The sequence below is a fragment of the Strongylocentrotus purpuratus genome, unplaced genomic scaffold, assembly GCF_000002235.5.
Source record: "Strongylocentrotus purpuratus isolate Spur 01 unplaced genomic scaffold, Spur_5.0 spur5_scaffold_15, whole genome shotgun sequence".
In the NCBI taxonomy this organism is placed as follows: domain Eukaryota; kingdom Metazoa; phylum Echinodermata; class Echinoidea; order Camarodonta; family Strongylocentrotidae; genus Strongylocentrotus; species Strongylocentrotus purpuratus.
In genome coordinates this window covers 16,643,724-16,704,671 of record NW_022145600.1, presented here as the reverse complement: position 1 = coordinate 16,704,671, position 60,948 = coordinate 16,643,724, and the positions used below count along the sequence as shown (strand labels likewise).

The 60,948-nt window shown below is 38.1% G+C and overlaps 2 protein-coding genes and 1 long non-coding RNA gene across 5 annotated transcripts; 1 reads left to right on the top strand and 2 right to left on the bottom strand.

The window, feature by feature from the left end:
- Positions 1-213: 213 nt before the first annotated feature.
- Positions 214-20,392, top strand: LOC577555 (testicular haploid expressed gene protein-like). 3 transcript variants are annotated; one of them, XM_030985683.1, is made up of 9 exons: positions 214-453; positions 5,236-5,420; positions 12,388-12,430; positions 12,888-12,950; positions 13,871-14,005; positions 14,548-14,685; positions 16,093-16,234; positions 17,086-17,199; positions 17,605-20,392. In XM_030985683.1, the coding sequence occupies exons 2-9, from the start codon at positions 5,366-5,368 to the stop codon at positions 17,893-17,895; spliced, it is 981 nt and encodes a 326-aa protein (XP_030841543.1). In that variant the 5' UTR covers positions 214-453; positions 5,236-5,365; the 3' UTR covers positions 17,896-20,392. The 3 variants fall into 3 exon arrangements, with proteins under 3 accessions (XP_030841543.1, XP_030841544.1, XP_030841545.1); XM_030985684.1 differs by lacking the exon at positions 5,236-5,420 and having other exon boundaries at positions 216-453; XM_030985685.1 differs by lacking the exons at positions 214-453; positions 5,236-5,420 and adding an exon at positions 9,032-9,126.
- LOC100894047 (nucleolar protein 16) lies at positions 20,046-36,778 on the bottom strand. The gene is made up of 5 exons (XM_030985686.1): positions 36,593-36,778; positions 25,910-26,018; positions 22,674-22,761; positions 21,924-22,030; positions 20,046-21,049 (listed from the first exon to the last, which is right to left on the bottom strand). The coding sequence occupies exons 1-5, from the start codon at positions 36,691-36,693 to the stop codon at positions 20,888-20,890; spliced, it is 567 nt and encodes a 188-aa protein (XP_030841546.1). The 5' UTR covers positions 36,694-36,778; the 3' UTR covers positions 20,046-20,887.
- On the bottom strand, positions 28,669-35,558 carry LOC115924060. The gene is made up of 2 exons (XR_004064150.1): positions 35,507-35,558; positions 28,669-28,725 (listed from the first exon to the last, which is right to left on the bottom strand). It is a non-coding gene; the product is annotated as an uncharacterized LOC115924060 (long non-coding RNA).
- Positions 36,779-60,948: the final 24,170 nt, after the last annotated feature.

The window sequence follows — 60,948 nt, the reverse complement described above, 5'->3', positions numbered from 1 at the left end:
TAGTAAAAACAATGATAATTATAATAAATGCAATGATGACAATACTAATAATGAAAAGAAGATGAAGAAGAAGAGGAGGGGAAGGAGAAGAAAATAAGACTGGGACTATTGTCTCCCTTTCCCACTTCGCCGTAATTGATAGTGTAAACACTGTCAGCGGAGGTCGAAGTAGAAGCGTTACCGCCCCTTCCCAGACTAGTGTGTGATTTGCATACTGTATCCAAGGCCCGTTACTACGTGACGCGAAGCTAGGGCTTTGATACCACGCGTGAGTTTGTGTACATTTTCAACATCATCGGCTCTTGACTTTCCAAGATTATTTAAATAATAGAATATCGGTGAATTCATCAATTTGGTTACACATTGCAAGGAGATGACCCAACAGAGTTGACATGTCAATTTTCTAGCACATTCGTCGACCAGAAAGTGTGAAAATGGTGGATATTCAATACGGTAAGTTGAGATGAAGCGCTGTAAATAATATACGCCGGATGTCGTGCAACAGGTGTATTTCACACATCGATCCCCCTGCACTTCCCGGACCCTTCACCGGCTGGCTGGCTAGCCATGTAGCTGTGCGGTCCGCATCCTTGCGCTGTGGTTTGTCTGTTGCAATCATGCCATGCATGTGAATGCGTGTTTCTTTGTGTTGTGGTTTCCATGCATCGACTTGATATCATTAATGTTTACTCTTAATAGATCTAGTAATACATTTTTTTTTTGGTCATGACTCAACAAACTGTAGATCTAGTCATAGACTAGGGTCTAATTATATATAGTCTACACCATGAAGCGGCACTTAACAGTGGCGTACCTGGGGTACTCCGTCAGGGGGGGCAAGCGACCGAAACAAACAAAAAAGGCGATGCTAATTTTCACTTCTGGCGAGCGAGCGAGCAAAAAAAAATCTTTAAGTAACGTTTGGTATATAAACTGGTATTGTTGCAAGTTGGGGTGGGAACATTCACTTGTTAGCGACGATAATTTCATTTTTTTGCAAACGAGCGTAGCGAGCAAGAAAAAAATCACTCCTTTTTTAATAATTGCCACTTAAACTTGGTTCAATTGTCCCATGCAGGGCGCGGGAACAATATTGTGTTTAGGGTGATTTCATACCCATTTTAGCTAGCGAGCCTAAATACATCTTTCTCTCAATGAATTGCTATATAAAATTTGTTTCATTGTTGCAGGTCGGGGGCGGGCACAATCTTGTTTTAAGGCAATGTCAATCCCATTTTGGCGGGCAGGCAACCGCCTACATTTCTCTTTTTAATGATATTGTAGCAGGTTAGTGGTGGGCACATAATTCCACGAGCTCGCGAGCGAAAAAAAAATCACTTCTCGTTTATAGGGAAAATATGGTACATAAAACTTAGGTTCATTGTTCCATGTCAGGAACGTGATTATTAAAAGCGGTGTTATTTCTATTTTGGCGAGCGAGCGTAGCGAGCGAGCGAAAAAAATCACTTCTCGTTCATTGTTCCATGTCAGGGACGTGATTATTAAAAGCGGTGTTATTTCTATTTTGGCGAGCGAGCAAAAAAATCACTTCTCTTTTGTAGGGAAAATATGGTACATAAACTTTGGTTCATATTTCCATGTCAGGGACGTGATTATTAAAAGCGGTGTTATTTCTATTTTGGCGAGCGAGCGTAGCGAGCGAGCAAAAAAAATCACTTCTCTAATTTTATAGGGAAAATATGGTACATAAACTTGGGTTCATTGTTCCATGTCAGGGACGTGATTATTAAAAGCGGTGTTATTTCTATTTTGGCGAGCGAGCGTAGCGAGCGAGCAAAAAAATCACTTCTCTTTTATAGGGAAAATATGGTACATAAACTTTGGTTCATTGTTCCATGTCATTTCTATTTTGGCGAGCGAGCGTAGCGAGCGAGCAAAATTTTTGTCATGATAATTGGTTCATAAATTTCAGATTTTTGTTGTTGCAGGGCAGGGCTTACACAATCATGTCTAAGGTGATGTTAATTCCGTTTTGGCGAGCACGAGCACACCAAAACTTCTTTGAATAACGTTTGGTACGTAATCATTAACTGGTTGTTGCAGGTTGGGGCGGGCACGTTAGCGGTGTCAATTCCATTTTGGCGAGCGAGCATAGCGAGCAAGCAAAAAAAAAATTCTCTTTTAATAGAAATTAATAAATAAACTAGTTTTTATTGGTGCAGGTCAGAATGGACGCAATCGTGTTTAACGCGATTCAATTCCTTTTTGGCGAGAGGGCGTAAAAACTCTTCCATTTTTAATGATATTGTTGCAGGTCAAGGGTGGGCACAATTGTTTCCAAAGCAATATCTATTCATTTTATTCGCGAGCGAGTGTAGCGAGCGAGAAAAATGAATTACTCTCTTTCAGTAACATTTGGTTCATACACTGTGTGTTATTGTTGCCATGGTTGCAGGTCGGGGCCCGTCGGGGCAGGCACAATTGTACTCTAGGCAATGCTAATCCTTTTCTTTTTTCAGGGGGACGAGCAAGTGAAAACATTTAATACAAAATAGGCTAGCAAGCAGTTCGCGCCAGCGAAGAGTTTCGAATTTGTTATATAACTTATATTTTCCTATTTTCATTTGTCTAAATTTTTCAGGGCCGTATAAGGAATATTTTTCTGGTGGGGGAGGGGGAAAGATGCGTTAAAAGTTTTCGGAGAATCTCAAAAGCAAAAGGAGTGAAGGGAGTTCGAGCGACCGAACTGGTCATGAGGGTACTTTTGCATTTTCAAAAGTAGAATTGAAGGATTTGGTATAGGCCTACACTACATTTTCAGGAAAAAACTGTACGTTTTCAAAATATCTGGGGTCAACTGCCCCCCCCCCCTGGTGCGTACGGCCATGGTCTTTTTTTTTTAATTTCCCCATTTTTTTCCTTTCCTTTTCTTTTCCCTTTTTCTTCCTTTTCTCTTCTTCTTCCTTTTTTCTTTCCTTTTCCTTTTTTTCCTTTTTTCTCTTTCTTTCCTTTTTTTCTTCCCTTTTCTTTTTTCTTTTTCTTTCCTTTCCTTTTTTTCTTTTCTTTCCCCTTTTTCTTTTTTTCCCCTGGAGCCCGTCAGGGGGGGCACTCTGCCCCCCCTGCCCCCCCCGTAGGTACGCCAGTGGCACTTAACTGGAAGAACTGTTGTATTGGAGCAATGATAGTTGATACAATAAAATGTAATGCTCTAGTCCAAACCATGTAAACAGGTCTAGGCCTATACAGATTATCATTTTCATGATTTTATCACTATACTATATAGTCGGACAGTCCAAGTCAACCACTCCTAGGCCTACTCAGATCTACAATGTGTGATGTCTAACCATAATAAGTAACCTCTTAACATTGTGAGTCTTATCAGTCTAGCATTAGACTTTAAGTTAAAGTTTAAGAGGCATTGCTAGACCACATTTTTATAGGAGGTATCAGGATGTACTTATTGTAGTCAACAAGTTGGTCAACAAAATCTCCAATGAAAGTCCCTATATAATGGGGATAATGTCATACCTCCTCCATACCCCTATCAATCCATCTGGAAGCATATGACATTGTATCAACATAAAAAATACATACATATATATACCAAAGGAATTTAATACAAAAACTTCAGAATGCAGGCTTAAAGGACAAGTCCACTCCAAAAATAACTTACACTGTACTTTCAATAGAAGCAGAAAAATAAGGCAAACCAATAATAAAAAGTAAGAGCAAAATCGGATAACTAATAAGAAAGTTATGAACTTTTGAAAAAGTATGTAAAACTATGGAACAATGAAAAGCACAAGACAAATTGGGAACTCACCCATCAGTCTGTGACTCATGTCCTCACTATCAACTAATTATTTTCTTTATGTTGATAATATGAATTTTCTATTTCCCCCCTCAAAAATCTTATTTCTTCACACCAGCATCCAAGTTAGATTAATAGTAGGCCCTAATATGTTTTTGTGTGGATGCACTAATATAGAGTAGTTTTTCCAGTTAGATTATGAAAAATTTGAATTTTTATGAAATATTAATAGAAAAGTCAATAGCTTCAGTTTATTGGCTAAATATCAATAATTACAAGTAATTTACAATCCATTTACAACTGTACTAAGAATTTGCGATCAATAAAACATTTCTTGTTAAATGTTGCCTGGTTGCTATCTTCAGCTAAGTTTTTGTAACGCTATACTTGACAAAAAAGTAAAACAAAGAAAGAAGAAAATAATGACTCCTACCCAGATCCATCCAAAAGATATTTGATATAGCGCCTTTTCCTTGCAGCTACAAAGCGCTGCACACACGCTCCACATTGTTTGGGCCTCTTAAAAACAAAAGTTAGACACTTCTCAGCATCAGTCAAGTATGAAGTATATGTAGGCTGGTGATAAAGTAATTTCTAGCAGAATAGATGTGACTTGAGTAAAACTGTATACACTGGCCGGGCTTCTTCATATATCATATATGCATATCTTAAAGAATAGTAATAGGTGCCTATATTTGACATTTTCAAGTTCAGTTACAACTGACTAACAGGATTGTGTCTCAACTTACCTTTAAAAAGAGAGAAAAAGTTTGGAAAGATATTAATATCGTGCAGCAATGTATGATGAATAACTTTTGACACTTCTTTGCTATATTTGTCTGTGCACAGATCAATATTCTATTTTTTTGCTCCAAACTTAACTGATGCGGAAGTGATTTTTTGTTTGTTCAATGTACAATAAAATGCTGCTTTTAAATGCAAGCTTTAAATAGATCAGACTGAAGAAAAAAAAGAAAAAAAGAATATGCTCACTCTGATGAGCAGGGGTGGAGCCAGGATTGTCGAAAAGTAGGATGGGGCCAAATTTGTTCGAAGGAGGATGAATATCAGGTACATGCCCATGCAATAGGGGGGGGGGGTTCACTTCTTATGCACTGTTATTAGAGAGAGAATTGTATCACAGCCTGCATAACAAGAAGATAGTTAGATTCAAAGTGATAAATTTGGCCTTAGTTTGGCCAGTTTGGCCATAAAATCTCAGTCTTTGTACTAAAGTCCACAATCTGCAAACAGAACCCATTCAGTACGTTGCCACCCAAGGGTTTCTGTTTTGTGCCAACCCGTTGCCATCCTAATTTAATCCCCTCATTGGCATTGCGGCTCACACCTGCATATTTTTTTTCTCCAGAATTGTTGAAGTACTGATACTCAAAGGAATATTCTCTGCTTAAATCATAATTCCTCATGGTAATCTGTGACTACATGTGCATGTTTTTCACTAGGAGTGTCATGGCATTTGGACACTGAAAAATTGGGTTCCATTGTCATGTGCGGCCATCATACTGTACTTGTATGTATGTGATGCCAGGGATTTGATGCTTTTCATAACTTTGTGGGAATTTTGCTTGGAAAATGGAGAGGAAATTAGTCAGGAAACAGAAATCAAAGCGCAAGGCCAAACGAAAAGGTATGAGTTTCATTTACCACATTATTTTTTTTCTTCTTAAAAGTAACTTAATATTCTATTAGGAAAATGTTGCAATTCAAGATAGCGGTACCTTTGGAAATCAAGTCTTTACACATATACATTGTATACATCGTCGCTGTTTTCACGAAGTGACGGTAGTGAAAAAAAATTGCATTCACTTTGCGTGACGATTTTCCTCACTACCATCACTTCGTGAAAACAAGGACGACATGTACATACACAGCCATGGGCAAGGTGCTTTCACAAATGAAACATGTTTTTAAGGAAGAATCATCAAAAAAATTTAGAGGACAGATATACATGCACATTGTCTTGAAGAGAGAAACATGTTCAAATTTAAAATACTAACAAGATACATAAGTTATAATTTTATTGATGCTTAGAATTTACTAACAAATTATCCTCTCTAAAAGGAATAGTCCAAACAATAATTCTCGGAATATACACAGTGAGTTACTACAGTGTGTATTTTCTGCCATAGACCAAATACATGGATCACTATATCTAGGTTTAATTACTGATTTTTTCAACTCAATGTATCTGGAACTTGTTGTCAAAACATGTGTGTTCCTGTTTGTGGATTAATATATCAACATATTCTAAAAATACACAGTTGAGTTATCATTTCCTGCCGCAAACCAACTAAATACATGTATCACGTCTCTACGTGGAATATGTAGCAAAGGTTAATTACTGAATTTCAACTGAATTTCAACTGAATACATTTGGAACTTCTTGTCATAACTTGTGTTCCTGTTTATCAATTGGATACTTGCATATCATACATTTTATTCTCTGGCACTTTTTGTTTCCAGATTTTTTACGAGTTCTAAATTCAACAATTAAATGTGCATGCATCACCCAATTTAATATATGTGTAAAGTAGTATTTATTTCCATAGAAAAGCATATACAATGTAACAATATAACAATACAAAATAAGATAACAAGGAATCTTTCCTTCACATAGTGAATAGACATATTATAAAGACGTGAAAATCGTGGCCCAGGACGTTGACATTACTCAGGCAGGGCCTAACATGTAAACATATACATACAAACATATATACATGTACTTGTTCTAAGATCATTAGCAGTCAGAAGTATCAGTTATAATATGAAAAATTAATTATGGGGTTCGTTCAATCTAAAAATATAATAATATTTATGTAATGTAGAACGTAATGGTAAAGTTTAGCGGAGAAGGAGGATGAAGTGGGAAAAGGGAGGAAGAGAGACATAGCAAAGGAGAGAGACGGAGAGAATGAATTTACAACAGATTTCTTGATTGCATCTCACGGAGAATAAGCTGTATCGTATTATACACACATTTGTTATAAAAGTTGACTTATCATTATTTAAAGAGTTCTCATGAATTTTGTATTTTGTTAAATTTTCACATACAGGTAGGATCATACATGTAACTTACAATATATTTGTCTCGAGTTCAACACTACATTTGTTAAAATATTCTGATTCATCAAATTAAAATAACAAAAAAAAGAAGAAGAGTAATGAATTTGAAAATCTATTGCCATTCCATGAATGTGTAACATTTGCTTCATAAGCACTGTTTTTATTATCATTATTATGTCGCTAAGCAAACTGCTTTCCAAGCACACCCTTCTGATGGTTGCTAGGATCTATTGCATAAGTGCTATAGACTCGTTATAGTTTGCTTATCACTGTAATAATAGATCTTTTCTGTTCCCTTCCTGGACAATAAAAGGCATTAAAAAGGGGGGCCTAAGTATAAGAAATTCTTATTCACCCCCTACCTCTGTCAATAAAAGAAATGTTGACCAAACAGACACACTTCAAAGGCAGAGGACCCTTCAAAGCGATCTTATCCAGAATTTCAACAAAAGATGAGTAGGGCTTCAAAGGGAAGAGCGTGCTGGGGGTAGCTTGTGGGTACCGGAGCAGAGAGTTTCTTTTAAGTGATAACCATGCTCTAGTGCTTTCTAGTCGATGGTATACAAGTGTTCAGAATGTGGGCACAATAAAATACCAGAGCCTTTAGTATATATTATCAGCATCTGATCTATGTTTCATTGATCTAACTAATACATTATTCATATACAACAGGTTTACATTATTCATGTTGTGAATAATGAATGTAAACAACAATTACTTACCACTGATCTGATGTAGACTGTGACGACAGTTCAATAGTTTTTTCTCCATTCCATGTGCTAATTAAGGCATGTTTTCTTTCATCATTATTCGGGTACACAATACTGTACTTTTAAGTACATCTATGTAAGATAGCAAAACACTTTTAGTAAAGTTAAGGAGTGAAAGAGCCCGGCCCCCCCACTCAGGTTTCAAAATGACCGCATGCGTGTTGCCAAAATGTCCTTTTCGTAACAAAAGAAAAAGGTCGAGCCGTATTGACTTTACACACCGGACTTTTGCTGAAAAGGGGGGGTGCGGAAAAAGGCTCGTATACAAAAGAAAAAGGTCGAGCCGTATTGACTTTACACACCGGACTTTTGCTGAAAAGGGGGGGTCGGTTGGAACACGCATATGCGTACCCTAAATAACACTGAGTGGGGGGGCCGGGTGAAAGAGCAATTAAAGTGAAGGTAAGATGTCATAAGATGAATTCAGATTGACCTGTAACTATATAACTTCTAAAAATGAGTCCCTTTCATATGTACAGTATTCATTAGTCTGAATAAAACTATCAGTTTTGTCATGTAGACATTTCTCTTTGGTGATTGGATGTGTCTTCCTGATAGTTAATCATTTTAATGGGAAGACATGTGAAAATATATTACCTATAGTCTTTTGAATTATGATTAAAAAATGACCAGAGATATATTGAGTAATTTTAACATAGAATGAAGAGAAAATTTATTTCCCAACCAATGGGAAATTCTCCATCTACATGTATATGATTGACGATCTCAACTTTCAAAAACTATCAACTTTCTTATCCTCTGTTTGATTTATCTGAAACCTTATTTTGTTTAAAGTTTTCTGCTGCTATATACTCAGATCAGCTTGATATGGAGGGTTAAGCATTTTTATATAAAGCAATTCATAACTAAACATATGTGTGAAGGAAAAAAAAATGATTATGACTACATGTATATAGTGAATAAAAAAAGTTTAAACTCAACTATAATAGCCCCTGACTAACTTTCATTTATCCTTGGCTGAGAAATAGCTCTACCAAGTGGGTGGGTTTTGTGATGATCAATTTCTAGCTTCGATATCAAGCCGTTTATAAAGCCTTGAAATCGTCAGCACAATGCAGACCAACATGTCCAGTTGATCTAAGTTTATGTTTTCAAAGATATGTACATCCAAATTGACCTTAAACGATCAGGGGGCAAAAACAACAAACGTTTCAGTAAGGATTCATTGCCATTGAAAGGAGTGTCTGAGCAGCTGTCAATCGAACATGTTTAATTGATCAAAAGGATCAATACTTGTTCCGTGCAGATCTATAGTGAGCCCTCGTTGGCCGGTAGTCATCATCAGTCGGATAGTTGCTAGCTCTTCTGTGGTTGGCGATCATTTGTAGTAGTGACTGCTGTCAGGAAAGGATCGTTTAGAAGAACTTTACTCTTGTTTGTTTTTCTCCCGTTCCAAGTCCAACAAATAGTTTGTTCTCAAGAAAATAAGAGGAATTTGAGGATTTATTTTCTTTAGTAAAGAACAGCAGATGATAATGAGTAAGTACAGTGTAACTGTTGATTTTAATTTCGGGATAGAAGATGGCCAGAGAAGGGGAAATTATGGAAACATTGACTTAATATCTACATGTATATTGTATACCGTTTGTTCTTTAAGTGTGTTCCATATTATGATGATATAAACTACATGAATATTGTGTTATTTCATACAGTTTGAGACTCAAACATGATAACTGTTAAAATTCTTGTTTCCATAACAACAATTAGTTTAAATTCACATACTGTAGGCTAACTTTTTCAAAGTTATCTTCTTTCCTTTTTGTGTTTTATAATTTTGTATTGTTTTTTCCTTTAAAAAAGGATTGATAATTTCTATGAATTTGTAATGGGGTTAAACAAGAAAATTTTTCTTTCTTTACTACTTTCTTTACATCTACATGTACATGTAATCTTACACAACAGTTAGCATTTTATCATATATTTCATATCTACATGTACTTGAGTACTTCAGTACCTGCTTGAACATACAAGCATGGTTTTATCTAGCCCTGCATGGATATCTAAATGAATGATTTCTATTTTTGTGGTTGCTATGCAATTCAAATGCAACCCTAGAACACAATGATCTACATTTTCCAACTGTGATTCATATGATTATATTGCAAGTTTCTGAATATTGTAATCATATAGAGCCAGAATGATATTTTATGGCTTTTACTAATTTATTATGAAAGATACTAATTCCCTAATAGAAATGACAGTACATTCAAATGTAATCAGGAAAAAAGCACCTTGAAATTGGGTACCGGCCAAGCACACTGAGCTGAATTACCAGCCCAATTTGTACATTAAATTGACATTACTGTATCAATGATTACAAGAAGAGATGATTAGGAAAGGTGAGTTGACTCACAAGTATGCCCCTGAGTTGACATTGTACTATGATAATACTATTTACTTGACCTGTAAATAGATTGAAGTGTTATATCTTCAGTAATGACATTATAATGAATTTTAGGTAACTTTTGCATTTCAAACCATTGAATTATTTTCAGTCATGACAAAATCATTAGAGCTACCCAGCGGGCAAATAGGCCAGATTTTGTAATAATTCAAATCTAATGCACAAATCTTTGACCTGTAAATAGATTGAAGTGTTATATCTTCAGTAATGACATTATAATGAATTTTAGGTAATTTTTGCATTTCAAACCATTGAATTATTTTCAGTCATGACAAAATCACTACAGCGTGCAAATAGGCCAGATTTCGTAATAATTCAAATCTAATGCACAAATCTTTGACCTGTAAATAGATTGAAGTGTTATATCTTTAATGACATTATAATGAATTTTAGGTAACTTTTGCATTTCAAACCATTGAATTATTTTCAGTCATGACAAAATCACTACAGCTACCCAGCGTGCAAATAGGCCAGATTTCGTAATAATTCAAATCTAATGCACAAATCTTTGACCTGTAAATAGATTGAAGTGTTATATCTTCAGTAATGACATTATAATGAATTTTAGGTAACTTTTGCATTTCAAACCATTGAATTATTTTCAGTCATGACAAAATCACTACAGCTACCCAGCTTGCAAATAGGCCAGATTTCATAATAATTCAAATCTAATGCACAAATCTTTGTTTACTACTTAGCTCCTCGTTTACAAACTAGCTCCTCGTTTACAAACTATTTCAGTCACCTAGTTACGAATAATTGTATTTCAAAAGTTAGAATGAGAATCGCAGACATTACATGTTGTTAGGTAAGACAAGCTATAATGTCTGTCCAACCTAGCAACAGTTAATGTATGCATTTCGCATTCTAACTTTTGAAATACAATTATTTGTAACAGGTGAATGAAATAATTTGTAACATGGCACTAATTAACAAAAATCTCTGACAGTTTTAAGGGGAAAAGGTATAAGACTTTGTGCAGTAATAGCAATAAATGACATGGTAAGAGGAGTGCTTTAAAAACTAGATCTCCTTTACATTATTTACTGTACATGTATGTTGGCAGATTAGGCTGTTATTTCTTTAAAAAAATTCTTCTTCAAACTGCATTTTTGAAGTTATAACAACTTTAACATTTGAGCTATTCCGTGTGTAGGTAATGAATTGCAACACATTTCTTCCATATAAGCATCTAGAAGTGAAATGTATTAAACGGTCAACAATAAACAGCCACCACGTGTCCAGTCACCTCCGCTGACCATTGATACATCAATTAGACAATAGAAACGTGTAGCTGACCCATTGTAAGGGGCTTGTTAAATCAATGTTAAAGTCAATACTCCCTGACCGCTCCCCATTGTCTGGTGTATCGACTGATACGGCACGCTGCACCTGCATCTCTAGGCTGTTGCCAGGGTAACGATCAAGCAGTGCCCGCAGGCTTATTGCGTAAATGCCTTGTATGATTTTCCGGACATGTGTTTTTCTTTTATCTTGTGGTGTGCAAGTATCGATTGATCATCTCGATTCAGTAGATTCGATTTAGATTTGATTTTATCATCTTGCGCAAGATGTTTGGTTTGATCATCAAGAGATGTATCAAATCTTTTCTCGCATCGCCTCGAGTTTCCGTTTGCGTCAGAGATATAGTTTGTTCAGAACCAGAAGAGCATTAGATCTCTGTCATGATTTCAAGCCCTTCTGGCTACAAACGGACAAATTACAAGCTCCTCCATTTCTGAGTTGTTGCATGATTCATGCTCTTTTTTTTTCTTTTCCAAAAGAGTGTGGTGGATAGTCTGTCTACTTGATGGTTTGGAAAACAAAACTACCTACAATATTTATAAAGAGAAAAAAAGAGGCTGAAGATATTATTGTAAAACCTTTCTTCAGAGAAGATGATACACATCTGTCTGAAGCTGAAGAATTTGATTTAAAAGGTACCCCTGATCTAGAAAAATAGCCAGTATGAAAAAATGACCCAGAAGTTTCTTTTATATTAACAGATACATGTATGATGTTCAAGTTTGACACTTGAATTAAGACCAAATACTTGAGAGTATGATGTATCCTCTCATATCACACTTAATGATAATCATTCTTCTTCAAACTTCAATGAAGAATACAATACATGTATCTTAAACTCCTTTTCATTACTCAATTTGATTAATGGTCTCCTCCAAAACTGAGGAGATTGTGCCAATTTTGGCAAAATAGTTTGAACAAATTGCATGCACACAGTAAATTTGCAGCACATTCTATCAGTATATTAACAATTTAGCTTCATGACTTTTGAATAAATGGATTTATATTTCTTATCTTTCTCTTTTCTCTAGCTCCTGTCCAGGAGAATTCAGACGGTCTCTCTGAGACACAAAGGTTAGTACAATTTTGTTCTGGTTCTTTCCCTATTTCGCTATTTTGAACAAACTATATTCTGAATGTTTTTGCAATATATTTTCATTGCAAAAAAAAAAAAGCAGGTGCGAAAACCCTCTATGTAAAGTCTTATATGTATATCATTTAAAAGAAATTCTCCTCAAAGATTATCTTATTTCTAGTGATAAAATAGCTCTTGAAATGTCTCAGGGGAAAAAAATTAAACTACATTAGCATTAATAAAGAGTGAATTTTGTCTATCAAGATTATAATAAAAAAATATTATGGCATTCAACATTTCCTTATTACTGTGACATTTGAATTAGTAATAAAACTGAAATAATAGAAAATTTTTAAAGATAAATCTACTAAAACTCATACTCATGCAGTATAGGTAAAAAATAACCTTCAATCTCTCACCATAATACATATTGCTTTTTGATGTGTTGAATTACAGGGACAGATTTACCTACCTATCAGGGCACAAGAACTCAAAGGCAATATGGCTAACAAGCTTCGGGTATGATCCATTCTCACAGTTTTTTTTAAATCTTTACTTCAAATAATAGTTATGAATGATGATGATGATTATCTTGATTTATCAAAGTCAGTATTTTCCCTCTTACAAGGAGTTACTGACTTTTGTGACATGATGAAACTCCCTCCCTCCACTTTATCTGATACAAAGAAATATAGTCTATACCCTCACGATTACTAGTGACAACATTGTTCATTTATTTACATACATGTGTGTGTAAAGTTAAAAACTGAATTATTCATACCCCTTGTAAATTATATGTTTTTTCTCATATATTTTTGTAACTCAAGAATGAGAGATGGACCGTTTGAATTAGGTCCTTTCTTGAATACTTTTAGATGTAAGCTTTGATATGTCACATTCTCAAGAAACATTAATTGGGAAAAATCAATTTTTCATATACTCAATTAAATAATTACAGAACTTGTTATTAAAGGGTATGAATCATTTAGTTGTTAACTGCATGATGCAATAAGTGACATAATTTGTTTAGTGGAACAAAAGTTTTCTGGTACTTCATCACAGTGACACTGCAGATTCAGCCAATTTGAAGTTCCCATACTTATAGTGATTATGGTACAACTTTCAATTTGTTTTTATATTTATAACTTGCTCATTTTTGGTCTGATTTCATTTAAACTTTCACAAGTCTGATTCCCTGATTATTCTTCTTTCTTCTAGAGTAGTTTACAATTAAGGATGGATTTCCCTTTGTAGAAATTAACAACCTGTCAGTGTCCAAATTATTCATCAACATGATACCTTTTAGAAATGGGTTTGTTCAACTTTACTTAGATATAGGCAGCTTGAGAGGAGAGACTTTTGGAAGTGCACATTTTGAGTAAAAAACAAAATAGTTATGTTCGAAAACTTTAAATTGTTCTTGATTTGATTTGTGGCAGGCCCAAGCTAGAATGGGGCAATCAGGACACGATGTGGCCAGTCAGCAAGGGGGCCATGACTACCAACGCAACCCCCAGGACAGAAGAACTCTCTTCACCCAAGAAGAACTTCAGAAGTAAAAAAGATGGCAAAATGTAAGTTGTTTGTTCACTAAAAAATAAAATATTTTTAGTTTCTTTAAAAAAAATATTGAACCAGTATAATGAGATTTTTCCCAAATAGCTTTTATGAATGACACATCACATTGTTTATTTCAAATCATTGGATGAAATAAATAACTCTTATTTGTCCATATAGTTTGTCATTTGTTTTGTCATATTTTATGACAATGTACATCTATCTTACAAATGATCGTAAATGTAAAATGTGCAATGAACTCCTTTTGATGTACCGACACTGGTGGAATTTTGAATAATTTCTTTAAAAGCATTTAAATATCCTAACTTGATAGTTTTCTCTTGAATTACTAGTCTTATGATCTAGCTTTGAAATTTGCTTTCATTTCATGTATTTGAAAGATGTCCACCTGAAAATTGATGATGAAAAATCTATTGAGTTATGAAGATGCAGACCAAGTTGATCAATTTTGAAACATTGACCTGGTGGAAGATGATAAATAGATTCATACATGACGATGCCTTCATCATTTTCTCGTTATTATTTTGTCCTTCTGCAGGAGTAATCATGTATACAGCTGCGGCAGAAACTCTGTCATCTGGGATGTCAGTCCTCTAGCTATGAAAACATCTCCATCAGAAAGGCTAGAGACTTTATCAGTTTATAAGAAACCCCCTGCAGCCTTCAGAGAAGACAGGTAATCATGGAGTAAAATCAAAATAATGTGAGAAATGCGAGAGAGATTCAGAGAGAGATATATACATGTGTATATATATATATACCGGCCGAATGATATATGCAGATGACACCCATGTTTATGTAGTTTTGAAACGTGATTCCGTGATTCTGTTATTACTAAACTTGAAAGATGTATAAATGATATCAAAGCTTGGTCCACTGCTAATGATTTGAAGTTAAATGAGGATAAAATTGAGGTTATACATGTAACATCTCGATTCAGAAAGTCTTCCCATTTACTATCTGTCGAAATTGCTAATGTTCCAATACAACCTGTCAAAAGTGCACATAACCTTGGTGTCATCTTTGAAAATGATCTTAGGATGGATGATTATATAAAAAATATTTGTCGCTCAGCTTCATATGCCTTGTACAAGATAGGTCGTATTAGAAATTTTCTTGATCAAAAATCTACCGAAACGCTTATACATGCATTTATTACATCCCGTCTTGATCAATGCAATAGCCTTCTTTATGGCCTTCCGGACTCGCACATTGCAAAACTCCAGAGAATCCAAAACTCTGCTGCCAGGCTTGTAACACGCACGCGTTCTTGTGAACACATCACCCCAGTACTTCGCGAATTGCATTGGTTGCCGGTGACGTACCGCATTATGTACAAAATCTTAGTTTTAACTTATAAATGCATTCATGTATTGGCACCAATTTATCTGCAAGAATTAATCGAGGAATACAAACCCTCACGCAGTTTACGGTCATCTTCACAATTAAACCTTGTATCTACTTCTGTGTCAACTCTTTCTTATGGTAATCGCTCCTTTCGCAAAACTTCTGCTGAACTTTGGAACAGATTACCTTTAAATGTAAAAAACTGTCAAACTGTTAACCTATTCAAAACTAATAGCGTTCAATGATTAATTAACTCTGTCCACTTTGACGTGTATTTCATATGTATTGTAATTTGTATGTTTATTTGCATTTTTAGTTTTGTATAAGATGTAATTGTATATCAGTCTATTTTGTGTGTATAGCGCTTAGAGACTTCGGTGGTAAGCGCTTTATAAGTAACGTTTTTATTATTATTATTATTATTATTATTATATATATATATATAGAAAGAGAGAGAGAGAGACATAGACATAATGCAAGCAAACAAAAAAGGGTGGGAGAGATAAAGAGAGGGGGAAGGTAGAGAGATGGGAGTAGGTGAAGAAAAGGAGAGACCCAGAGATCAGACAGGGTAAGAGAGAAAGAGAAGAGAGAGAGAGAGAAACAGACAGACAGAGAGAGGGAGAGTGCACTCCCGTCATACAGGTGAAATAAGCATGTACTGTACCCTGTATCTAATCCAACGATCCTTCAAGAATCTTATCTGTGTATTTACATGTATTGTTTTATGTTCTAGACCTAGTGCTGCCTTCAGCTGTGGACGGAAGTCACCAATATGGTTAGTGAGTGAACCTGCGAAGAAAGCCGTAGAGAAAGAGAGACTGGAGTACCTTGCCAGAGCCAAGACCCCACACAAAGATTTTGCAGAACCCAGGACGGTGAGTAATACCCTTTTCACATCTATTTTTCTTAACCCCGGACTATCCTTAACCCCATACTATCCTTAACCCCATACTATTTTTTTTGCTGTTCACATCTATTTTCTTAACCCCGGACTATGTGCTTAGCCGGGGTTAAGAAATTTCACGCGATTCACACTACGTTCGCCTTAGCCCCGGACTATTCGATAGCTCATGAATATTAATGCTTTTGCTACCGCGCATGCGCCTTTCGACTAAATGAAGGGGAAAAACCCGCGCGCTAAATTTATGCGTAACGTGAACTGCATGCATGCGTAACGTGAACTGCATGCATAGCGCGCGATAAATGCAAATTCACGACCACACGACCACGCTGTCTGTGATTGGCTGTTGCTTAGCCCCGCTTCTCCTTAGCCCGGTTCGGATTCACACTACGCAGCTTAGCACCACAATTGCCCGGCTAACCCCGCAATTGCCCGGCTAACCCTGCTATTTTGCAGGGCCAGATAGTCCCGTACTATTTGTGGGGTTAGCCCACTTTGGCAAAACGTAATGTGAACAGAAAGCCGGCTAAAATTACCCCGGGTAATTGGTGGGGCTAAGGAAGGAATTGGTGGGGCTAAGAGCCCCCTTAGCCCCACCTATTTCCCGGGGTTAAGCAATATTTGGTAGATGTGAAAAGGGTATAACAAAGCTTACTCCTGAAGTAATTTGATAATCTTATAAGTGCACAGACTTTGGGTTCTGATAATAATGACTTCTTCAGAAATATGAAATACAGGCACACCTGCTTTAGCAAGCACCTGTATATAAAGACCACCTGCTCACAAATACCACTTTTCATTTCTTTCATTTTCTCTTCCCTACAGATTGAATCCCTTGTGAGTGCAGGAGCAAAGACCGCTCGAGCGTCGAGTCGAGTCGAGATGTTAGCCAGACCCAAGAGCAGGCCTCCAGGGCCTTTCAGGGAATCTAAATGGCCGGTAAGTAAACCTTTCAGAGGCTAATGGGCCTCCTATGAGCAAGGTGCATGTTCTATATTTTATACCATCTTTATATTCATTTGACAAGAAGGTCACGTGCAGACTTGGAGAGCAATAGCTCTTCCAAAGCCAGCCTATTATTCCAATGGCGGACTGATCAGTATTTATAAGTCATAGTTAAGAGAGCTGAGGTATTTGTTTCCAGCTCATTGTGACTGTGCCATGGACCAGTAATAGCTTGGCTTGCCTGGCAAACAGTAGATGGCAGGTTCAATCCTGCTGGTTTCAAGACTCCTTTCTAGTTCTGATTGCCCAAGTCCTGTCATCTGAAACCAACCATAAAGGCTCACTTTTAAATCGTTTTACGACCATAAACACATTGCTCTCTTCTTCTTTAACTACCAGGTGACGGATGTCGCCAAAGGAGCAGCTGCAAGTCCTCGCCAGCTGGAACTGGCCAAGCCCAAGAACGTCGCCGATGGCTACCAGGCCGATCGGCCTATCCAATGGTCCATCACAAGGGCAGCGCGGCGGGCCAACGCAACTAGCCGTACCAACGAGCTCTCCACACCGATCATGCGTGCTACCATGGACCATGTGCAATTCAATCCAGACGCTTTCATCGTCAGTGAAGCAGCCAAGAGGGCCCGGTGTCCTCAGCGGATCGAGGAACTCTCCCAGCCTCAGGTTCGATAAACATCAATGCACTCACTCGTTGGAATCTATAGGCAACCTCCAAAACTAACCCTAATGGACTTGCAGTTACGTTGTTGTGCCTGAGAGAGTTTGAACACAAAGTGATGACAATAGCAAGACTTTGCAATCCCAACATTTGCTTGGACATGATCGAACAATGAAGACAGACAAACTACCGAGTTGTGCTCCCTTTTGAGATTGACCTTTGAACTTGACTGCATTAACTCTTGGAACCCCACGTCAAATGAAACAAGTCATACCAAATATAGTATTTTGAGGAATACTGTGTAACTGGCTCGTCTTAAGGGAAATGGATGATAAAGGAAGAACCAAAGTCAACACGGAATAATTGTTATTAAAATAATAATACATTTTGTGATTGCTCAATAAACGAATGGTACAAGAGCAGATAAAACAAAAATAATTGGTGATTAACATATTAACAGAGAGCCCTTTACTATTTGTCTCTCTTTCAATACATACATGACATGTTCTTCTATTCCTAAAAGTTTTTGAATGATGTCTGGTAAAGGGCTTAATATGACTATGTATTTGAAGATTCAATAATCCCATAACTAAAAGTTTACACTTGTGTCTCAATTGAAACTACATAAATAAATATCTAAGTAGTATAAAAATAATACCTTTTAACAAGATTTATATTATTAAATAACAACGAGCCCGTTGCATAAAACTCAAGTTTTGTGGAACGGGGCCCTGGTCTATAAAAGCACTTTAGATCTACATATTTTCAATTATGTATCAAAACTGGTAGAAAATGTTCATCTCACTATAAATTTCAATCATAAATTTATTAAACTGTGTATTTAGATGAAAGTTGTATTGATTCGTTTTTAAAAAATCATTTGTCTCTGATATGCATTATATCCCTTAGGTATATTTTAGGAGTACGCTATCAAAAAGCTATCACATTTGAGCATTCCTTTTCTCTACATATTCAGTTGTACATTGTAGTCAAATATAAAATAGTATTCTCTATTATTAAAAGGTATTAGAAGAAATTAAAAGATGTGTGCAAAATCATGTACAATACCTATCAATGTGCTTGAAATGAGTGTTGAAATATTGATCTGCATTTAATTCATAAGAAATTGAGCATGTCTATGTATTATTCACTGTTTGCAATGATATTTTACTCCGTCCATATATTTATGTCAATGTGACTTGTTTTGTTTAGTGTATTTATCACAATGGGTGAGGAATGCATGTGGTTTTGTATGTCCTGATGCCATATGTGCAGTACCGGTATGCATTCAATTAGTGAACTCCATGTATTAGCTGTAAGTATAGACTCTATTTTGTTTCATGAATACTTTTAAGATACTTTTCATAGCACATCTTTTGAAAGAACATCCAAAGCACAGTCGAACCTGTAAGCAATTCAAAGACCGTTCAAGGGAAACTAGGCACGTTAATACAGAGTCCCGTCTTATAAATAGTTGCGAGTAATCACAACTTCTTTGTGATTGAAAACAATCACAACTACATGTATGTAAATAAGAGATAGCAGACTGCAAACTCTTTATAAGGCAGGAACTTGGTTTCAATAAGAAACTGCTTTGATAAAGAAAAAGAATTTGGTTGTTGTGATAATGGTTTTATTTGACCCAACTGCTCATCAAGCGGGTGTGGAAATATACCAGTAAACCTAAAGCTTTATAAAATTTCTGAGGGATTTGGTAATGAAATAGTCCATCCAATTAGTTTTGAACCCAGGACCACCTAGGTTACAAGACTATTGCACTAACCACCAAGCTATCATTCCTCGGCTTAACCAGGTTTGACTGTACTTTCCATATCTTCTTTTTCTTAGCTCATTTACAGTACATGTAAATTCAACAAAAGATTTATGTGGCAAACTACTTGATGTATTTATTATCATATCTACATAAGATTAAAATACTTATACTTCTAAACAATTATAAATGGTCTACTGACACACTAGTGGAATGTGTGGGTGATTCGCTTACATGATACCAATATATTATTCTTAATTTCATGAAACTATGGTTCTTTTAGAGACTAATCCTCAAATTTTAATGGGAGCCTGAACCTTGATAAAAGATAGCAAATCAAAGAAACATATTGTGAAAGTTTGACACAAGGCAGAAATATGAAGTATTGGGAAGTTCTCTTTTGTTCTCTGTATTTATTTCTTTTGAAGACATGTATGCAAAACATGTTATTGTCTAAAATGCACCTTCATACGCACAGCCCTAAGTAACATTTTGCACAAGGGTTACAGAGAGAATAAAGTGGAAATCCATTAATCCACTAATTCACTAATTTTCAAGGTTGGGGTGTTCCTTTCTAAAACTGTATGTATTTCTATATATCATGTTTAGATTAGATTGATTCACATCTCTGCATAATGTACACTTTGAATGTCATGGTTCACTTGCTGCATATCACAATATAGCACTGAACATGTTATGTTATTTTATTTTAAGCAATAAATGTTTTTCACTGCATGTAACTTACAACTTGTGTACAAGGTCTTTCTATTCAAAAGTTATTTTTTATCAAGGGAAATTCTAGTTATACTGGGACAAATTACTGTAGATAAATTGTAGTTCAAAAAGCATAAATAATGAAGCTTTGTAGAAGGAATAATTATCTAAAAAATGTTTTCCCAAGGTCTTTCTCAAGAAAACTTTCGCTACAATACACATAAAATACTTTCTTCGCCGTCTAGTCTTGCAACCACAGATCATATATTGACACTCATGAATACTTATGATGAGTTGAGCCATGCCTACCAGTAAATCAGCTACATGATGGTCGGGTCCAAAAAAAAACGGTACAAGGGCTAGTACAGTTTTGTAGTCTACCATCCAAAGTGGTTCAGACCCTGTACTATAATAACTGTCATTGGTTGGTAGAGGTCTTGAGTCCAAAGACAACTACTGTCGATATAAACCCTCATTTCTATGAGGAATCAGTCACTTCTTTATGTTATGATCCTTCCATGTCAGCTCATAGTGACATCCTCTGTGTCTGGTTGTCCATCCTCTCCTGCCTTCTGGGCTAGGTACTCTTGATACTGCACTTTGCAGGTCTTGAACAGTGCAATCTTCTTCTTGATCTGCTTCGGTGTGTCCTGGTAGTAGTTCTTGATGTCCCGGGCCATTGCCTGAAATTCGATTTAATTGATTTGATTTATTAATTTCTGTTTAATCTTCTTTTTCTTTTGCAGTTTTATAAATATATAACAAACAAAATTTAACAAATCATTGCAAATTGTATAAAGTTAGGCTGGTTGTAGCTAATCGAAAACGTCAAACAGAAGGGTCGACAAAGTAAGCAAAGCTTGATAGCATGACTACCCTCAATGGATACATAATAATACAAATATGATGGAAAACAATATTGGTCAAAGGGTAAAGAGAGAGAGAGAGAGAGAGAGAGAGAGAGAAAAAAGGAGGAAGAGGGGTGTGTAAATCTAGATTCACAGATGTATGTGGTAGTTGGATTTCAATTTGATACATGAAGATACAAAAGAAGATGCACATTTGAATATCGGGTGACCACCTTGGGATATATTATAGAATGAGAAGACTCACGAGGTTTCTGGACAACATGGATAAGAGTATGAGAGAGGAACAAGAACAAGAATGACTGTAGATCAAGTCTGAAGCAGGATCTACATTGATCACTACAGGCTCATTCAAAGCTGACACAGTAAACTGTGGCAGGTTTTTATTACTAGTACGGTATACGAATGGCAAGTGGAGTGGGAGCAAGAATGAATATCTGAACGTAACACAGGCCTCTATTATTTAAGAGTACCAACCTAGCTGTGTGCTATTCAATACAGAAATGTGAATACATTTATTTTGCCCTGCCAGTTTATTGCAGTGGTTTGCTATTTAAATGTCATCCTCTTTCACATTATGATACAATTTAAGTGAAATTTTGCCATCAAATTTGTTGGGGCTCCCAACACTGTAGAGGGGCTTTAATATCAGGGTGGACTTCCCCTTTGAGTCTGGTAGCATACTACTCACCTTAAAGTCAGTGCCATACTTGTCCATCATGTGGGCGCAGTACATCATCATCGGCTCAGAGATCTTCTCCCTCTTCTTGGTAGGCATATCAGCCATAGCTTCAAGTTCTGAATAGAAATGACAACAGATTGCAGGTTTTAAACTTTTAATGGTATGAAATATAACATATACCTGGGCCCCGTTGCACAAAATTTACCATTGATGATAACTTTGCCATCAATTTTTTACCACAATGGAAACCTTGATTTTGATTGGCTGCTGAGCCCTGTTACCATGGTAATTGCCATTGATGGCAAAGTTACAATCAATTGAATCAATGGTAAGTTTTTATGCATCGGGCCCAGGTATAAACATACATTTGTATGTGAAGGTAGACAATCAAGGACCAACAGCATAAAAGTAAACCACTGATTTTTATCTTTATTTTAACCCATAGATGTGTAAGCTTCTCTAACAAATAGAGCTCATTTGTATTTATTCACTAAAATATTGAAATTTTTTCAAACTTGAACAAAATAAAGAATTTTGACATGGCTTTTTAAAATCACCAGCTGTATTCTAAAAGGTTTGAATTCATGTGCAAAACTTGTGCATTAGATTCCCCCAAAAGACCCATGAATGATAAATAGGATTACTAGCGAATTTGCCTGATATTCCTATGTGAATCTGGTGGATATAATTATAAAACCACAAAAGCCAACCCCTTTCAAAACCTGATGACACACGTACATGAAGATGAGATAGACTTACCTTTAATAACTTGTTGCTTGCCTTTAGGACGGGCTAGTTTATCATCAAAATCCATAGAGTCATCAAGGCTAACAGGGGCAAGTCTCTCCTATGGAATTCATTAAAAGTATACAATGTTAACAACAACAACAATAAAGATAATAACAATAATTTTAATTTTTTTTTTTTTTTAATAGAAAACATATCTACCATGCCATATGCTTGAGGCATTCAGATATTATCCTTGCTGTGCTGGGCAACCATTTTCAGTGCTCACATTATTAAAGGAATTCCTTCCTACAGGTACCCATTTAACACCTGGGTGGAGAGTGGCAAATAAAGATTTCTTTCTTGTCAAAGGACGTTCACTTTCTGTAAAATATTGATATAGAGAAAAGACAAACCTATACACTGTATTGTGAATTCCCTCATGCAATTTCAAAAAATTTCTGTTAATACACTATAATACCACTCACAAAAAACTCTTTTTACCTTAACCTAACTGCTTGGCATAGATCCTAAGTCAGTTACCATAAAAGACAATTAAATTAGAGTACCAATGCAAGGGCCGTTTCTAACAAGAATAGTAAAAACATGTATCATACTTACTTTCTACAGAATATTTATAGTATGATATATCAGCCCTATACTAATATCTTTGATGAAATAAACAAAGGAGCAAATGAGTGATCACCACTTCTATATGCTAGTATCTCAGTGGGCTTGCAACAGCTCGCAACTACCGGTAGTAGGAGAAATAAAATTGTGAGAAAATACTTGAATAAGCGACAATTTTCACTTAGAATTGCACCAAAGCAGTACTTACAACACATCTGTGTATATTGCACGAACTCCCGGTGGAATTTGGGCCAAAATTCCAGGCAGAATTTGCATACATGTTGTGGGAGCGTGCGACTGTCATGCAAATTATATATTCAAATTGCCTTTTTGTTGCAATTTAGACCGAAAAAAAGGTTTTTAGCCATGTCGCAATTTGTTTTGCAATTTATTCTCAATGGATTCACAATTTTGTCATGCTCTCAGGGGTCCCACGGCAGTTCGTGCCTATCTCGCACCTGAAATGTCAGACTTTTAATGTTGTCTAGTCTCCAATCAGTCACAATTTTGTTTCATAGGTTGCCAACCCCTAACAAAGTTTTCTCAGGGTCATTCCATGTCAAATCACCCAATGGTTTTAACCCGACCATTTTTGATTTTGATGAAACTTAGTGTACTTGTTGAATGTGATCTCACAGCACCAAATCCCAAATTTTAGGTCAATCGGGTGAGGGGTTTGGGAGATACGGCCCACCAAATTTTGAGATTTTTTCAAAAATGGGGGTGGCGGGCCTACCTTTGAACCCTTGTATCTCGGGACCTAATGGGTCAATCTTCACAAAATTTGTATTGTTGGAAAGGGTATTCAATAAGGATTCCAAATCTGCCGCCATTTTGAAAATTTGTACATGTTTGGGTACTTTGACCTCTTGACCTAAGATTTGACCTTGAAATTGACCTTGTGGATCACGTGACCTTGACAACATTTTTCATGAAATGTAATCTCTGACATGTTCACTAAAACATATAAAAGTTTCAGAGATATAATATTTTTTGTTTAGGAGCAATAACGATTGAAAGTATCCATACTTACAGATATTCACAATAAACCCTATTATAATGTATACAATACATGCAATATGCACAGTACAACATACATCTTCCACATGCTTTTTTGTTCTAGGCATATCCATTCTGAATGTCAGCAGTACTTGAATAGAAATAAAATGACAAGTTCATATAGGCCTAGAGGGTTAACAGGATGTATGGCTTTAGGCCTCCGAGTCGGTTCTAGGATAATTACCCCCCTGGATAATTAACCCCCAGGGAATGTCCCCCCCCACCCCCCCCCCCGAGGACAATTACCCCCTGAGGACTATCACACCCAGAGGACAATTACCCCCCCCCCAGAAAATTACACCCTAGGACAATTACCCCCTGGACAATTACCCCCTAGGATAATTACCCCCCCCCCCCCTATTCGTTAAAGGGGAAGTCCATCCTGATAATAAGTTGGTTTTTAATCAAAGCAGATTTTTTTTTTCAGGAGGTAATTATCCTTGAGGGGTAATTTCCAGGGGGAGGGGTAATTGTCCTCGGGGGGGGGGGGGGGGGGGACAGATTGTCCTAGGAGGTAATTTTCTGGGGTTAATTGTCCTCTGGGTGTGATAGTCCTCGGGGGTAATTGTCCTTGGGGGGGGGGAACATTTCCTGGGGGTTAATTTTCCAGGGGGGTAATTATCCTAGAACCGACTCAGAGGCCTAAAGCCATACATTCTGTTAACCCTTTAGGCCTATATGAACTTGTCATTTTATTTCTATTCAAGTACTGCTGACATTTAGAATGGATATGCCTAGAACAAAAAGCATGTGGAAGATGTATGTTGTACTGTGCATATTGCATGTATTGTATACATTATAATAGGGTTTATTGTGAATATCTGTAAGTATGGATACTTTCAATCGTTATTGCTCCTAAACAAAAAATATTATATCTCTGAAACTTTTATATGTTTTAGTAAACATGTCAGAGATTACATTTCATGAAAAATGTTGTCAAGGTCACGTGATCCACAAGGTCAATTTCAAGGTCAAATCTTAGGTCAAGAGGTCAAAGTACCCAAACATGTACAAATTTTCAAAATGGCGGCAGATTTGGAATCCTTATTGAATACCCTTTCCAACAATACAAATTTTGTGAAGATTGACCCATTAGGTCCCGAGATACAAGGGTTCAAAGGTAGGCCCGCCACCCCCATTTTTGAAAAAATCTCAAAATTTGGTTGGCCGTATCTCCCAAACCCCTCACCCAATTGACCTAAAATTTGGGATTTGGTGCTGTGAGATCACACTCAACAAGTACACTAAGTTTCATCAAAATCAAAAATGGTCGGGTTAAGATTTTCAGATTTTTTGGGTGATTTGACATGGAATGACCCCTCACACTTCGCACACTTTGTGACTCACGGACACTAAATTGAGAAAGATTTGGGACACCTGCAAGGCTGCAACGACTCTGTGATTATTTTGAGAGATAGTTTGTCGCACTTTCACAAGGAAATTGAGAACTCCCAAAAACATTTCGCACCATTTGGGAAACTCCCTCGCGAATGCCATTTACAATTTGCTACCAACAGTCGCAGCTCAGTGAGAACGGGCCTTTATTTACACTTCCATTAACAAACTTGTCCTAAACCTACCTTTGTTGTTGGAATGGGAAGTGTCTTATTAGGATCCGATGATAGTCCCATGGCTCTCAAGTTCTCCTTCACTGATTTCTTGTTATCCCAGGCAGTTTTAATGGGGTCACTGTTTAATAAAGAAAGAAAATAAAAACTCTCAAACACAAAACATACCTCACACAATCAAACGAAAGATTAGTGTGAAAAGGCGCGTGCGTAGGGAGTTTGCTAAATTCAGTGAACTATGTGAGTGCGCCCTCGTATACCTACTAAACTGATAGTTATTTTTACTGAAATATCTTCTGTAAACGCTTCTCATACAGTACTCATACTTACTGCACTCTGAGAACGAACTTGACACAGTGTCTATAGTGCTGTAAGGGGCTAGGTGTGAGACTATGGTATCTGACGCTGCCGCGTGTTCACGTTTGCAGCTCATACATATTCATATTTTAATGGCGCAATAGACATTTCTCATCATATCTTGGCTTGAAAATTATGTCATCTTTCACAGTTTTCCCTCTCTTTTTGAGATGGCTGTAGCTATGGGGCTCAAACTATCGCAAGAATGACATAAACTAGAGTCAATGCTAATGCGTATTGACCTCTAGCACTGAACTACGGGCTGAGAGGCAGCAATTGCACATAATATACACCTTTACTTTTACGGGTTGTCATCTTCCCGAGGATTTATCGCTCATAATCTCGTAAACAAAATACAAAATATAACGGTGTTTTATCAAATGTTGAATTCAATCCCCAAGGTACACAGCATGACAACTACGTCTCATTTCAAAATGATGGCTAACTGAACTCGATATCGAGTACGTAGCTCATGAAATATCATTATTTCTGTAAGATATTTTGAATATCTATAGGAATATTTGTCAAAGCAAATAATTATTTTACGGTAATTTTGTTGAATTGGAGTCCCTTAAAGTCTTACGTGATGTTTTTTAATTGGTTTAATGCTTATTGTTCCGATCAGGTCGGATGACGGTGTAGGGATGTACACATGCATATCAAGCTTGACTCGTAACTTCTGCTTGCCGTTATACACGCATTTTTAGAACGAACGAAAGGCACTTCGATGTTATTTCAAGAGCTTTAATTTATTTTCCTTCATCAAACTATCAAGGGTAAACCATTATGTTGTGGATATATTTTGACAATTAAATTAATGCCTTTAGTATTACGATTTAATTGCAATAGTCTGATCAACATTTTAGTCTTGTGTGTGGCATTTTCTTGCTCTGTCTTCAGTGGGTCATAGATCTATTTCCACTTCCGTTTCTGAAAGCACTCGATCGGTACCACGAAGCATGATTCCTTTCTTGCAGCCTCAATTTTAGAGCGATAAAAACACCTACCGTCAACTGAAACAATATCCATTTATTTCTAAAGCATATTTATTTGATTATATTTAAATATAAGTTTGTGAATTGCATATTTTTAGTTCTATATTTCAAAATATCAGTGTAAAATTTAATTTTGAAAAACCAGAAACCCGAAAACCAAAAACCGGGTTTCAGCTCGATGGTCGGGGCCCGGGCGGGGATCCGTTTCGACTCAGGCCTAGTCTAGTATGCAGTGCTAGAGGTCAATACGCATTAGCATTGACTCTCTATGCTTTGCTGGAGTGGAACAATCCAGCTTCTGCTGCTTTTCATGTAAAATGGCAATTATGATGCATGTATTTTGAAATTACATAATAAACCATTATTGAATTGAATCCATTCTTAGCAAAGGAATTTTAGCCCAATTTTTCACTAATTTTAATCATAATCATATATTACATTTTCCACCTGAATTTGGATCACATCCAACATCGGGAAGCCTCCGTTAAGGGTTACGATGTCGACGTCGTCGCTCAGTACCGTCTCTACGCTATAGCTCTGCACCTCAAACTGAAGCTATCGGTCCAAAATTATGCAAACTTTGTGTAGACCTTGCTTTATGGTATTACGCACATGCACGATACCATAAACCTTACAAGAAGTTTGCATAATTTTAGACTGATAGCTTCAGTTTGAGGTGCAGAGCTATTTAGCGTAGAGAAGGTACTGAGCGACGACGTTGACTTTGAAGCCCTAAACAGAGACTTCCCGATGTCGGATGTGATCCAAATTCAGGTGGAAAATGTAATAGGTCTATATGATTATGATTAAAATTAGTGAAAAATTGGGCTAAAATTCCTTTGCTAGGCACATTCATGGGGCACTAGAGGGCGCTTTGCGCGCGTACGAAAATCTGAATGGCCTTGCTGCGGTGGGTCGGCAATAATCAGCCCAAAACTTGGATATGGGAGGGTGGAAGGATACATCTTTTTTATAATGTTATCTGGTCTTACCCTTAACCATCCTATGTTTAATCTATGTAGAAATAACATGCGAGTACGATAAGAGAAACATCGGGCCCATTACTGATGCAACTTTTAAAATATTAGCCTAGAAATTAAGGCTGCGACGGGTAGTCGAATGCTCGAGTACCCGCACGGTTGACAACTACTCGGGTACGATTTCTTGTACCCGAATATTCGGCCGCAAAAAAAAAAAATGTCCAGGCCCACGCTTACCCGTGCCAGGGAGAGCAGCATCCGCTGGCATGGTACCGTCGGTAAAAATGTTTCCAAACTCAAGCACTGTCAAACTCACCTTTCAGAAACTGGGACCAAATGTCCAGATTTCTGTTTGGACTTAGAGGAAAATGGATTATTCTGCCATCTTTGGTTTTTAAAACAGAATTGTTTACTGTTATTATTCTTATTAAATCGGCGCCTTCAACTGCAACTCAAAGTAAAGTTGCATGCGTTTTCAGCGAGCTGCGCGAGGGACCTGAGAAACTGGGTAGCATATATTGGCACCAAGATTAACGGCGATATGAATATTCATTATTCCCTACGTCACGGACGTGCGGCGTGCGTACTCTGTCTATGGATCTGTCTTATACACAGGTACATGTACTGTACTAGTACAAGAGTACGTTCGCAAGCATTACTACATACATTGCTCCGGAATGAAGAGAATCATTATAAAGGACGAATTACTCCGTAAAGCCAAGTACAAGCAGGGAATTGAAATAGCAAACGTTCCTCGGAGCGGCTATACAATCCCTAATCTAGCTAGTTTTGTAATGACAGTTTATAGGAAAATGGACATTTAGTAGGCCTACTGTTTAGTTGTTCAATAAAATCACTCAGTTTGATTTGATTCGAGATATATCTCATTAATAAAACAGTATAAAGGCTGTATGAGTCTCGGACGAACCATCGCCACTAATCTTGGTGCCAACACCGTTAATCTATGCTCCAAATTTAGTAATACATTTTGTGTGCCCTATAATGACCCGGGGTTGGATTATTTAGGAGAACAGAAGATTGATATTGTTAAGTTGTTTCATAACATCTCTCAGTTTCATTTGATTCGAGATATATTTCATTAATAAAACAGTATAAAGGCTCTATGAGTCTCCAAGAACGATCGCCACTAATCTTGGTGCCAACACCGTTAAACTATGCTCCAAATTTAGTACTACCTTTTTTGTGCCCTATATGCTAAAGACCCATGCAGGGTTGGATTCTTTAGGAGAATGGAAGATTGATATTGTTGTTTCATAACATCATTCAGTTTGATTTGATTCGAGATATATCTCATTAATAAAACAGTATAAAGGCTCTATGAGTCTCACACGAACGATCGCCACTAATCTTGGTGCCAACACCGTTAATCTATGCTCCAAATTTAGTACTACCTTTTTTTGTGCCCTATATGCTAAAGACCCATGCAGGGTTGGATTCTTTAGGAGAATGGAAGATTGATATTGTTGTTTCATAACATCATTCAGTTTGATTTGATTCGAGATATATCTCATTAATAAAACAGTATAAAGGCTGTATGAGTCTCGGACGAACCATCGCCACTAATCTTGGTGCCAACACCGTTAATCTATGCTCCAAATTTAGTAATACATTTTGTGTGCCCTATAATGACCCGGGGTTGGATTATTTAGGAGAACAGAAGATTGATATTGTTAAGTTGTTTCATAACATCTCTCAGTTTGATTTGATTCGAGATATATTTCATTAATAAAACAGTATAAAGGCTCTATGAGTCTCCAAGAACGATCGCCACTAATCTTGGTGCCAACACCGTTAAACTATGCTCCAAATTTAGTACTACCTTTTTTGTGCCCTTTTTGCTAAAGACCCATGCAGGGTTGGATTCTTTAGGAGAATGGAAGATTGATATTGTTGTTTCATAACATCACTCAGTTTGATTTGATTGCGCATTATGTCTCTTAATAATGGTGTAAAAGTCTCTAAAGAGAAGAAAATAAAGAGAGAAAGAGAGAGAGAGAGAGAGAGAGAGAGAGAGAGAAAGAAAAAGATGTGAAAGGGAAAGAGGAGAGAAAGGAAAAGGAAGAAGAGGAAAAAGAAAAGAAAAAGGGGAGGGGAAGAAAGAGATCAGGGGGAGTAGGGGCCGAAATGGGCCTTGCCTCCCATGATGTTGCTTCCACTTCCCCTCCCAGCAAAACAAAAAGAGAGAAGAAGGAAAGGGAAAGCAAAAAGGAAAAGAGGAGATAACGGAAAGGAAAAAAAAAGAGGAAGAAGATAAGAAAAGAAGGGGAATATCAGTTACTATTTTTTCCGCCAACAAGTTGTGGATCCGGGGGGGGGGGGCAAAAGGCCCTTGCCTCTTCCCCCCCCCCCTCCCCCACCGCCAAAAAAGAAGGGGAAAAAGGGGAGGGAAAGAGGAGAGCTAAAAGGGAACAAAAAGAGGAAGCGGGGGGGGGGGGGGGGGGGGGGGGGGGGGGGGGGGGGGGGGGGGGGGGGGGGGGGGGGGGGGGGGGGGGGGGGGGGGGGGGGGTAAGAGGACACTTTTTGGGGGGTCTCGAAATTTGAAAATTTGACATTTTGTTCCGTAGGGGGGGGGGGTGTTGAGGTCACCTTTTTTAGGACAGCCATTGGCATAATTAAAAAAAATAATTAAAAAGGGGGGGGTTGCTCCAAGATACACACATAACAAAAAACCGAACAGGGGGAGGTTCAACCCCAATCCCCCCCCCCCCCCCCCCCCCCCGTACGCGCCTGCTCTTCTGATTACAGTTTTCGACTCTTAACCCTCGTTTGTTTTCAGTCCCCCCCCCCTCCCGCTTGTACATTTCATTAAATCATTAGAGAAAGAAGACGATTCGTTGTACCGTTTTCGACTCTTAATCCTCGTCTGAATTCAGTTCCCCCCTCTTATCCGCGCGCGCGAAGCGCGGAAGCTTTTACGTTTCATTAAATCTTTAGAGAAAGAAGACGATTTGTTGTACCGTTCCCGACTCTTAATCCACACCTCCTGCGCCAAGCGCGGAAGCTTTGACATTTAATTCAATTATTAGACAAACAAGACGATTTTGATACCTTGTCCGCCCCCGGAAACTCATGGGTTGAAGGCAAATTACGGTCAGATAAGTATTCAGGGGCCCGCCTCAGGGCCCCTGGTGGGGTCGAGGGTGCGGAACCCCTGAATCTCAGGGGTTTCAGGCATTTGATTACGGTCAGATGAACATAATTTTTATACCTTATTTGTGAAACTGGCAGGACACTGATTTGCGTGAGGTCCAGCGAGCGGAGCCCCAAGAAGCTCAGGGGTTTTAGGCATTACATTGCCGTCAGATTAGCATCCAGTAGGGTCTAGGGGGCAGAGCCCCCGGAAGCTCGGGGGTTTAGGCATTTGATTACGGTCAGATGAACATATTTTTATACTTTATTTGTGACACTGGCAGGACACTGATTGGCGTGAAATCCAGCGGGCGGAGCCCCCAGAAGATCAAGGGTTTTAGGCACTAAATTTTGGTCAGATGAGTAGGCAAGGGGCCTGCCCAAGTGCCCTTGGTTGGGTCCCGGGGACAGAGCCCCCGGAAGCTCAGGGGTTTTAGGCACTAAATTGTGGTCAGATGAGTATCAAGGGGCCTGCCCAAGGGCCCTTGGTTGGGTCCCGGGGACAGAGCCCCCGGAAGCTCAGGGGTTTTAGGCGTCTAATTACGGTCAGATGAGCAATTTTTTGATACCTTATTTTGTTGTGACACTGGTAGTTAACTATTTTTTCTTTCTTGCTCTCTTTCTTTCTATTTCTCTTTAAAATGCTTTTCCAAAAAAAAAATGGGGGGGGGGGAGCTGGAGGCTCCCGATCCCCGCCGTTCAGCGGGCCCTGACATGTAGGCATCTCAAGAAGCATATTTTTCTTGCCTGACTGTAAATTTCGGAATATGTCATTTTCCAACAAACGCATAAAAAAGTATAATTTAATAAAAAGTGAGGAACAATCTCGGAAAATGATGTCATTTTAGCAACATTTGTAAGACACCGTTATGGAATTAGAAATAACCCCCCCCCCCCCCCGAACCACAACTTATTGGCAGGAAAACTGATATCCTCCTTCTTTTCTTTTCTTCTTCCTCTTTTATTTCCCTTCCCTTTATCTCCTCTTTTCCTTTCTTCCCTTCCCTTTCCTTCCTTCGCTCATATTTTTTTTTTGATTGGGGGGGGGGGGCGGGGAGGCAACAGCCTGGAAGGCAAGGCCATTTCGGTCCCCCCAATCTCCTTCTTCCCCCTTTTCTTGTCTTCTTCCTCTTCTTTCTTTCCCTTTCTCTCCTCTTTCCCTGTCCTTCTTTTCCTTTTCTCTCTCTCTCTCTCTCTCTCTCTCTCTTTATTTTTGCGGGGGGGGGGGGGGGGCGCTGCCCCCCTGGAACCGCGCCTGTGTTATAGAGCAACTTAACAATATAGGAATCTTCCGTTCTCCTAAATAATCCAACCCCGGGTCTTTGCAGACACACAAAACGTATTGCTAAATTTGGAGCATGGTTTAATGGTGTTGGCACCAAGTTTAATGGTGTAGAGGTAAGTTAGTTTGAGACTATAGCTTTTATATATATATATATTTTATTAATGAGGTATATCTCTAATTAAATCGAACTGAGTGATGTTATGGAACAACTTTACAATATCAATCATCCGTTCTCCTACACAATCCAGCCCCGGGTCTTTATAGGGCATACAAAATGTATTACTAAATTTGGAGCATGGTTTAACGGTGTTGGCACCAAGATTAGTGGCGATGGTTCGTTCGAGACTCATACAGCCTTTATACTGTTTTATTAATGAAATATATCTCGAATCAAATCAAACTGAGAGATGTTATGAAACAACTTAACAATATCAATCTTCTGTTCTCCTAAATAATCCCACCCCGGGTCATTATAGGGCACACAAAATGTATTACTAAATTGGAGCATAGATTAACGGTGTTGGCACCAAGATTAGTGGCGATGGTTCGTCCGAGACTCATACAGCCTTTATACTGTTTTATTAATGAAATATATCTCGAATCAAATCAAACTGAGAGATGTTATGAAACAACTTAACAATATCAATCTTCTGTTCTCCTACATAATCCAACCCCGGGTCATTATAGGGCACACAAAATGTATTACTAAATTTGGAGCATAGATTAACGGTGTTGGCACCAAGATTAGTGGCGATGGTTCGTCCGAGACTCATACAGCCTTTATACTGTTTTATTAATGAGATATATCTCGAATCAAATCAAACTGAGTGATGTTATGAAACAACTTAACAATATCAATCTTCTGTTCTCCTAAATAATCCAACCCCGGGTCATTATAGGCAGTGGCGGATCCAGGGGGGGGGGCCCCGGGGGGCCCCCCCCCCCCCTTGAGAAAAAAATCATGTAAAATCACGTGATTTTTACCTTTTTTGGGGGTTGGGCCCCCCCCCCCCTGACGCTCAAGGGGGGGGGGGGGTGCAAATTGAAATTTTTTTGAGGATCAAAAAAAAAAAAATGTGCTCACTACCCCCCCCCCCCCCCCCCCCCCCCCCCCACTGAGCGACTTTTCGGCCGGCGCGTTTTTCAAATTTTCGGGAGCAAAAAAAAAAAAAGTTGGGCCCCCTCCCCTAAGAAATCCTGGATCCGCGCCTGATTATAGGGCACACAAAATGTATTACTAAATTTGGAGCGTAGATTAACGGTGTTGGCACCAAGATTAGTGGCGATGGTTCGTGTGAGACTCATACAGCCTTTATACTGTTTTATTAATGAGATATATCTCGAATCAAATCACACTGAGTGATGTTATTTAACAACTAAACAATAGGCCTACTAAATGTCCATTATCCTAAATAAACTATCATTACAAAACTAGCTAGATTAGGGAGTGTATAGCCGCTCCGAGGAACGTTTGCTATTTTCAATTCCCTGCTTGTACTTGGCTTCACGGAGTAATTCGTCCTTTATAATGATTCTCTTCATTCCGGAGCAATGTACATGACCTAATGCTTACGAACGTACTCATGTACTGAATACATGTGTATATGACAGAGTACGCACGCCGCACGTCTGTGACGTAGGGAATAATGAATATTCATATCGCCGTTAATCTTGGTGCCAATATATGCTACCCAATGCCGAGTGGTATGGTAGTGGCAAAAAAAGAAAAAAAAGGAAAAAAATCAAAAAATCAAAAAATTCAAAAAAAATCAAAAAAATTCAAAAAAATTCAAAAAAATTCAAAAAAATTCAAAAAAATTCAAAAAAATTATTAAAAAACATGGCGTCCGAATACTCGAGTATTCGCCTGTGAGCCTGGGAGTGTACTCGGGTACCTCATTACACTGTTGTGCACAGCCCTACTAGAAATGACCACCAAACGGAAAAAATTGACATTTTTTCCCGACAAATCTTCTTAAAATCTGATTTATAAACAAGTCACATCTAGATACACTAATACAAATACGATTTTCTGAAAATTCAGGTATTATTTATTAAGTTTCTTTCAAGTATATTTCTGCGCATCGCAGCGCCAATGTTCTTCACTGCTTCTAAATCACCCTTGAATTTTTTTATTTTGCAACGAATTTGTTACGAGGTCCGCGAGTGTTCCCCGTTCCTTGCGTGTTGAAAGTTTGGTAATACATAGTTTACATTGACTCGCGCACGAAAAAATGGTCGAAAACAAAATGTCAAATGAAGAAATAAACAAGCTTTTGTATAGTTATAAGAGTTCTACCGAGGTTTCTTTGTCGATTTAATTTATTATATAGTCTCAATTAGAATTCAGAATTATCTCACTGAAGAGTTAAGAAACCGACGATGTTCTCGATCGTAGTTATTTTCATTTTGCCAGCAGCCGATCTAGCGTTGTTTGGGCAAAAAGCTAGGCCGCTGCCTTCTAAGGCTGCGACGGGTAGTCGAATGCTCGAGTACCCGCACGGTTGACAACTACTCGGGTACGATTTCTTGTACCCGAATATTCGGCCGCAAAAAATAAAAAAATGTCCAGGCCCACGCTTACCCGTGCCAGGGAGAGCAGCATCCGCTGGCATGGTACCGTCGGTAAAAATGTTTCCAAACTCAAGCACTGTCAAACTCACCTTTCAGAAACTGGGACCAAATGTCCAGATTTCTGTTTGGACTTAGAGGAAAATGGATTATTCTGCCATCTTTGGTTTTAAAACAGAATTGTTTACTGTTATTATTCTTATTAAATCGGCGCCTTCAACTGCAACTCAAAGTAAAGTTGCATGCGTTTTCAGCGAGCTGCGCGAGGGACCTGAGAAACTGCCGAGTGGTATGGTAGTGGCAAAAAAAGAAAAAAAAGGAAAAAAATCAAAAAATCAAAAAATTCAAAAAAAATCAAAAAAATTCAAAAAAATTCAAAAAAATTCAAAAAAATTCAAAAAAATTCAAAAAAATTATTAAAAAACATGGCGTCCGAATACTCGAGTATTCGCCTGTGAGCCTGGGAGTGTACTCGGGTACCTCATTACACTGTTGTGCACAGCCCTACTGCCTTCCCATCGCAAACCTTTCCGAGTCCCGCTAAAATGGCGCTCTGCGGAGCTCCGAAGCTGCGTTGGTATCGCTGCAAACTCTCAGCCGGCCAGCTCCCCACGACGGACCATTCGCGGTATGGCGAGAGTGTGTGTGTGAGGTATGATTTTGGATTCGAGAACGCACGTAATGCAACCGTGCGCGTCATTTTCAGCTGTCGAATGTATACGACCAATTTTACATGTACGATTTTTAGTACAGATACTTGGTCAGTTTTCTTCTTATATCTTTGGTTTTACAACATTTAAAAATTTAATTTCTTCAAATTTGCTCCTGACTCGGTTCAGACTAATTGTCTGATGTGTTTTCAAGTCAATTTTTTGAATATATTTTTTTGCATGAATTTGCCTACCTTTGCTAAGAATGGATATGAAACTGCTAAAAAAATGGATACGGAACGACACTAGCACCCGGATAGGACACATGTAACGTCTGCAAAAATGTGGAAGATCCTTATTTTTGCAAACGAGTCTGTCAGCCTTTTATTATACTAGATCTAAGACGATCCTTATTCTCGGACCATGTGGTGGAGCGTTTCCGTTTGGTACCTAGATCTACGAACGCAAACGTTTGGTCAATTTTTGTGGTGGGGTATTCTAAAGTTGCTCCAACAATTAATAATCAATAAAGTTAACATTCAGGCATAGTAGACATGATCAAGCTGTCCACAATTTTACAAATACATTTTTTTAACACGAACAGCTACATTACCACATCACATGAAATCTTATACACGGGACTGTGATTGTAAACAATCTCGTCACACGGCACGGGAACATGACCTTTATTTTTGATGAATGCTTACCATTCAATATTTGGAAGCCTCTTCTGTTTTTTCCACATCTTTCTTCGATTAGCTGAGTATTTATATTTTTTTCGTTGCCTTGCAGCCTTTGTTTTCGCCATTATTGATGTTACGATTTTACAAGTTTTATGCAAAAAAGCTACGCAAACACACGTGAATCCTGAGTTGTTGTGTTGTTGTTGTGTTTTGAGTTATTGGCGATTAGTCAGTGATTTGACTATTGTCGCCAAATTACTTTACGGCACGTGTTATATCTCTCAATTTTGGATTTTTTTAAAAAATACATTTATTTCGTTTTATATTTATCTATCTTTTAAGATAGTATCGTAAAATAATATCGTAAGCAAAACATTCATGGGCTTTGTTAGTGTTTCTTAACAGTACGTGCAGATTATTTGTTATATCACATACACACCATACATAAATATGTATATAAGATAGCACCTACACAAGCTTCTATATTCAGTAATCTTATCATACCTTTTATCATTGTTGTTACTTTTTCTTATTTTATTTTCTTAATACATTATGTTATTATATTTTTAATGTACTGAGTGTAATTTAACATATTTATAATATCGTATTATGTTTTACTGTTCTTATTTTATTTTATTACATTATGATTGTTATTATATTTTTAATGTACTGAGTGTAATTTAGCATATTATAATATTGTATAATGTTTTACTATTCTTATTTTATTTTCTTATTACATTATGTTATTATATTTTTAATGTACTGAGTGTAATTTAACATATTTATAATATTGTATTATGTTTTACTGTTCTTTTTTTATTTTCTTATTACATTATGTTATTATATTTTTAATGTACTACAGTGGCGTACCTGGGGTACTCCGTCAGGGGGGGCAAGCGACCGAAACAAACAAAAAAGGCGATGCTAATTTTCACTTCTGGCGAGCGAGCGAGCAAAAAAAAATCTTTAAGTAACGTTTGGTATATAAACTGGTATTGTTGCAAGTTGGGGTGGGAACATTCACTTGTTAGCGACGATAATTTCATTTTTTTGCAAACGAGCGTAGCGAGCAAGAAAAAAATCACTCCTTTTTTAATAATTGCCACTTAAACTTGGTTCAATTGTCCCATGCAGGGCGCGGGAACAATATTGTGTTTAGGGTGATTTCATACCCATTTTAGCTAGCGAGCCTAAATACATCTTTCTCTCAATGAATTGCTATATAAAATTTGTTTCATTGTTGCAGGTCGGGGGCGGGCACAATCTTGTTTTAAGGCAATGTCAATCCCATTTTGGCGGGCAGGCAACCGCCTACATTTCTCTTTTTAATGATATTGTAGCAGGTTAGTGGTGGGCACATAATTCCACGAGCTCGCGAGCGAAAAAAAAATCACTTCTCGTTTATAGGGAAAATATGGTACATAAAACTTAGGTTCATTGTTCCATGTCAGGAACGTGATTATTAAAAGCGGTGTTATTTCTATTTTGGCGAGCGAGCGTAGCGAGCGAGCGAAAAAAATCACTTCTCGTTCATTGTTCCATGTCAGGGACGTGATTATTAAAAGCGGTGTTATTTCTATTTTGGCGAGCGAGCAAAAAAATCACTTCTCTTTTGTAGGGAAAATATGGTACATAAACTTTGGTTCATATTTCCATGTCAGGGACGTGATTATTAAAAGCGGTGTTATTTCTATTTTGGCGAGCGAGCGTAGCGAGCGAGCAAAAAAAATCACTTCTCTAATTTTATAGGGAAAATATGGTACATAAACTTGGGTTCATTGTTCCATGTCAGGGACGTGATTATTAAAAGCGGTGTTATTTCTATTTTGGCGAGCGAGCGTAGCGAGCGAGCAAAAAAATCACTTCTCTTTTATAGGGAAAATATGGTACATAAACTTTGGTTCATTGTTCCATGTCATTTCTATTTTGGCGAGCGAGCGTAGCGAGCGAGCAAAATTTTTGTCATGATAATTGGTTCATAAATTTCAGATTTTTGTTGTTGCAGGGCAGGGCTTACACAATCATGTCTAAGGTGATGTTAATTCCGTTTTGGCGAGCACGAGCACACCAAAACTTCTTTGAATAACGTTTGGTACGTAATCATTAACTGGTTGTTGCAGGTTGGGGCGGGCACGTTAGCGGTGTCAATTCCATTTTGGCGAGCGAGCATAGCGAGCAAGCAAAAAAAAAATTCTCTTTTAATAGAAATTAATAAATAAACTAGTTTTTATTGGTGCAGGTCAGAATGGACGCAATCGTGTTTAACGCGATTCAATTCCTTTTTGGCGAGAGGGCGTAAAAACTCTTCCATTTTTAATGATATTGTTGCAGGTCAAGGGTGGGCACAATTGTTTCCAAAGCAATATCTATTCATTTTATTCGCGAGCGAGTGTAGCGAGCGAGAAAAATGAATTACTCTCTTTCAGTAACATTTGGTTCATACACTGTGTGTTATTGTTGCCATGGTTGCAGGTCGGGGCCCGTCGGGGCAGGCACAATTGTACTCTAGGCAATGCTAATCCTTTTCTTTTTTCAGGGGGACGAGCAAGTGAAAACATTTAATACAAAATAGGCTAGCAAGCAGTTCGCGCCAGCGAAGAGTTTCGAATTTGTTATATAACTTATATTTTCCTATTTTCATTTGTCTAAATTTTTCAGGGCCGTATAAGGAATATTTTTCTGGTGGGGGAGGGGGAAAGATGCGTTAAAAGTTTTCGGAGAATCTCAAAAGCAAAAGGAGTGAAGGGAGTTCGAGCGACCGAACTGGTCATGAGGGTACTTTTGCATTTTCAAAAGTAGAATTGAAGGATTTGGTATAGGCCTACACTACATTTTCAGGAAAAAACTGTACGTTTTCAAAATATCTGGGGTCAACTGCCCCCCCCCCCCTGGTGCGTACGGCCATGGTCTTTTTTTTTTAATTTCCCCATTTTTTTCCTTTCCTTTTCTTTTCCCTTTTTCTTCCTTTTCTCTTCTTCTTCCTTTTTTCTTTCCTTTTCCTTTTTTTCCTTTTTTCTCTTTCTTTCCTTTTTTTCTTCCCTTTTCTTTTTTTCTTTTTCTTTCCTTTCCTTTTTTTCTTTTCTTTCCCCTTTTTCTTTTTTTCCCCTGGAGCCCGTCAGGGGGGGCACTCTGCCCCCCTGCCCCCCCCGTAGGTACGCCAGTGTGTACTGAGTGTAATTTAGCATATTTATAATATTGTATTATATTTTACTGTTCATCAAGGGAGGTATTACTTCCTGATAGGGAACCGTTTCGTTCTGAGAAAGAACCGTACAATAGCTTTTTGTATACTGGACTCACTCTTTTTTAAGTATTCCATAATTTTTTAGAGAAGTTAATGGTGAAGTTTAAGAAACAAAAAATAATTGAAAAATCCTGCGTATTGCATGCAGTGCGCGTGCTAGCGTTAATAGCGTTTACATCTCCCTGGGCAGAACTGTAAAATACGTATTCTACAATTATATGGAACAATTAAGGGACATAATAATACAGAAGAAGGTGGAATATAGAATTACAAAAACAAACAAAAAATTAACAAACAAATTTGAAAGACACAGAAAGAAGAAAGAAAGTCTGAAAGGAAATAAAGAATCGGGGAAAGAATCGGGGAAAGAATTAAAGGAAGGATAATTAAGGATATTAAGAAATAATTCAGAAAAAAAGAAAGAAAGAAATAATTCGGAATGAAAGACACCATGCATATAGAGAAAGAAAAAAGAAAGTCAGCTTGCATGTACAGAAGAGATGTTGAAATGTGAAAATAAAGATTTTGCGATAAAGAATAATACATTACAGTACGATCAAAGATGGGTGTATTTTATACTGCCTCTACCATGATTCAACACTCTCTCTTTATATTCTCCTTTTCATATAACTGTATCAGTAGGCCTATAAATGCAGTCCTCTCCTAAATCCCCTCTCTTCTGAAACCTCGACTCTTTTGTCTTCCTACTTTCCTGCTCCCCACTTTGTTGAATTTATTAATTTATTTATTGTAAGATTGTAAGATTTTATTGACTCTATCGACCCCCTCTCGGGGTATGAGAGTACAAACATATTTACAACATAGTATCAATATAACAATAGTATAACAATGATAAACATGTGATAACATGAAATTGATAAACATAATAAGATAGTATAAACAAAGACAAACATGTGATAATATGAACAATGATAAACATTTGATAATATGAACAATAATAAACATGTGATAATATGAACAATGATAAACATGTGATAATATGAACAAATAAACATATTTACAAATCAAGGCGAACTGGGCAATTCACCCTCCTACCGCTACGAGTGTGCCTATCAACATTGCTTATTTGTGAGCTATCATTTGCAGTATTACCATCTACCCTTGAATCTTTTGAAAAATATGACATAATGATTCTAACAAATTTTGCTAATTTCTTTAGCTGGCAAGCGTGAGCTGTATTAAAAACCTTATCCATGTGCAACGCACTTGGTCTTAAGCTACTACCACACAAGTTATTTGGTATATACATTTTTCTTTCATTTTGAAAGAATGGACATACAAAAATATAATGAAATTCATCACCAATATCTGTTGGTGTACAGAGTGGGCATTGCAAATCATCTACTACATTTGCATCAAATCTACCTTTATTAACTGGTAATCTATGTGTTCTGCATCTAAATTTACTTAAAGTTATTGCTTCCTTCTGACATAATATCTGCAGGTATTTTTCATAAACCAACTCATTCTTAAACATCCTATAGTTCGTGCAAATACGATTTGACCAGGTAGCTGCGCTCCATTCCTGAATAGACATGTCAGAAAGCCTGGTTTTCATAGTATTCATAATCCAGGCAGCACTATATCCTTCTCCTTGAGCTCGCCAGACGTACCCAAGTCCTGCATAATCAAAACTGTCTGCAAGAAACTCGACCCATTGTGACTTTATATTAACTAAACTTTGTCCTTCACTTTGCAACTGCAACAAAAACTTAAAAAGAACTAATGAATACTTTGATTGCTTTCCTTTAACTAATCTAACCCAATATCCAATCATCCTACACTTAATTTTATCGAGTATTTTACCACGTCCAGTTTCACCATAAACCATGCAGTCAGGTGTGCACTTATTTACAAACAATATCGTTCTTAAAAATTTTCTTTGGAAAACTTCAAGTTGATCTATACACTCATAGCCCCAGACCTCAGCACCATATAATAGAATTGGCAAAACTAAGTGATCAAATAAATGACATTGTGTATCAACAGATAAATGCAACCTTTTTGCCTTTACTAACATACTATACATTGCCTTTCGAGCTTGTGTGACCTGTTTAGCAATTGCTTTTTTAAAGTTACCATTATAATTAAACGTCACTCCTAAATATACAAAGTCATAAACAACTTCCAGTACACCACCATCATAAACAAATTCTGGAATTCTTCTAACTTTCCCACGTGAAAAAACAACAATTTTCGTTTTGCTGGCATTAACAGTTAAGTGCCAAGTGTCACAATAATCTTTCACTGCGTTTAGGGCTTTTTGCAACTCTTCAGGAGTTTCTGCTAGAATAATTGTGTCATCAGCATATAACAAAGAAAATAACTCCTTATATATTTCAATACCATCAAAAGGCAATTTATTTTTAATAATAGTATTCAAAAATTCCAAGCCCTTGTACGAGTTTTCTATAGATTGTTGGAAATCGTTCAAATAAATAGCAAACAAGAGAGGTGAGAGGTTTTCACCTTGACGCACTCCAATATTGCATGTAAATAAACTGGACATACCTCCCTCGTTAGCAACACATGATTTAGCACACCTGTACATGTTCCTTATAACGTTAAAAATCTTGCCTTTTACTCCCATTCTAAACATTTTAACCCACAATGCTGCACGGTCAACCAAATCAAAGGCTTTCTTATAGTCAATGAATGCACAATAAAGGCGTTTAGAATTCTTTAAATAAACATCAATAATAGACTTTAAAACATATACATTATCTGTGATTGAATAGTTGGACCGGAAGCCAGCTTGCTCTTCCCCTAACAAACTCTCATCCTCAACAAACTGAGTGATCCTATAGTTCAAAATTGATGTAAACAGCTTACCTAAGCAACTCAATAAAGTAATGCCTCTATAATTATCAGGGTTTGTATTCTCTCCCTTATTCTTAAATATAGGAATAATTATCCCAATACACCATTCTGTTGGAACAATACCAGAATCCAATACAACATTAAAGAACTTAACTACAACCTGAAGAATCTCCAGGGGGCAACTTTTAAGGAACTCATTTCTAATAGAGTCCCTTCCACAAGCTTTAGTATTTTTAAGCTTCTTAATCATCATGTCAACTTCCTTCAAAGTAATCGGAACATCGAGACAAACATTTTCCTGAGATAACTCTTGCATAACAATTGGGGGTTCTGGCTCATCAACCTCCTTATAACTTAAACGACTAAAATGATTTAAAAAGTCCTTTAATGAAACATTTCCAATATCTTTCTCCTTACGTTCATTCTTACCATTCAGTAGCTGCCAATATTCCTTAGGATTTTTTGTCCGCAATGAACGTAATGATTTATTCAAGTCCTGAAAATATAACCTCTTTTTACAACGTAACAAATTCCTATAAGATTTCCCTGCATCATCATAATTACTTGAATCAACAGGTACATCAGTGTTCCTCATCAATTTTACTTTCCTCTTCCATCTATTTTTAACATTCAAATATTCCTTCCGAGCATTTCTACATTCAGTATCAAACCATGGCTGTTGACTTTGCTTACTCTGACTGTTACCTGATTTACTTCCATCTTTTTTATGATGCTTTAATTTACACACTCCAACTTCCTTTGCCGTACTCAAAAACATATCGCACAAATGTGAATAAAAAATATCAATACCTTCTTGATTAACATCAGCTTCAAGTTGATCTACAAATTTATGCATTACCTCGCTATAATCTTTAGTATGCTGCTTAAAGTCTGACATACTATTACTATTCCATTGAAAGGCGAGATAATTTGACTTGTCTGGCCCTGTGCGTGCTTCCCTACTTTCATTTCTCAATGAATCACTGTTCAAAATATCTTCAGATTGCAAGGTCAGCATAATAGGGCAATGTACATCAGACAAACATCTATCAAAAATATCAACATCAAAATCTTTTACTAATGGAAATAATCGTTTTGACATAATAGCATAATCAACAGTGCTACGACCACCATTCTTATTAAAACAGGTATACTTTCCAATAGTGTGATCACTACCTGCTCTACCATTCACAATTCTTAAATCAAAACTTTGGCACATCTCAATAACTTTCTTACCATTATTATTAACAACTGTATCATTATTAAAACGAGAATTAAAAATATCTGTATCATACATGTCCAAGTCACCATCACAAGCTCCTAGGCTGGACTGGTCCACAAAATCATCTTCATCCAAAAAATCATCAAGCATCCCTGTTCTGGCATTAAAGTCCCCTAACAAACAAAATGGTGCATTGTGTTTACTTTTAATATCAACGATGTCATTACATAAATCATCGAACACTTCATGAGAATAATGAATGGATCCCTCACATGGGAGATAAATAGCACCAAGAATAAACGGAAAGCCTAGAAGCTCACTCCCGACCTTCACCCATATGACGGATTCTGAGAGAGTAGGCTGAATTCGTGTAGAACACTCAAAAATAGAATTTTTCATTAAAATACACATACCATGAAAACCACCATACTGCTGCTTATTCGAGCTCTTTTGTATGCTATGACATTTATATTCGGACAAGTAAGTATTTAAAAGATCAGGTGTATCTGTTTTTGTTTCAGTGAGACATATTATATCAAAATTTTTAGAGTATAAATCCAAAAGTCCAATGTCAAGTTTACTCTTTAAACCATTAACATTAAGGCTGAGCATTGAAAGATTTGAAAGATTTGAAAGATTTGAAAGATTTGAAAGATTTGAGAGAGGGCCGAATACTTCCTAGCTGGAGACTTCAGTAAACAGGCCAGACTGTTTCATTCGATCTTCTGACCATCCTAGCCGACGGAAAAGGTCATCCGGTCCATGAATAATTTGTTTCCTGGGATCACCCTTCAGGATACAGTGCACCTTTCCGTCAATTGTCCACACCCTCTCCACCTGGTCGTCCTGCTTGACGGCGTGTAGTAACTTGGCACGGCCAGGTGCCAAGTGCTCAGACACCATAATGTCTTTGTGTTGAGAGTCCCTCAACTTCCTCTTGTTGCGGAGGATGTCAGTCCGCAGATCCCGGCGGACAAATCTGGCGACGATTGGCCTTGACCTGTTTGGCTGGGGGCGTCCAATCCTATGGCTGGTGCTGATGTCAGCCCCCACCACCTTAATGCCAGTAGACGCGGACACCTCGATGACGACATCATTGGTGTTCTCCCCTTCCTTCTCCGGCACCCCCCGCAGCACGATGTTGTCCCTTCTGGAGTACTGCTCCATCTCATCGAGCCGCACATCATGCTTCTGTAGGGATGCCTGCACCTTCTGCACCGAAACCTTGGGAGACACCTGTGCAGCTATCGACTGCATCACTGGTAGCAATGCAGCAACCACCGCTTTGACAACATCTCCCACTAGCTGCCGGTTAATGCCCCCTTCAGGAATGTGCTCCATCGCACCCTGTACTACATCATCAAGTCTAAATACTTATTTACTATTTGCTTAGCTCCAATGTATCTTGTCCCCATTTTTGTCCCTTTTCCTCTATCAATCATTGCGCTGTCAATTATTTGAACTATTGCCTTATCTTTCACCCAGCTTATTTTCACCTCCCCATGCGGAGGGTCTGATGGAAAGTGAGACAAGAATGAAAGTTTAATCTTGTGATTTATACGCCATATATTGTATAATATGCATTCAATAACTAAGCTGTTATCATATGGTCCTGCGGCTGGTAAAAAAGTAGGATTTAAAAATTAAAAAAAATGACATGACATATCAGAGCTAAGAAGAGGGCCTCCTTCCGGTTTAAAAAAAAAATCAACTTTTTGGTTCGCAAACCCCAGAGCCTCATTGATCTAGCGAGTTCGTGTCAGACCTTCCTCATCCTACATGCATAACTTCGTTTTACACTTTTTCAAGTCCAGGGAAAGCGAGAAAGAAACAGAGAGAGATCAAAATCGAGATCGAGATCGAGAGAGAGAGAGGGAGAGAGAGAAAGGGAGAGGGGGAGAGGAGAGAGAGAGGGAGAGAGAGAGAGAGAGAGAGAGAGAGAGAGAGTTATTTGTGTGAATGAAGAGGTAGCTATAGGGTACACTGTTATTTTTCTAACACCAGCGTGGAAAAAACCATCACTCTTGGTGTTAATTTCACGACCGTTCACGTCCGTTCAACACCAACGGTGACCTTTTAGTCAATGAACAAATGCACAATCATGCCGTTAAGTGTGAATTTTTTTCTGCAGACAGAAAAGTTAGAAAATTGTTACCACTAAATCCAACAGACATCGCAGGATTCTTTGAATTGATTGCGATCATTGGTATTGATTTTAACAAACAAAATCAGGATTAAATTTTACCCTTTACTGGTGTTGAAAGAAATGGTATTGGATTTTTAAACACCAAAACTAGAATTGAACTTTAACACCAAGTTGAAATAATGCCTGTTAGATTTTAACACCAAAGGCGGAATTACTTCAACGCCAAGAGTGGAATTGAATTGTTAAATTCCAAACACTTGTGTTTTCCGATATAGATACCGGGAAAGTGTTAAAATTAACACCCATGATGTTGAATTTAACACCCTTGTTTTTGTAGTGTAAATTAATTTTCCTATAATATTTATTGACGATATACAGTCATACCTTTTTATGCGTTTGTTCGAAAATTAGAAATTCCCAATTTATAGTCAGGCGAAAAATATGCTTATTTAGAAGCCTTTATGTCATGTTCTGCAAAACCGCTGGGCTCGGGGGCTCGAGCCCTCTCACTTTGTGAAAAAGTATGTTACAGAGAAAAAGAAAGAAAGAGAGAGAGAAAAATTAAGTGACCTGCCAATGTCACAAATGAGGTATCAAAATATGTTCATCTGACCGAAATTAAAACTTGAAACCCCAGAGCTTACGTGGGCTCCGCCCCCGGAATCCACCAAGGGCCCTAAGGCGGTCCCCTGGATGCTCATCTGACCATAATACCTAAAAACCCGAGCTTCCGGGGGCACTGGCCCCTGAACCCCACCAAGGGCCCTAAGGCGGTCCCCTGGATGCTCCTCTGACAGTAAATAAATACCTAAAACCCCCAAGCTTACGGGGGCTCTGCCCCTTGGACCCCACCAAGGGCCTCAAGTGGGCCCCTGGATGCTCATCTGACCGTAATTAAATACCTAAAAAACCCAAGCTTCCGGGGGCTCTGCCCCCTGGACCCTACCAAGGGCCCTAAGGCGGCCCCCTGGATGCTCATCTGACCGTAATTAAATACCTAAAACCCCTGAGCTTCCAGGGGCACTGCTCCTTGTACTCTCCGCCAATTAGTGACCTGCCAGCGTCACAAATAAGGTATCTAAATATGCTTAACTGACCGTAATTTAATGCCTAAAAGCCGTGAGCTTCCGGGGGCTCAGCCCCTTGACCCCCTGACGAGGCTCAGGCCCTGGACCCCAAGCCAATTTACGCTGTACCTGATCGCTAATACTCCACTTTGAAAAACGTTCCACATGGCCTGCATGTAACGTGTAAGAGTAGTGGTAAGACGAGCCTTTTTTTTTTTTTTTTGGTGTCGAAAATTGAAAATTTGACATTTTGTTCCGTTGGGGGGGGGGGGGGGGGGTAAGGTCACCTTTTAAAGGTCAATCATGGGAATATTTTTTTTTAATACTTAAAAAAAAAAAAAATCCAAAGGGGGGGGGGGAGGAGAAGGAGGGGGTTCAGGGGGATTATGGGTGGTGGGGGGGGGGGGGGGGGTTTCACACATAAAAATACAAAAGGGGGGGGGTTAAACCCCCCCGCCCCCCCAAACCCCCCCCCAACCTGTGTATGCGCCTGCACATGACCACTGTGCTTCACTGTTATTAACTTGTTCGGTTCAAGATGTTATCACTTTCTGATGTTAATGACTTTAAAAAATATGCTGATAAACTAATTTTACTCCTTTGTTGAGGAAGAGGGAGTGTCCCCTAAAAAAAAAAGAGAAGGACAAATCAATATGAAGAAAAAATGATTTAAAAAAATGAGGTAGAAAAGCATAGCCGGGAATCGAACCGAGTACATGCGCATTGTGAAGCGATGTCTTATCCACGTGACCTCTGTGCTTCACTGTTATTAACTTGTTCGGTTCAAGATGTTAACACTTTCTGATGTTAATGACTTTAAAAATATGCTGATAAACTACTTGTACTCCTTTGTTGATAAGGAGGGGGTGGCTCCTAAACAAAAAAAGAGATGAAAAAAAAAAACCGCGAGGTAGAATGGCGTAGCCGGGAATCGAACCTAGTACATCTGCGTTGTGAAGCGATTGTCTTATACACAATGTTTCACTGTTATTAACTTGTTCGGTTCAAGATGTTAACACTTTCTGATGTTAATGACTTTAAAAAATATGCTGATAAACTACTTGTACTCCTTTGTTGAGGAGGAGGTGGTGGCCTCTAAACAAAAAAAAGATATGAAAAAAAAAACCGCGAGGTAGAAAGGCGTAGGCGGGAATCGAACCGGGTACATGCGCATTGTGAAGCGATGTCTTATCCACATGACCACTGTGCTTCACTGTTATTAACTTGTTCGGTTCAAGATGTTAACACTTTCTTATGTTAATGACATTAAAAAATATGCTGATAAACTACTTGTACTCCTTTGTTGAGGAGGAGGTGGTGGCCTCTAAACAAAAAAAAAGATATCAAGAAAAAAAACGCGAGGTAGAAAGGCGTAGCCGGGAATCGAACCGAGTACATCTGCATTGGGAAGCGATGTCTTATCCACATGACCACTGTGCTTCACTGTTATAAACTTGTTCGGTTCAAGATGTTAACACTTTCTTATGTTAATGACATTAAAAAATATGCTCTAAAACTACTTGTACTCCTTTGTTGATGAGGAGCGGGTGGCCCCTAAACAAAAAAAGAGATGAAAAAAAAAACCGCGAGGTAGAATGGCGTAGCTGGGAATCGAACCTAGTACATCTGCGTTGTGAAGCGATGTCTTATCCACATGACCACTATGCTTCACTGTTATTAACTTGTTCGGTTCAAGATGTCAACACTTCCTTATGTTAATGACTTTAAAAAATATGCTGATAAACAACTTGTACTCCTTTGTTGAGGAAAAGGGGCTGGCCCCTCAACAAAAAAAGAGATAAAAAAAATGGCGTAGGCGGGAATCGAACCTAGTACTTTTGCGTTGTGAAGCGATGTCTTATCCACATGACCACTGTGCTTCACTGTTATTAACTTGTTCGGTTCAAGATGTTAACACTTTCTGATGTTAACGACTTTAAAAAATATGCTGATAAACTACTTGTACTCCTTTGTTGATGAGGAGCGGGTGGCCCCTAAACAAAAAAAAGATATCAAGAAAAAAAACGCGAGGTAGAAAGGCGTAGCCGGGAATCGAACCGAGTACATCTGCATTGGGAAGCGATGTCTTATCCACATGACCACTGTGCTTCACTGTTATAAACTTGTTCGGTTCAAGATGTTAACACTTTCTTATGTTAATGACATTAAAAAATATGCTCTAAAACTACTTGTACTCCTTTGTTGATGAGGAGCGGGTGGCCCCTAAACAAAAAAAGAGATGAAAAAAAAACCGCGAGGTAGAATGGCGTAGCTGGGAATCGAACCTAGTACATCTGCGTTGTGAAGCGATGTCTTATCCACATGACCACTATGCTTCACTGTTATTAACTTGTTCGGTTCAAGATGTCAACACTTCCTTATGTTAATGACTTTAAAAAATATGCTGATAAACAACTTGTACTCCTTTGTTGAGGAAAAGGGGCTGGCCCCTCAACAAAAAAAGAGATAAAAAAAATGGCGTAGGCGGGAATCGAACCTAGTACTTTTGCGTTGTGAAGCGATGTCTTATCCACATGACCACTGTGCTTCACTGTTATTAACTTGTTCGGTTCAAGATGTTAACACTTTCTGATGTTAACGACTTTAAAAAATATGCTGATAAACTACTTGTACTCCTTTGTTGAGGAGGAGGGGTTGGCCCCTATACCAAAAAAAAGATGAAAAATAAAACTGCGAGGTAGAATGGCGTAGGCGGGAATCGAACCGAGTACATCTGCATTTTGAAGCGATGTCTTATCCACTTTCCACTGTGCTTCACTGTTATTAACTTGTACGGTTCAAGATGTTAACACTTCCTTATGTTAATGACTTTAAAAGATATGCTCTTAAACTACTTGTACTCCTTTGTTGATGAGGAGGGGGTGGCTCCTAAACAAAAAAAAGATATGAAAAAAAAAAACCGCGAGGTAGAAAGGCGTAGCCGGGAATCGAACCGAGTACATCTGCATTGGGAAGCGATGTCTTATCCACATGACCACTGTGCTTCACTGTTATAAACTTGTTCGGTTCAAGATGTTAACACTTTCTTATGTTAATGACATCAAAAAATATGCTCTAAAACTACTTGTACTCCTTTGTTGATGAGGAGCGGGTGGCCCCTAAACAAAAAAAGAGATGAAAAAAATGGCGTAGCCGGGAATCGAACCTAGTACTTTTGCGTTGTGAAGCGATGTCTTATCCACATGACCACTGTGCTTCACTGTTATTAACTTGTTCGGTTCAAGATGTTAACACTTTCTGATGTTAACGACTTTAAAAAATATGCTGATAAACTACTTGTACTCCTTTGTTGAGGAGGAGGGGTGGGCCCCTATACCAAAAAAAAGATGAAAAATAAAACTGCGAGGTAGAATGGCGTAGGCGGGAATCGAACCGAGTACATCTGCATTTTGAAGCGATGTCTTATCCACTTTCCACTGTGCTTCACTGTTATTAACTTGTACGGTTCAAGATGTTAACACTTCCTTATGTTAATGACTTTAAAAAATATGCTCTTAAACTACTTGTACTCCTTTGTTGATGAGGAGGGGGTGGCTCCTAAACAAAAAAAAAAGATATGAAAAAAAAACCGCGAGGTAGAAAGGCGTAGGCGGGAATCGAACCGAGTACATGCGCATTGTGAAGCGATGTCTTATCCACATGACCACTGTGCTTCACTGTTTCTAACTTGTTCGGTTCAAGATGTTAACACTTTCTTATGTTAATGACATTAAAAAATATGCTGCTAAACTACTTGTACTCCTTTGTTGAGGAGGAGGTGGTGGCCTCTAAACAAAAAAAAAGATATGAAGAAAAAAAAACGCGAGGTAGAAAGGCGTAGCCGGGAATCGAACCGAGTACATCTGCATTGGGAAGCGATGTCTTATCCACATGACCACTGTGCTTCACTGTTATAAACTTGTTCGGTTCAAGATGTTAACACTTTCTTATGTTAATGACATTAAAAAATATGCTCTAAAACTACTTGTACTCCTTTGTTGATGAGGAGCGGGTGGCCCCTAAACAAAAAAAGAGATGAAAAAAAAACCGCGAGGTAGAATGGCGTAGCTGGGAATCGAACCTAGTACATCTGCGTTGTGAAGCGATGTCTTATCCACATGACCACTGTGCTTCACTGTTATTAACTTGTTCGGTTCAAGATGTTAACACTTTCTGATGTTAATGACTTTAAAAAATATGCTGATAAACTACTTGTACTCCTTTGTTGAGGAGGAGGGGTTGGCCCCTATACCAAAAAAAAGATGAAAAATAAAACTGCGAGGTAGAATGGCGTAGGCGGGAATCGAACCGAGTACATCTGCATTTTGAAGCGATGTCTTATCCACTTTCCACTGTGCTTCACTGTTATTAACTTGTACGGTTCAAGATGTTAACACTTCCTTATGTTAATGACTTTAAAAAATATGCTCTTAAACTACTTGTACTCTTTTGTTGATGAGGAGGGGGTGGCTCCTAAACAAAAAAAAGATATGAAAAAAAAACCCGCGAGGTAGAAAGGCGTAGGCGGGAATCGAACCGAGTACATGCGCATTGTGAAGCGATGTCTTATCCACATGACCACTGTGCTTCACTGTTATTAACTTGTTCGGTTCAAGATGTTACCACTTTCTTATGTTAATGACATTAAAAAATATGCTGATAAACTACTTGTACTCCTTTGTTGAGGAGGAGGTGGTGGCCTCTAAACAAAAAAAAAGATATGAAGAAAAAAAAACGCGAGGTAGAAAGGCGTAGCCGGGAATCGAACCGAGTACATCTGCATTGGGAAGCGATGTCTTATCCACATGACCACTGTGCTTCACTGTTATAAACTTGTTCGGTTCAAGATGTTAACACTTTCTTATGTTAATGACATTAAAAAATATGCTCTAAAACTACTTGTACTCCTTTGTTGATGAGGAGCGGGTGGCCCCTAAACAAAAAAAGAGATGAAAAAAAAACCGCGAGGTAGAATGGCGTAGCTGGGAATCGAACCTAGTACATCTGCATTGGGAAGCGATGTCTTATCCACATGACCACTGTGCTTCACTGTTATAAACTTGTTCGGTTCAAGATGTTAACACTTTCTTATGTTAATGACATTAAAAAATATGCTCTAAAACTACTTGTACTCCTTTGTTGATGAGGAGCGGGTGGCCCCTAAACAAAAAAAGAGATGAAAAAAAAACCGCGAGGTAGAATGGCGTAGCTGGGAATCGAACCTAGTACATCTGCGTTGTGAAGCGATGTCTTATCCACATGACCACTATGCTTCACTGTTATTAACTTGTTCGGTTCAAGATGTCAACACTTCCTTATGTTAATGACTTTAAAAAAATGCTGATAAACAACTTGTACTCCTTTGTTGAGGAAAAGGGGCTGGCCCCTCAACAAAAAAAGAGATAAAAAAAATGGCGTAGGCGGGAATCGAACCTAGTACTTTTGCGTTGTGAAGCGATGTCTTATCCACATGACCACTGTGCTTCACTGTTATTAACTTGTTCGGTTCAAGATGTTAACACTTTCTGATGTTAACGACTTTAAAAAATATGCTGATAAACTACTTGTACTCCTTTGTTGATGAGGAGCGGGTGGCCCCTAAACAAAAAAAAGATATCAAGAAAAAAAACGCGAGGTAGAAAGGCGTAGCCGGGAATCGAACCGAGTACATCTGCATTGGGAAGCGATGTCTTATCCACATGACCACTGTGCTTCACTGTTATAAACTTGTTCGGTTCAAGATGTTAACACTTTCTTATGTTAATGACATTAAAAAATATGCTCTAAAACTACTTGTACTCCTTTGTTGATGAGGAGCGGGTGGCCCCTAAACAAAAAAAGAGATGAAAAAAAAAACGCGAGGTAGAATGGCGTAGCTGGGAATCGAACCTAGTACATCTGCGTTGTGAAGCGATGTCTTATCCACATGACCACTATGCTTCACTGTTATTAACTTGTTCGGTTCAAGATGTCAACACTTCCTTATGTTAATGACTTTAAAAATATGCTGATAAACAACTTGTACTCCTTTGTTGAGGAAAAGGGGCTGGCCCCTCAACAAAAAAAGAGATAAAAAAAATGGCGTAGGCGGGAATCGAACCTAGTACTTTTGCGTTGTGAAGCGATGTCTTATCCACATGACCACTGTGCTTCACTGTTATTAACTTGTTCGGTTCAAGATGTTAACACTTTCTGATGTTAACGACTTTAAAAAATATGCTGATAAACTACTTGTACTCCTTTGTTGAGGAGGAGGGGTTGGCCCCTATACCAAAAAAAAAGATGAAAAATAAAACTGCGAGGTAGAATGGCGTAGGCGGGAATCGAACCGAGTACATCTGCATTTTGAAGCGATGTCTTATCCACTTTCCACTGTGCTTCACTGTTATTAACTTGTACGGTTCAAGATGTTAACACTTCCTTATGTTAATGACTTTAAAAGATATGCTCTTAAACTACTTGTACTCCTTTGTTGATGAGGAGGGGGTGGCTCCTAAACAAAAAAAAGATATGAAAAAAAAAACCGCGAGGTAGAAAGGCGTAGCCGGGAATCGAACCGAGTACATCTGCATTGGGAAGCGATGTCTTATCCACATGACCACTGTGCTTCACTGTTATAAACTTGTTCGGTTCAAGATGTTAACACTTTCTTATGTTAATGACATTAAAAAATATGCTCTAAAACTACTTGTACTCCTTTGTTGATGAGGAGCGGGTGGCCCCTAAACAAAAAAAGAGATGAAAAAAATGGCGTAGCCGGGAATCGAACCTAGTACTTTTGCGTTGTGAAGCGATGTCTTATCCACATGACCACTGTGCTTCACTGTTATTAACTTGTTCGGTTCAAGATGTTAACACTTTCTGATGTTAACGACTTTAAAAAATATGCTGATAAACTACTTGTACTCCTTTGTTGAGGAGGAGGGGTTGGCCCCTATACCAAAAAAAAGATGAAAAATAAAACTGCGAGGTAGAATGGCGTAGGCGGGAATCGAACCGAGTACATCTGCATTTTGAAGCGATGTCTTATCCACTTTCCACTGTGCTTCACTGTTATTAACTTGTACGGTTCAAGATGTTAACACTTCCTTATGTTAATGACTTTAAAAAATATGCTCTTAAACTACTTGTACTCCTTTGTTGATGAGGAGGGGGTGGCTCCTAAACAAAAAAAAAGATATGAAAAAAAAACCGCGAGGTAGAAAGGCGTAGGCGGGAATCGAACCGAGTACATGCGCATTGTGAAGCGATGTCTTATCCACATGACCACTGTGCTTCACTGTTTCTAACTTGTTCGGTTCAAGATGTTAACACTTTCTTATGTTAATGACATTAAAAAATATGCTGCTAAACTACTTGTACTCCTTTGTTGAGGAGGAGGTGGTGGCCTCTAAACAAAAAAAAAGATATGAAGAAAAAAAAACGCGAGGTAGAAAGGCGTAGCCGGGAATCGAACCGAGTACATCTGCATTGGGAAGCGATGTCTTATCCACATGACCACTGTGCTTCACTGTTATAAACTTGTTCGGTTCAAGATGTTAACACTTTCTTATGTTAATGACATTAAAAAATATGCTCTAAAACTACTTGTACTCCTTTGTTGATGAGGAGCGGGTGGCCCCTAAACAAAAAAAGAGATGAAAAAAAAACCGCGAGGTAGAATGGCGTAGCTGGGAATCGAACCTAGTACATCTGCGTTGTGAAGCGATGTCTTATCCACATGACCACTGTGCTTCACTGTTATTAACTTGTTCGGTTCAAGATGTTAACACTTTCTGATGTTAATGACTTTAAAAAATATGCTGATAAACTACTTGTACTCCTTTGTTGAGGAGGAGGGGTTGGCCCCTATACCAAAAAAAAGATGAAAATAAAACTGCGAGGTAGAATGGCGTAGGCGGGAATCGAACCGAGTACATCTGCATTTTGAAGCGATGTCTTATCCACTTCCACTGTGCTTCACTGTTATTAACTTGTACGGTTCAAGATGTTAACACTTCCTTATGTTAATGACTTTAAAAAATATGCTCTTAAACTACTTGTACTCTTTTGTTGATGAGGAGGGGGTGGCTCCTAAACAAAAAAAAGATATGAAAAAAAAAACCGCGAGGTAGAAAGGCGTAGGCGGGAATCGAACCGAGTACATGCGCATTGTGAAGCGATGTCTTATCCACATGACCACTGTGCTTCACTGTTATTAACTTGTTCGGTTCAAGATGTTACCACTTTCTTATGTTAATGACATTAAAAAATATGCTGATAAACTACTTGTACTCCTTTGTTGAGGAGGAGGTGGTGGCCTCTAAACAAAAAAAAAGATATGAAGAAAAAAAACGCGAGGTAGAAAGGCGTAGCCGGGAATCGAACCGAGTACATCTGCATTGGGAAGCGATGTCTTATCCACATGACCACTGTGCTTCACTGTTATAAACTTGTTCGGTTCAAGATGTTAACACTTTCTTATGTTAATGACATTAAAAAATATGCTCTAAAACTACTTGTACTCCTTTGTTGATGAGGAGCGGGTGGCCCCTAAACAAAAAAAGAGATGAAAAAAAAACCGCGAGGTAGAATGGCGTAGCTGGGAATCGAACCTAGTACATCTGCGTTGTGAAGCGATGTCTTATCCACATGACCACTGTGCTTCACTGTTATTAACTTGTTCGGTTCAAGATGTTAACACTTCCTTATGTTAATGACTTTAAAAAATATGCTCTTAAACTACTTGTACTCCTTTGTTGAGGAGGAGGGGTTGGCCCCTCAACAAAAAAAAGAGATAAAAAAATGGCGTAGCCGGGAATCGAACCTAGTACTTTGCGTTGTGAAGCGATGTCTTATCCACATGACCACTGTGCTTCACTGTTATTAACTTGTTCGGTTCAAGATGTTAACACTTTCTTATGTAAATGACTTTAAAAAATATGCTGATAAACTACTTGTACTCCTTTGTTGAGGAGGAGGGGTTGGCCCCTATACCAAAAAAAAAGATGAAAAAAAAACCGCGAGGTAGAATGGCGTAGCCGGAAATCGAACCGAGTACATCTGCATTGTGAAGCGCTGTCTTATCCACATGACCACTGTGCTTCACTGTTATTAACTTGTTCGGTTCAAGATGTTAACACTTTCTTATGTTAATGACTTTAAAAAATATGCTCTTAAACTACTTGAACTCCTTTGTTGAGGAGGAGGGGTTGGCCCCTCAACAAAAAAAGAGATAAAAAAAATGGCGTAGCCGGGAATCGAACCTAGTACTTTTGCGTTGTGAAGCAATGTCTTATCCACATGACCACTGTGCTTCACTGTTATTAACTTGTTCGGTTCAAGATGTAAACACTTTCTGATGTTAATGACTTTAAAAAATATGCTGATAAACTACTTGTACTCCTTTGTTGAGGAAAAGGTGGTGGCCTCTAAACAAAAAAAGATATGAAAAAAAAACCGTGACGTAGAAAGGCGTAGCCAGGAATCGAACCGAGTACATCTGCATTGTGAAGCGATGTCTTATCCACATGACCACTGTGCTTCACTGTTATTAACTTGTTCGGTTCAAGATGTTAACACTTCCTTATGTTAATGACTTTAAAAAATATGCTCTTAAACTACTTGTACTCCTTTGTTGAGGAGGAGGGGTTGGCCCCTCAACAAAAAAAGAGATAAAAAAATGGCGTAGCCGGGAATCGAACCTAGTACTTTTGCGTTGTGAAGCGATGTCTTATCCACATGACCACTGTGCTTCACTGTTATTAACTTGTACGGTTCAAGATGTTAACACTTCCTTATGTTAATGACTTTAAAAGATATGCTCTTAAACTACTTGTACTCCTTTGTTGATGAGGAGGGGGTGGCTCCTAACAAAAAAAAAGATATGAAAAAAAAACCGCGAGGTAGAAAGGCGTAGCCGGGAATCGAACCGAGTACATCTGCATTGGGAAGCGATGTCTTATCATGACCACTGTGCTTCACTGTTATAAACTTGTTCGGTTCAAGATGTTAACACTTTCTTATGTTAATGACATTAAAAAATATGCTCTAAAACTACTTGTACTCCTTTGTTGATGAGGAGCGGGTGGCCCCTAAACAAAAAAAGAGATGAAAAAAATGGCGTAGCCGGGAATCGAACCTAGTACTTTTGCGTTGTGAAGCGATGTCTTATCCACATGACCACTGTGCTTCACTGTTATTAACTTGTTCGGTTCAAGATGTTAACACTTTCTGATGTTAACGACTTTAAAAAATATGCTGATAAACTACTTGTACTCCTTTGTTGAGGAGGAGGGGTTGGCCCCTATACCAAAAAAAAGATGAAAAATAAAACTGCGAGGTAGAATGGCGTAGGCGGGAATCGAACCGAGTACATCTGCATTTTGAAGCGATGTCTTATCCACTTTCCACTGTGCTTCACTGTTATTAACTTGTACGGTTCAAGATGTTAACACTTCCTTATGTTAATGACTTTAAAAAATATGCTCTTAAACTACTTGTACTCCTTTGTTGATGAGGAGGGGGTGGCTCCTAAACAAAAAAAAAGATATGAAAAAAAAAACCGCGAGGTAGAAAGGCGTAGGCGGGAATCGAACCGAGTACATGCGCATTGTGAAGCGATGTCTTATCCACATGACCACTGTGCTTCACTGTTTTAACTTGTTCGGTTCAAGATGTTAACACTTTCTTATGTTAATGACATTAAAAAATATGCTGCTAAACTACTTGTACTCCTTTGTTGAGGAGGAGGTGGTGGCCTCTAAACAAAAAAAAAGATATGAAGAAAAAAAAACGCGAGGTAGAAAGGCGTAGCCGGGAATCGAACCGAGTACATCTGCATTGGGAAGCGATGTCTTATCCACATGACCACTGTGCTTCACTGTTATAAACTTGTTCGGTTCAAGATGTTAACACTTTCTTATGTTAATGACATTAAAAAATATGCTCTAAAACTACTTGTACTCCTTTGTTGATGAGGAGCGGGTGGCCCCTAAACAAAAAAAGAGATGAAAAAAATGGCGTAGCCGGGAATCGAACCTAGTACTTTTGCGTTGTGAAGCGATGTCTTATCCACATGACCACTGTGCTTCACTGTTATTAACTTGTTCGGTTCAAGATGTTAACACTTTCTGATGTTAACGACTTTAAAAAATATGCTGATAAACTACTTGTACTCCTTTGTTGAGGAGGAGGGGTTGGCCCCTATACCAAAAAAAAGATGAAAAATAAAACTGCGAGGTAGAATGGCGTAGGCGGGAATCGAACCGAGTACATCTGCATTTTGAAGCGATGTCTTATCCACTTTCCACTGTGCTTCACTGTTATTAACTTGTACGGTTCAAGATGTTAACACTTCCTTATGTTAATGACTTTAAAAAATATGCTCTTAAACTACTTGTACTCCTTTGTTGATGAGGAGGGGGTGGCTCCTAAACAAAAAAAAAGATATGAAAAAAAAACCGCGAGGTAGAAAGGCGTAGGCGGGAATCGAACCGAGTACATGCGCATTGTGAAGCGATGTCTTATCCACATGACCACTGTGCTTCACTGTTATTAACTTGTTCGGTTCAAGATGTTAACACTTTCTTATGTTAATGACATTAAAAAATATGCTGATAAACTACTTGTACTCCTTTGTTGAGGAGGAGGTGGTGGCCTCTAAACAAAAAAAAAGATATGAAGAAAAAAAAACGCGAGGTAGAAAGGCGTAGCCGGGAATCGAACCGAGTACATCTGCATTGGGAAGCGATGTCTTATCCACATGACCACTGTGCTTCACTGTTATAAACTTGTTCGGTTCAAGATGTTAACACTTTCTTATGTTAATGACATTAAAAAATATGCTCTAAAACTACTTGTACTCCTTTGTTGATGAGGAGCGGGTGGCCCCTAAACAAAAAAAGAGATGAAAAAAAAACCGCGAGGTAGAATGGCGTAGCTGGGAATCGAACCTAGTACATCTGCGTTGTGAAGCGATGTCTTATCCACATGACCACTGTGCTTCACTGTTATTAACTTGTTCGGTTCAAGATGTTAACACTTTCTTATGTTAATGACTTTAAAAAATATGCTGATAAAACTACTTGTACTCCTTTGTTGAGGAGGAGGGGTGGCCCCTAAACAAAAAAAAGATGAAAAAAAAACCGCGAGGTAGAATGGCGTAGCGGGAATCGAACCTAGTACATCTGCATTGTGAAGCGATGTCTTATCCACATGACCACTGTGCTTCACTGTTATTAACTTGTTCGGTTCAAGATGTTAACACTTCCTTATGTTAATGACTTTAAAAAATATGCTCTTAAACTACTTGTACTCCTTTGTTGAGGAGGAGGGGCTGGCCCCTCAACAAAAAAAGAGAAAAAAAAATAGGGCGTAGGCGGGAATCGAACCTAGTACATTTGCGTTGTGAAGCGATGTCTTATCCACATGACCACTGTGCTTCACTGTTATTAACTTGTTCGGTTCAAGATGTTAACACTTTCTTATGTTAATGACTTTAAAAAATATGCTGATAAACTACTTGTACTCCTTTGTTGAGGAGGAGGGGTGGCCCCTAAACAAAAAAAAGATATGAAAAAAAAAACGCGAGGTAGAAAGGCGTAGCCGGGAATCGAACCGAGTACATCTGCATTGTGAAGCGATGTCTTATCCACATGACCACTGTGCTTCACTGTTATAAACTTGTTCGGTTCAAGATGTTAACACTTTCTTATGTTAATGACATTAAAAATATGCTCTAAAACTACTTGTACTCCTTTGTTGATGAGGAGCGGGTGGCCCCTAAACAAAAAAAGAGATGAAAAAAAACCGCGAGGTAGAATGGCGTAGCTGGGAATCGAACCTAGTACATCTGCGTTGTGAAGCGATGTCTTATCCACATGACCACTGTGCTTCACTGTTATTAACTTGTTCGGTTCAAGATGTTAACACTTTCTTATGTTAATGACTTTAAAAAATATGCTCTAAAACTACTTGTACTCCTTTGTTGAGGAGGAGGGGGTGGCCCCTAAACAAAAAAAGAGATGAAAAAAAACCGCGAGGTAGAATGGCGTAGCGGGAATCGAACCTAGTACATCTGCGTTGTGAAGCGATGTCTTATCCACATGACCACTGTGCTTCACTGTTATTAACTTGTTCGGTTCAAGATGTTAACACTTTCTTATGTTAATGACTTTAAAAAATATGCTGATAAACTACTTGTACTCCTTTGTTGAGGAGGAGGGGCTGGCCCCTCAACAAAAAAAGAGATAAAAAAAATGGCGTAGGCGGGAATCGAACCTAGTACTTTTGCGTTGTGAAGCGATGTCTTATCCACATGACCACTGTGCTTCACTGTTATTAACTTGTTCGGTTCAAGATGTTAACACTTTCTGATGTTAATGACTTTAAAAAATATGCTGATAAACTACTTGTACTCCTTTGTTGATGAGGAGGGGTGGCCCCTAAACAAAAAAAAGATATGAAAAAAAAAACGCGAGGTAGAAAGGCGTAGCCGGGAATCGAACCGAGTACATCTGCATTGTGAAGCGATGTCTTATCCACATGACCACTGTGCTTCACTGTTATTAACTTGTTCGGTTCAAGATGTTAACACTTTCTTATGTTAATGACTTTAAAAAATATGCTCTAAAACTACTTGTACTCCTTTGTTGATGAGGAGGGGTGGCCCCTAAACAAAAAAAGAGATGAAAAAAAAACCGCGAGGTAGAATGGCGTAGCCGGGAATCGAACCTAGTACATCTGCGTTGTGAAGCGATGTCTTATCCACATGACCACTGTGCTTCACTGTTATTAACTTGTTCGGTTCAAGATGTTAACACTTTCCTTATGTTAATGACTTTAAAAAATATGCTGATAAACTACTTGTACTCCTTTGTT

Bases quoted from the DNA above. Each gene is read 5' to 3' on its own strand.
- LOC577555 (XM_030985683.1), top strand. From the start codon at position 5,366: ATGGAGAGGAAATTAGTCAGGAAACAGAAATCAAAGCGCAAGGCCAAA. The intron at 12,431-12,887 runs GTTAGTACAATT...GTTGAATTACAG, and splicing joins GGTCTCTCTGAGACACAAAG to GGACAGATTTACCTACCTAT. The intron at 17,200-17,604 runs GTAAGTAAACCT...TTTAACTACCAG, and splicing joins TCAGGGAATCTAAATGGCCG to GTGACGGATGTCGCCAAAGG.
- LOC100894047 (XM_030985686.1), bottom strand. From the start codon at position 36,693: ATGGCGAAAACAAAGGCTGCAAGGCAACGAAAAAAATATAAATACTCA. The intron at 22,031-22,673 runs GTAAGTCTATCT...ATTTCTATTCAG, and splicing joins CAAGCAACAAGTTATTAAAG to AACTTGAAGCTATGGCTGAT. The intron at 21,050-21,923 runs GTGAGTAGTATG...ATCGAATTTCAG, and splicing joins AGTATGGCACTGACTTTAAG to GCAATGGCCCGGGACATCAA.